Here is a 59414-nt window from a genome sequence, read left to right on the forward strand (position 1 = left end):
TTTAAAACTGCATGTCAAGCTTTTATTGGGGGGGGGGGGGGGTAAGGGGGAGGGAGAGAGAGGGTGGAGGGAAAGAGAAAAACTCTAAGGAAAAAGAAATTGAAAAGACTGATGATGGCATGACCAAACCCTTTCCAAACCACCCTGGCAGTCTCCCACATTTCATGTACTGAGTACAAATCTTTCCCTGTTAGAGTGTGAAACACTCAGGGAAAACACTGTTGGCTTTGTAGGCGTTACACTTTCAGTTTTGGAATCCTGCTGAGTGCAGTTTACATAAAGAGAGGGAGAAGGAGATGTTGGCTGCGTCTTTGCTCCTCAAAGAACAAATCCCAGTGTGGCTAATCTAATTCAGTCTTGCAACATAAAGCAGAGTTTATTGGTCCAAATTATCCAGCTGGACAGGCATTAGACTGACCCAGCTCTTCAGCTGGTAATAAACCAGCATAGCTCCATTAACTTCAGCCACTGGGACAGATCCTTTGCTGGTGTAAATCAGTATAGCTTGCACTAACCTCCATGGAGCTGTGATGGTTTACTCTAGCTGAGGAACTGGCCCTCTAGAGAGCATGGTTCGTCAAGGACCAGAAGATGAAGGGCTAACTCTGTTCTCAGTGATGCAGGTGTAAATCTGAAGTCACCTCATGGATTTCAGGATAGTCACTTTGGATTTTCACCAGTGAGACTGACATCGGAACCTGGTTCCAAGTCATTATTCAGACAAAGTTCTTCCAATGGGTGTTTTGCCCAAATAAACGCAGAGTAGAACAAGCATTTGAGTTTTGGCTCTAGAGTTGAAAGGAGACTGGAAAGTGGGAGTAAAAGGAGGGGGAAAACACTGGGTCATGCTGGAGATGTTTCCATTTGTCTCCAAAGGTGAAAGGCAACCTGTTTAGGGAATTGGGAATCTTTGGACTCTGTCTTGGAAGTGAGATCACCCAGCAGTCCTTGAGATGAAGGGATTTAGACCTCCATGTATCAGTTTGAACTAGACCAAAGCCGGTGTCTTGGATTCATCACTTCAGAACATCCATTTTTATCATTTCAGTCCATCTGTAGCCATCATGGTCAACAAGCCAGTGGAGATGCTCCAGTTACACACCTGCATAACAAAAAGCAGGCTCGGGCCTGGAGTAAAGACTTTTCAGGAACTGGGCCTTGATCAGTTATACTTCCCAGTGTCTACCAGGCCAGTCTAGGTCTCCACCAGGGACAAAAGGCTTGAATACCACCTGCAGATGCAGTCACCCCATCTCAAAAAAGAGATATTGGAATTGGGAAAGGTTCAGAAATGGGCAACAAAAATGATTAGGGGTATGGAACAGCTTCCCTATGAGGAAAGATTAGTAAGATTGTGACTTTTCAGATTGGAAAAGAGACAAGTAAGGGGCGTGTGATAGAAGTCTACAAAATCATGATGGGTGTGAGAACGTAAATAAGGACATGTTATTTACTCCTTCTCTTAACACAAGAGCTAGGAATCACCAAATGAAATTAATATGCAGCAGGTTTAAGCCAAACAATTGGAAATATTTCTTCACACACAGCACAATCAACCTGTGGAACTCTTTGCCAGAGGATATTGTGAAGGCCAAGACTATAACAGGGTTCAAAAAAGAACTAGATAAATTCATAGAGGATAGGTTCATCCATGGCTATTAACCTGGACGGGCAAGGATGATGTCCTTAGCCTCTGTTTGCCAGAAGTTGGGAATGGGTGACAGAAGATGGATCACTTGCTGATTACCTGTTCTGTTCATTCCCTCTGGGGCACCTGGCTGTCTGAAGACAGGATACTTGGCTAAATGGACCTTTGGTCTGACCCAGTATGGCCATTCTTATGACAGAGTCCCAGGGGCAAGAAGCTCTGATGTATAGAACGTGGAAATTTTACTTTGAGTGGATTCGTTTGCCTCGCCTCCTTGAGGAAGTTAAGAGAGCGAGTGTATAATATGTGTGTGTGTGTGTGTGTGTGTGTGTGTGTGTGTGTGTGTGTGTGTGTGTGCGCGCGCACATATGATTATAGTATATTTGGGTATAGTTGTAATATACATGGGGCAGGCATGATTATAATGCACAAGTGTTTGTTATAAGATAGGAGTGTGTTTGTTTTGCATGTGCATGTGATTAATCTAGCTCTGATATAACACTTTTCATCCATAGAGCTCAAAGTGCTTTACAGAGGAGGTCAGTATATTTATCCCCATTTTACATATGGGGAAACTGAGGCACAAGGAGAGGAAGTGATTTGCCCAAGGTCACCCAGCAGGCCAGTGACAGAACTTGGAATAGACATATCTCCTAAGTCCCAGTCCAGTGCTGAGTCCACTGCATCCATCTGATTATAAAATAGGTGTGTGCACACGTGATTACAGTATACATGTGTGTTTATGTGCATGCACATAGCTATCATATGTGTGTGGGTAACTGTGAGATAATATATTATAATCATACACACAAATTCATGTGTGTGTGCCTAGCTATAGTATACATGGATGTTTGTCTGAAATTATAAGGGGTATGTTTGTGCTTTCTTTCTGAGCCCTGAAAATGTGATAATTACATACTTGTCAGCCTTGTTAAACAACAAATCTGGACTCAGCTTTCTGGAACCAATGGATTTCCTGCTGAAATCAGCTCAAGGGGCTCCTTCTTCTAGTCACAATGTGATGTGACATGTTATTACAAACAGTCACTGAGAAAAATCTCCCTGGGTGTATTAATAGCGTTCTTTTACTGCCCTCAACACGTGTTCCTGGAGGAGATCTTGTTTCAGGGAAAGGCTAAGCCTGTGCAGAGAAACAGCAGACCGAGATCGCCTCCAATCGTTGTTGGGGCTTGTAACACAATGTTTCCATGTGGAAGAGGTTCTAAAAGCAACATAGATGCTAATAGAACTACATTGATTTATACCAGCTGAAGGTCTGGCCCAAAATGTCTCTAACTCTTCATCCAAAGCTTATTTCAAATAGAGGAAACATATGTATATTTGCAGGCTAGACTGTAGGCAGCTTTTCTATTATCTCTGAGTTTTTATTTTGTGGTACCTAAATGTACTCATGTGGGACACAAAAAGATCCCATAATTAGAAAGACTCAGTCTATTTAGTCTGGACAGAAGGACAAGTCAGAGGTCTATAAAATAACCATTGCTACAGAGAAAACTAAGCCTTTGACCATAAAACTTGACCCAGGAGGACAGGAATGTGCTTTCTGAGATGAAAAGGCAATAGACTTGAAAGAGATTTTTAAAAATACCTTTTAAAACAATCTATAGAGAATTGACCTCTGGAACTCACTGCTGCAGGATATTAGTAGAAAACATATGTAGAAGGGAAGACTCACCACTTCAGCACCCCCTTGCATCTGGGTGTGGCCTGGCAATTCTTTCCTCTAGTGCCCCCGGCCATCAGTCGCTCTGGTCCGGTAATTGTTAGACTCTCCTTATGAATGAGCTGTCCTTCTAGATCACATTTAGTTTTCCCCACACACACACACGCACTCTTTTGGAGTAAAAAAAGAGCCCAATAACCTAAACTCCAATAAACATAGCTCTTCACCCCTACCAGGCTTACTGACCTGCAGACCCTCCGCCCCTTCTGGGGCTCTTCAGGGCTGTCCTCCGGCTCTGGTACAGAGTGCCACTTCTCAGGGCTATCTCCCAGGAGGCCCAGCTCCAGACTTAATGGTCCTTTTACCCCTGGTGCCAGGTTGTTTCCATGCGGCTGTTTCTAGTGGCCATAAGGGGAATCTAGGCCTTCACTCTCCTCTAGGCTCCAAGCCAGGGACCCTCTGGAAGGCAGCTAAGTTCTGCTCCCTCCAACTCCTCACTGCTTCCCTGGACTCCTTCCTTCAGGCCCTTTCCTCCCTAGGCTTATTGCACTTCTGCCTCCCTCTAGGCCTTTCCTCCACTCCCTAGCAACCAGAGCAGGACTGCAGAGTGATTGCCTTCATTCCCTGCAGCCTCCTTCTCTGCTCCTACTTCAGCTGAGCCTGGGCCACTCTCCAGGTGCCTTAAGTGAGCTCTCAAGCTCCAGTTAACCCTTTCAGTGCCTGAGTGGGATACATCCCTCATTGTGCATATAATAATACATAAAAGCAACAATGATTACAAAATGATGGGTCCTTCCTCGCATAGCGCTTTCATCTTGGCAGCTCAAGTTGCTTGATGAAACAGGTTCAAGAAGTGGCAAGTGATGTGCCCAAGGTCACATACCAGGAAGAGCACTGTTGTCTCCTGACATCTGCCTCCCCTCTCAGGCAGGCAAATCATTTGATAAGATTCCAGAAAATGGTTTAAATATTTATGGGCTAGATCCTGAAGCATGCGGTATGGCAGCCCCTGTCATTTTACCCTAGCTTGATACCATTCATCTTCCTGCACAGGCTAGATACTCAGCTTGATTTCAACGGAGCCCTGCTGATCTGCAGCAGCTGAGAATTTGGCCCCTTCTGTGAAGAAGCAGCCTGGATACACTGATAAGAGCTATCAATCCTCATCACTTCTGGGTATAAACGATCTTTAACTGGGACACCCCTATGAGAAACGCCACTGCACACAATGGTACAGAACTACACAATTGGATACACTATGGGATGGAGTCTTACGCCATATTTTGACCATCTGATGTAAGCCTAGGTCAGCAGCAGGATATAGGCCTAAGCAAACCATCGTGTCTGTTACAATGTGGCTCTCCCTCTAGACATATCACAAATTGGACATATTGTCCATTCTCCTGAATGGTTCTCTGGACGCCCCACAACTTCTGATGCCATTTGTCCCTCATTCTGCACCCCAGATCCAGAGCTTCCCCCGGAGATACCTAGGGTGCCCAGAGGACCTCACTGAGGCAAAGGAAGAGAAGATATATAAAATGCAGAAGGGAAACCTTCCCTCTTCTCGCTGCTTCATGTCCCCCCACCCCATCCTTCCCATTCTGAGCAGGAGCAGAAGCAAGACCTAAGTCAAAGAGCTGGCCAAATACACCTCTTTGTTAGCCCTTTCCAGGCCAACTGAGATGCCTTCCCATCTGGAGAGGAGACTGAGTCAAAATCTTGGATCCAAACACCTCTTAACTTGGAGGATGTTTGGCTTCCACTCTGGAGCTGGTGCTGATTCCAGATCCAAACTTTGCAGCAACTCCCTTCTCCTATAGAAGACTGAAGCTTTGAATCCAAATGCGCCGGACCTTGAGGAGACATTCATGCTTAGATCTGTACCCAGACTTTAACGTTACAGTCGGGGCCAATGGTTGGGTTGGCCAGTGTCATAAACAGATAGCTAAGGGTTAATGTCTCTTCCACCTGAAGCACCTGACCAGAGGACCAATCAGGAAACCGGATTTTTTCAACTCTGGGTGGAGGGAGTTTGTGTCTGAGTCTTTTGTCTGTCTTCCTGCTTTCTCTGAGCTTTGGAGAAGTAGTTTCTACTTTCTAGTCTTCTGTTTCTAAGTGTAAGGACAAAGAGATCAGATAGTAAGTTCTATGGTTTCTTTTCTTTGGTATTTGCATGAATATAAGTGCTGGAGTGCTTTAATTTGTATTCTTTTTGAATAAGGCTGTTTATTCAATATTCTTTTAAGCAATTGACCCTGTGTTGTATCATCTTAATACAGAGAGAACATTTGTATGTATTTTTCTTTCTTTTTATATAAAGCTTTCTTTTAAGACCTGTTGAAGTTTTTCTTTACTTCAGGGAAATTGAGTCTGTACTCACCAGGGAATTGGTGGGAGGAAGAAATCAAAGGGCGATCTGTGTGTTGGATTGCTAGCCTGATTTTGCATTCCCTCTGGGGGAATAGGAAAGTACTTTTTGTTTCCAGGATTGGGAACAGAGAGGGGGAGTCTCTCTGTGTAGTTTCACAGAGCTTGTGTCTGTGTATCTCTCCAGGAGCACCTGGAGGGGGGAAGGGAAAAAGGATTATTTCCCTTTGTTGTGAGACTCAAGGGATTTGGGTCTTGGGGTCCCCAGGGAAGGTTTTTCAGAGGGACCAGAGTGCCCCAAAACACTCTAATTTTTTGGGTGGTGGCAGCAGGTACCAGGTCCAAGCTGGTAACTAAGCTTGGAGGTTTTCATGCTAACCCCCATATTTTGGACACTAAGGTCCAAATCTGGGACTAAGGTTATGATATGAGTGGCAGCTGGTGGGATATAGACAGAATCCAGAAGCCAGTAGGAATATTATATTTTTCTTTTCTCTGCTAAGGGCTTTTTAGCAGAGAGAAACAGTTGGTTTTAAAAGGGAACCAGAGAGAATTTTTTTTTCTGCTCTCTCTGGCAGTTTGTGGCTTGCATGTTAAGCAAGAAGCCATTACCAGACTGTTAAGGGTCTTTTGTCATGCAATAGCCCTCCCATTAGGAGGCAAGTCCAGCACTATATGCATGCAAATAAAGCGGTTTTTCAGGTTTACTTAACATTGAAGATTAGCTAAAGGCACTGTTGCTAGGCAGACTTCAGGAGGCAACAGAGCCTGCAGTGCAGAAGATAAACACCGGAGGGCACCCCAACACAAGAAAACAGGAACCATGACTTCTAAGGCAAAAATTGAGGCCGAAGAGCAATTCAGAGAAGCTGAACACAGGTGACAACTGGAAATAAAACAAAAAGAGATGGAGATGAAAGAAAGAGAAGAACAGATCAAAGAGGCAGCCTTCCAAAGAGAACAGGCAGCCCAAGAGGCAGCACACAAAAGAAAACTAGAAGAAGAAGAGGTGGCCTACCGAAGGAAACAAGCAGAAGAAGAGGCGGCCCACCGCCGAGACATGGAAAAACACCAAAAAGAAATGGAAAAACACCAAAAAGAAATGGAAAAAACAACAAAAAGAGAATGAAGAGAAGGAAAAACAGAGAAAACATGAACTGGAGTTGGCCAAAGCTGGGCTGCATGTGCCAGCCAACCCTAACAACCCGGCGCCAATTATTGCTCCACAGCACAGGAAATTTCCCACCTACAAGGCAGGTGATGACACCGAGGCCTTCTTGGAAAATTTTGAAAGAGCCTGTCTTGGGTACAGCATTCCCGAAGACCAGTACATGGTAGAATTGAGGTCACAGCTCAGTGGACCTTTAGCAGAGGTGGCAGCTGAAATGCCTAAGCAGCAAATGAATGACTATAAACTTTTTCAAACCAAGGCCAGATACAGGATGGGGATAACCCCAGATCATGCCCGTCGGCGCTTCAGAACCCAAAAGTGGAAACCAGAGGTGTCATTTCCCAAACACGCCTACTACATTGCAAAAAACTATGAGGCCTGGATAACAGGAAACAACATTCAAACCTTGGAAGAACTGCGCCTCCTCATACAAATGGAGCAGTTCTTGGATGGTGTTCCTGAAGACATCACACGGTACATACAAGATGGAAATCCCAAAGATATCGCTGAGGCGGGGGAGATTGGAGCCAAATGGATGGAACTGGCAGAAAGCAAGAAAGCTACTGTCAAGGGGAACGATTACCCCAGGGGGCACACAGACCATAAACCCTACAACCAAGGACAGCCAAAGACCCCACATACCACCCAAGTAAAGCCACAGACACCCTACCCTTCCACCTCACCAGTCTCCAGTAACTCACCTCGGCCCAGTGACCCATCAGATGGAAGATGCTTTAAGTGTAATGAACTGGGACATATCAAGGCCAACTGTCCCAAGAACACCATGCGAGTGCAATTCATTACACCACCATCACACCAAAGATCCCCAGGCCCGGATGCCTCTCAAATACCCTTGGAGCGAAGGGAAAATTTGAGAGTGGGCGGAAAGAAGGTTACTGCGTGGAGAGACACGGGGGCACAAGTGTCAGCTATCCACCAATCCTTCGTTGACCCCAAATTCATCAACCCAAAGGCCAAAGTTACAATTTACCCCTTCATGTCACAAGCTGTAGACTTGCCTACAGCTCAACTGCCTGTCCAGTACAAAGGCTGGTCAGGAATGTGGACTTTTGCAGTCTATGACAATTATCCTATCCCCATGCTACTGGGGGAAGACTTGGCCAACCAGGTGAGGCGGGCCAAGAGAGTGGGAATGGTTACACGTAGCCAAACCAGGCAAGCTTCCAGACCCATTCCTGTTCCTGAACCGTCCACAGAGGCCCCGTCTGTGTTACCAGAGACCCAGACAGAGGTAGTGGACCCGGATTCCATGCCTACCACTGAAACAGCCACAGCATCTCCAGTCCCAGGCCCGGAACTGGAACAGCAACCAGCACCAGCAAGTGCAACCACATCCTCAAACTCAACGCCAGAGGGCGCCAGCGAGCCACAACTGGCAGAAGCAACAGACAGCCATACCCAAAAGGCTCAGCCAGAGCCTGAAATACCCTCAGGTGCACCAGCGGAGAGCAGTTCACCAGCAATGGAAACAACCCCATCACCTACATCGCTTCCAGAGGGACCAAGCCCAAGTCCACAGTCTGAGGAAGAACTGGTGACCCCAGCCTCAAGGGAACAGTTCCAGGCTGAGCAGGAAGTGGATGACAGCCTTCAGAAAGCTTGGGCGGCGGCACGGAGCACCCCACCGCCTCTCAGCTCTTCTAATCGATCCCGGTTTGTTATAGACCAAGGACTTTTATACAAGGAAATTCTTTCTGGTGGACACCGGGAAGAATGGCAGCCGCAAAAAACAGTTGGTGGTTCCAACTAAGTACCGGGGAAGCTCTTAAGCTTAGCCCATGATCATCCCAGTGGCCATGCTGGGGTGAACAGAACCAAGGACCGGTTGGGGAAGTCCTTCCACTGGGAGGGGATGGGCAAGGACGTTGCCAAGTATGTCCGGTCTTGTGAGGTATGCCAAAGAGTGGGAAAGCCTCAAGACCAGGTCAAGGCCCCTCTCCAGACACTCCCCATAATTGAGGTCCCATTTCAGCGAGTAGCTGTGGATATTCTGGGCCCTTTCCCAAAAAAGACGCCCAGAGGAAAGCAGTACGTACTGACTTTAGTGGACTTTGCTACCCGATGGCCAGAAGCAGTAGCTCTAGGAAACACCAGGGCTAACACTGTGTGCCTGGCCCTAACAGACATCTTTGCCAGGGTAGGTTGGCCCTCTGACATCCTTACAGATTCAGGGTCTAATTTCCTGGCAGGGACCATGGAAAAACTGTGGGAAACTCATGGGGTGAATCACTTGGTTGCCACCCCGTACCACCATCAAACCAATGGCCTGGTGGAAAGGTTCAATGGAACTTTGGGGGCCATGATACGAAAATTCATCAACGAATTCTCCAATAATTGGGACCTAGTGTTGCAGCAGTTGCTGTTTGCCTACAGGGCTGTGCCACATCCCAGTTTAGGGTTTTCACCATTTGAACTTGTGTATGGTCACGAGGTTAAGGGGCCATTACAGTTGGTGAAGCAGCAATGGGAGGGGTTTACGCCTTCTCCAGGAACTAACATTCTGGACTTTGTAAGCAACCTACAAAGCACCCTCCGACACTCTTTAGCCCTTGCTAGAGAGAACCTAAAGGATGCTCAAGAAGAGCAAAAGGCCTGGTATGACAGACATGCCAGAGAACGTTCCTTCAAGGTAGGAGACCAGGTTATGGTCTTGAAGGCGCAACAGGCCCATAAGATGGAAGCATCATGGGAAGGGCCCTTCACGGTCCAAGAGCGCCTGGGAGCTGTAAACTACCTCATAGCATTTCCCAATTCCTCACTAAAGCCTAAGGTGTACCATGTTAATTCTCTCAAGCCTTTCTATTCCAGAGACTTACAGGTTTGTCAGTTTACAGTCCAGGGAGAGGATGCTGAGTGGCCTGACGGTGTCTACTACGACGGGAAAAAAGACGGTGGCGTGGAAGAGGTGAACCTCTCAACCACCCTGGAACATCTGCAGCGGCAACAAATCAAGGAGCTGTGCACTAGCTTCGCCCCATTGTTCTCAGCCACCCCAGGACGGACTGAACGGGCATACCACTCCATTGATACAGGTAATGCTCACCCAATCAGAACCCCACCCTACCGAGTGTCTCCTCATGCCCAATCTGCTATAGAACGGGAGATCCAGAACATGCTACAGATGGGTATAATCCGCCCATCTACCAGTGCATGGGCATCTCAGTGGTTCTGGTACCCAAACCAGATGGGGAAATACGCTTTTGCGTGGACTACCGTAAGCTAAATGCTGTAACTCGTCCGGACAACTATCCAATGCCACGTACCGATGAGCTATTGGAGAAGTTGGGACGTGCCCAGTTCATCTCTACAATAGACTTAACCAAGGGTACTGGCAAGTACCGCTAGAGGAACCTGCCAAGGAGAGGTCAGCATTCGTCACCCATGCGGGGGTGTATGAATTCAATGTCCTTCCTTTCGGCCTTCGAAATGCACCCGCCACCTTCCAGAGGCTGGTAGATGGTCTACTAGCTGGACTGGGAGAATTTGCAGTTGCCTACCTCGATGATGTGGCCATTTTTTCAGACTCCTGGCCCGAACACCTACTACACCTGGAAAAGGTCTTTGAGCGCATCAGGCAGGCAGGACTAACTGTTAAGGCCAAAAGTGTCAAATAGGCCAAAACAGAGTGACTTACCTGGGGCACCAGGTGGGTCGAGGAACCATAAACCCCCTACAGGCCAAGGTGGATGCTATCCAAAAGTGGCCTGTCCCACGGTCCAAGAAGCAGGTCCAATCCTTCTTAGGCTTGGCCGGATACTACAGGCGATTTGTACCACACTACAGCCAAATCACTGCCCCACTGACCGACCTGACCAAAAAGACCCAGCCAAATGCAGTTAAGTGGACTGATGAGTGTCAAAAGGCCTTTACCCAACTTAAGGCAACGCTCATGTCTGACCCTGTGCTCAGGGCCCCGGATTTTGACAAGCCATTCCTAGTAACCACAGATGCATCTGAGCGTGGTATAGGAGCAGTGCTCATGCAGGAAGCAACAGATCACAACTTCCATCCTGTCGTGTTTCTCAGCAAGAAACTGTCTGAGAGGGAAAGTCACTGGTCAGTCAGTGAAAAGGAATGCTATGCCATTGTGTACGCCCTGGAAAAGCTACGCCCATATGTTTGGGGACGGCGGTTCCAACTACAAACTGACCATGCTGCACTAAAGTGGCTTCATACTGCCAAGGGGAACAACAAGAAACTTCTTCGTTGGAGTTTAGCTCTCCAAGATTTTGATTTTGAAATTCAACACATCACAGGAGCTTCTAATACAGTTGCTGATGCACTCTCCCGTGAGAGTTTCCCAGAATTCAGTAGTTAAAAAGTGTTCTTAAAATGTAGAAGTCTGTTAGTTATATACTTAGTAGTATATGTAAAGGTGCCTGTGTTGTAGCAATCTGTTTATTTTAAAATTCTAGAAGGAAATCGCCGCCAGTGAGCTTCCCCACTGTCTGCAATTTGGGGGGCGTGTCATAAACAGATAGCTAAGGGTTAATGTCTCTTCCACCTGAAGCACCTGACCAGAGGACCAATCAGGAAACCGGATTTTTTCAACTCTGGGTGGAGGGAGTTTGTGTCTGAGTCTTTTGTCTGTCTTCCTGCTTTCTCTGAGCTTTGGAGAAGTAGTTTCTACTTTCTAGTCTTCTGTTTCTAAGTGTAAGGACAAAGAGATCAGATAGTAAGTTCTATGGTTTCTTTTCTTTGGTATTTGCATGAATATAAGTGCTGGAGTGCTTTAATTTGTATTCTTTTTGAATAAGGCTGTTTATTCAATATTCTTTTAAGCAATTGACCCTGTGTTGTATCATCTTAATACAGAGAGAACATTTGTATGTATTTTTCTTTCTTTTTATATAAAGCTTTCTTTAAGACCTGTTGAAGTTTTTCTTACTTCAGGGAAATTGAGTCTGTACTCACCAGGGAATTGGTGGGAGGAAGAAATCAAAGGGCGATCTGTGTGTTGGATTGCTAGCCTGATTTTGCATTCCCTCTGGGGGAATAGGAAAGTACTTTTTGTTTCCAGGATTGGGAACAGAGAGGGGGAGTCTCTCTGTGTAGTTTCACAGAGCTTGTGTCTGTGTATCTCTCCAGGAGCACCTGGAGGGGGGAAGGGAAAAAGGATTATTTCCCTTTGTTGTGAGACTCAAGGGATTTGGGTCTTGGGGTCCCCAGGGAAGGTTTTTCAGAGGGACCAGAGTGCCCCAAAACACTCTAATTTTTTGGGTGGTGGCAGCAGGTACCAGGTCCAAGCTGGTAACTAAGCTTGGAGGTTTTCATGCTAACCCCCATATTTTGGACGCTAAGGTCCAAATCTGGGACTAAGGTTATGATAGCCAGAACATTCAGTGGTGCTCACTGCTCCCATTGAAATCAGTGAGAGTTTTACCAAGGCCGTCAATAGGAACAGGGTCAGGCCAGGGCTTTTGGAAATTCCCTTCTCTCTTCATAGGGGTCAAACCAAAAACCTGGATCCCAACAGCCCTGAACTTAAGGATCATTGGGATCTGGAGCTGAATTATGCAGCTCAGGCCTCTTTCTGTTCCCATCACAGCACAGCTCACCCTGAGCCTGTGCTCTGATGCAATCATAGTTCATAGAGAATTGGGATTTGAGCTGATTCAAGGACAGCGCAAAAAGCTGGAGGAATTAAATTAGGACTCTCTCCTCCCCGCCTGGACTTTAAAATTAATGTGGCAAAACCACTTCAGACAAACCAGTCTGGCTCCAGGTTTCCCAGCAGAGAAAACAAACACACTAAGCATCAGGGAAACGCTGCAGCTTTGTTCTCAGTGGGCTCTGAAGGAACTGTGATTTCATTTGGGGTTTGAGATAGTACAGTGAAATTGACAGTGGCTTGAGAAAAGACTCATCTGCTGGATGTTATTCCCTGGACCTGCTGTGAACTGCACGGGTCTTTCCGGCTGCCCTCCAGGAGTGACTAACACTGAACACATTACAGGAAGGAGCAAGGGAAAGCGAGAAGGGCAGAAAAAAAGAGAATGAATCCCGTTCATGGAGTGAATTCCTTTGTGTATAGAATCAGGCTGACCTTCCAGTGCTGCACCCAGCTCTGCTAAATCAATGGGAATTTTGCCAGTAGGGTGATCACCAAGCCCTTCTTTGAAGATGTATTGAAATGCATCAAAACTGATCTTAAGTATCATTTTAAACATTTGGTTGAAGCTCATGATGATTGCACAGTATACTTGAGAGCAGTGGATATGTCAACTTCAGTGAAAAATACATGCTCCGCTAAGGGAATGGTGTTTCCCTAAAATGTCCCAGAAAAAAAAAAAGCATCGTCCCTTATGTTTCATGTGGTTTTCCCTTATTTCCATCCAGCAAAGCTGGCCACCCTATTTGCCACGGAACACAGGACTTGCCAGACTGGATCATACCAAGGATTTCATCTAGTCTCCAGCGTTGGCCATTGGTAGCTGCTTCAGAGGAAGGTGCAGGAAACCTGGCAGGAGGCACTGATGGCATAACCTTTCCCAAGGGAAGAATCCTTCCTGACAGCAGTTAGCTAGAGGCTGGTTCACACCCTGAAGCAGGAGGGTTTATAGCCCTACCCAACCTCTTGGTCACTTTTTAAAAATCTTTGCTCTTCTCACTCAGTGTATCAAGGTCCACTCACCACTCAGAACCCTTTCGTGGCCAGGCACAGCATCAGCTCTCTTGTGGGGCTCAGCACCCCTGTTGACAGTCACTCTGGTTCTGGAGGTGGTTTCTCTGCCCGTAACTCATCCAGTGACTCAGTCCGCCAGCCAAGTCGTTGTCTTTAGTCCACTTTTTCCTGGGTCACTGTCGTCCAAACAACAAGTCTCCAAAATGCCTTTAACACAAAACAAACCCTTCTGCCTTCAGTCAGTCCTTGGGTCAGCCTGACCCCCCCTTGCTGGGCTTGACAACTGTTGCTGCCCCTTCCTTGGGGCCGGTGGGGGAATCCAGTCCAGCTCCATACTCTGGGTTCTGGCCCATGATTTCATGCTGCACACCTAAGTCAGCTCTTTTACATGTATTGCAGTTTTTGCTGGGCCACTTCCTAACCTCACCTCTGGGTCTCCCAGTCTCTTCCCTGTTTGAGCAGGTTCCTACCCAGGCCTCCCTGCCTGGAGAGCGGTCCTCACTCCCTCTGCTTGGCCAGGCTCCACCTGCAGCTGAGCTCAAAGGGCTTTACAAACATTCATTTATTTAACCCCCCCAGCACACCCATGAGACGGATAAAGTATCATTCTCCCTGCTAAACAAATTGTCCAAGGCCAGTGAGAGAGAGCAGGACAAGAACCCAGGAGTCCTGGTTCCCAGCCTCAGCTCAGTCTTCCAGACCATGGCAGCTCTGGCACACACCAGAACAAACACACATATGGCAAAATTAAAATGGAAAACAAAACCTCTTCAGTCCTACCCAGAAAGATACCAAAACTGTGCTCTATGCAGTGTTGCTGTAGCCATGTTGGTCCCAGGATATTAGAGAAATAAGGTGGGTGAGGTCATATCTTTTATTGGACCAGCTTCCTGACCTCTCCCATCTGTCTCTCTAAAAATGTGCTCTGATTTATAGGAGAGAGAATGCCAGAGCCTCCAGTCCTTAAAGAAAGCACCTCACCAACCCTCCTCCTTTGCCATCCCTCCTTACGTAGACACACACACACACACACACACAATATTCTGCTGTAATCCTGGACAGTCTCAATCCAATCCCTCTGATCACAGTTTTCTGTGAGGAACATATAGATGCAAAAGGCACTTTCATATGTAGATTGTTAATAAAGAGCTTTAAATACTAGCAGTAAACCCTTTGAAGCATTCATTCAAACCAATAAGGCTAGATAGGAGTTATACTAGGTTTAATAATACGTAATGATTTGTTGCCAGGAGCCTTCCTATTTAGCAATGAGTTATAACACAGGACAGGAGGTGGGGGAAATCTCTGAAACTACAGCTGTTGTGAAGGAATCCAGCTTGGAAAGTGAAGTGGGTAATAATGCATTAAATAGAAAAAATATTTGGAGAGTTAAATATATGTCAAGTAAAAAATAAATATAAAACTCTTTCTTCCAGCAGCTATATTTTACTGGAAGATTAGATAGATAGATAGATACTATTTAAAGCCTTTCAGGAAAGTATCTCTAGATCTAATACCTCACACGCAAAGCTCATGCACTCTATCTATTTCTCACTGATGCTCCTTGACACAGGCCCCAATTCAGCAAAGCGCTAAAGCACACCCTGGACTTGATTCACATGCTGAAGTGCTTTGCTGAGGCTGAGTTTTAACTCTCCAAACCTCTTACAGAAGGTCCCGCAGACCCTTTACTCACCGGGTCCACTCACCTGAGTGAAAATGACCCACTTGTGTGAGGCTTGCAGGCTCAGACCCTAATTCTGCCTCTACTTATGGCAGCGGGCTTCAATAAGGTTGCCTGGGATCTAAGTGCGAGTGTGTTACCACCGTTGTACTCCAGCTATTCTTTATTTACTTCTTCTGCTTTAGGCCATAGCTACACTACAGAGCCTATGTTGTATACTCACACTGGCCTAGCCCCTAGCACCACCTCCCAACCACTACCTCTGCCACTTACCTTGCTTTCTCACTCCCTGACCCACACATAGCTAAGCCAGTCTGTTTAAAATGTAAACCAGGCCATGTTTCACTACATCCTTCAGCTATTTGTGTTTACAGAGCTGTAACTACCCTGTTAACCCTGTAATGCCTATGAAGCTATAAATAGACATTCTATTCTCTGGTCCATGAGGAACCTGGATTCCAACCCCTGCCTGTCTAGCCCACCTGTTCTCAGCTCCCTGCTAAGGGCCCAGCCCAGCCCCTGGTACCAGCATAGGGCCTGAGCCAAAGTCCTATTGAAGTCAGTGGCATGCTTTTCCATTGACTTCAATGGGCTAAAGGCACAGACACATGGCCAGCAGAGCACATATCCTTCCCTCCAGGTATAATTAACACAAGACTTTTTGCCGCAGTTGAGTCAGGCAAATACTTCCCTTCCCGTCTCACAGAGTGTGTAAGGAGCTGCATTCCTCCCTTCCCCCCACCTGCTTCTTTCACGTTGGTGTCAGCGCTTTGATTTGTGTTATTCCCCAAGACTAGTGAGCAATGTGCAAGAGCATCCTGCACCCCCCAGACACCTGAAGCTTATCGTCTTGCCACCATTACTTATTCTTGCTCACCCTTTCTCCCAACAGGCATTTGAATGCCCGCTTGGACTGGAAGCTACCTGATGTTTATAAAATGGGGGAAGAAAACAGCAGTGTGGGGTGTTGTTTCTTGTTGAACTGCTTTTGATGATCATTTTTTCCTCTCTTTTTTTCTTTCTTGATATTCTTTGAGGGGGGGATTTGGAGAACTTTGGAAGAAGAAGAAATGTATTGTATTGCAATAGCTGCTCCTGGGAGCCAGTCAATGGATCTGTCGCGCTCGGCTCTGTACATATAACAAAGTGTTTGTTTTGTTGGTTGGTTGTCTCTCCATTTGGGTTTTTTTTTCTTTATTTGGTTTGATTTTCGTGTCTGGGAGTTTGGATTGGGAGAATATTTTTGTTTTGTTGGCACGATTTGTATTTGTTTCCTTGGGAAGTTCTATGTTTCTTTTTATATTATGAATTAGTATTATTATTTCTGGCTGATTGGTTAGTCGGGGGATGTTTGGCTGGGGTTTGTTTTGGTGAGCTTTTGTTGGTTGGTTTTATGTTCATATCAAGGCAGGTTTTTTAACTTTTAAGCCCTGAAATTTTAGGGGGCGAGTCTCTCTTACTTTCAGGGATTCACTTTCCAAACTGTATCTTGTTCGGAATCAAACAGGAGACGGACGGTTAGGGTTGCAGTGGAAACTGAAAACCAGACACTTAACCTTGAACTCAGCCTTCCCCAGCCCAGCGGAGCCTGTCCCAGGAAGACCGTGACCCCGTAAGGGAAGCAGGCTACCAACATACCGAATACGGCAAAGCCAGCCAGGCCGGCGATTGCTGCTTGCGGAGCGCACCGAATGGGCAGTGCTGGCCAGGCAGAGGCCCTGGCTAAAACAGATCGCCCTTGGCAAAGAAGAAATGAGCCTAGGGGAGGATTAACCCGACTTCTCATCTGCCCCGCGAATGTGTGGGCCGAGCACAGGCGCCGGGGGAAATTCGGGCTCCCTGGGAGCCCATGGCAGTGACTGACACAGGGCCAAGAGTTCGCCCGCAGTCTGAAGAGGGCAGAGGAGGGAGCCGCCCTCAAGACAAGGAGCAGCGTGTCCCTGATGGAGTTTAAAGGAAGCATTTGTCCTCTTCTGGGGTCCGTCTTCCCCGCCCCCCAGTGTCTCCCAGCCGGTCCCCATTCTGCAAGCCCTGGTGTCTGTTTCAGGGCGCTCTCCGGCTGTGTCTCGTGCGAGGGCCGGTGCGGCAGTCGGGGAATAGGAGCGGGTGATTTACCTGTGTCCGCGTCCCTCCTAGATCGTGTCAATTGCATTACACAAGGCGGCAGTTTCTGTCTCTCCAAGTTGAGGAAGGAGCTTCGCAGTTGGGCCCCTCTGAAATAAAGTTCCACAAACCACTGGGTTGTTTTGCTGTTTTTCCCTCTTGAAAAAAGTACTAATTCTTCAAACGATATTGTCTCATTGGGACCGCAATCCTCTCTGTACCTGCCGCATACAATGTGGAATAATGCAAGCGCTTCCCATAGGCATCTGCTTCATAAACTGTGTGAGAGAGACACTATACCAGAGCACCCCCATCTAGCTTGTGTGTGCCATATGCACGTGAGCTAGTCGGTTACAATATCTACTATGTAGATTAGCTAAACCAGAAGGCTAATTACGTGCAAGTGATCTGAAAGAAAATTGTTCTGGTTGACTCAAGGACAAGGGGAGATGTGGGGAAGAAAAGCCAAAAATCTCATCTCCGAGATCCAGTGGAGCGGGGCCAATGAGACAAGCAGCGTAATCGGAGCAAAAGCTGGTTCGGTTATTGGCGTTTGTTAATTAAACAAACAAAAAAATGATCTTGGAATTAAAACACCAGCCGCTGACACAAGCCCAGAGAAAGCCATAACGGGATCCTCAACCCAGCTCTTCCAGCCAAATCCAGCAGATCCCTTTGAAAGGGGGAGCTGCTGGGAGGTCTGGGTGCTTTCCTGTGCTGGGATGAAGGTTTAAACAAAGACAGACCTGGCGTGGGTGACTGGGACGCACATTTCCAGCCAGTCCCAGGAAACCTAAGGGAAAGCGGTGGAGCACTGGGTTCCCACACGTGCGGGCTGTAATAAGGACCATCGGGCTGTATAGGGAAGGCAGGACAGGCCCAGGGGGAGTCCTGGTCTCTCTATATTAGCCCAAGGGGCTGGGCTGAGATTAGAGGGTTAATAAACTTGATGGGAGACACACGTGACTGGATCCCTAGTGGTTTAGTCAGGCTGAGCTGGGTTTTCCGGGCGGGGGGGGTGTTGCGATCCCTCCCCACTCTGAGCTCAAAATCAGCGCCGCGGCTGAGTCCCCGCAGCCCCGTTATCTGCCAGCCATGGAGGCGCAGGGCTGCCTCTCCTTCTGCCCGACCGCACCCCCGCCACCTCCCGCAGGCAAAGCCCCCCCAGCTCCAGGCCTGCAGCGGCGCATCTTCCAGGGTAACCAGAAGCTACCGACCCTCCCTCATCATCATCCGCTTCCCTCGCAGCAGCAGCGGCTCAGCCCCAGGCCGGGCCGCTACCCAGACACTTACCCTCCAGCCCAGGAGAAAGCGGCCCACAAATACCTGGAGTCCCCCAGCCCGGGCCACCACGCGCTGTCTGTCAACGGGAAGGCTTTCTACCAGGCTGTGGCAGAAGGTAAAGGGGGGTCTGGGCCCTGCACTGGCCTCCCGGGGGCCTGAACAGCCAGGGGTGGGCACGAACGGGCCGTGCTGGGAGCTAAGGTGGCCTTGCGCACAGGCACCGAGGGCCAGGGCTGGGGCAGCAGGACGCGGCGAGAGGGGGACTGTATGACCTGAACCAATCCCCCTGAACAGTGCTCCAGGGCCACTCCTGGGCTGGGAAAGCCTTTTATTGAACGCGTGGCCGTCTGTTTCTCAGCTCTCCCCTTCCGTCCTGGGATAGCGCTTCCCTTCTCTCTCTCTCTTTCCTTCTTGTATGGCTATTTCTTTCCTTCTATCTTGTCTCTCTTTCCTGAGCTGTTTCTTCCTCTCGTTTCTCTTTCTTGTACGTCTGTCTCGTTCTTTCTTGTATGTGTTTATTTCTTATAGCTATCTCCTTGTCTTTCCTGTCCTCCGTTCGTTCTCTTTCTTTCTTGTCTCTCTCTTCTCCCTTCCTTGTATGTTTCTTTCTTTCGTTCTTTATTTCTTTCTTGTGCGCCTCTTTTTTTTTTCTTTCCTTGTATGTTCCTTTCTTTCATCTCTCTCTCTCTTTCTCTCATACTTCTTTCTTTCTCTTCGCGTTTTCCCTCGGAGCCAAGTGATTGTATTTCAGACACTATACAAATGTTCTACGCTTTTCTCTCATTGCTTTCTAGAGCAATAAGCAGCTCATATGAACATGTGCAATCTGCCCCCCGCCCCATTGTAGAACTGTCCCGTTTTCTCCTCATTTCATTCGGTTAAAGGGTCGATGCTGCATCCCCAGGCAAATCTCCCGTTGAAGCCAACTCTGAGTCAGCGCTGCCAGGTCGGGGTTTCAAAGGGATCTCCTAACAAGTTGCAAATTTGCACCGCTAGCTTGAAAGGGGATGGGGGAATGCGTGACAGAAGAACAGAGGATGTATTTGAAGTTAAAATTGAAAAATAAACTTTGTTAGTTCGCAGAAATTCCCCCTAATACTCCCAGGAGAGCTATGTTCTCCGCCGATTCTCCTTAGCATCGCAAGCACCAAATTTTATAATCCTCAGAGGATCAGACTTCCTCAATTTTTTAAGAAATACTTTTTCGAAAAAGCATTGCAAAGAAAGATATTTTACATATTATTTCTGGATCATTCTTCTTTCTTTTGTCTCTTTCTATTTGGCTTCTATACAGTCCAGGCGTTTATTCTGTGATCAGCTAGCTGGGAAATCGAAGGAACCGAAGCAAAAGTATTTTTTCTCCATATTGTGCGGACTTCAATCGTTTCTTTCTCATTTCTTTATTTGTGTGTTTTAAAATTCACTTTTTAAAATGTCTAAACTATTTTTAAAAGCCCTTCCTGACATGCTGGAAAAGTTCTTTCCTTCATCTTTATATTTAATTCTAGTTATCTATCCCTCAATGGTGATTTTCTTTCCTTTTCATCTATCGAGCTAAATGTTTACATATTTGTTGGATTTTAAAAATAATCGGTCATAGACACAAAAGTTTCCCCTCCGCCCCCAATGTGCTGCAATATTAAATTTGGCAAAAGGTATATTGGGAAACAAAGGAAAACAGAGACATGTCTTTTGGTGACTGAATGTTGCCTATGATTTAACAAGGCGAAATAAGCTAGATCAATATATCGAGAGGTCAGTTTTCGTTTATGGACCCAGGGCAGCAGCCAGGTTAGCCTAAATTCTTTACTATTCCACTGTTAAGCATCACCATGATCAAAATGGTGCTTAACAGTAGATGTGTGAACATACTGGGGTTTATTATCATCATGATAATCACCTGTGATTTGCAAAGCTGCATAAACCATGCAGCCAAATATTATCGAAATTCGGTAGGGATTGCGCTCCTACCAGCCGCCCGCGCGCAAAGACTTACGCACGTGCTTAATTTTACACGCAACGGGTGAAATCCTGATCCCAGTGAAATCAACCGAGAGTTTTGCCATTGACTTCAGCGAGGGCAGAATCTCTCCATTATAGGACAGCCCCGGCCCCCGCGTAAATCAGTCACAAAGTTCCCATTGACTTCAGCGGCGCAGGGTCAGATTTGGCGAATCGCTCCGTTGAAGTCAATGAAACAGTGGGCAAAGCGAGTAGGTGTTCGGACTTCTTGGAGAATCCGGCCGTGTTGGCGCGGGCTTTACCCGGAGAAATAAGAAAGGAATATTGTACATCTATAGACGTACAGTGCCTGTAATTTCTACTGAAAACTGTTGGAAAGAACTGGATGGCGATTGCTGGTCCTTTGATCCCGTGTAATAAACCCCTTGTATCTTCCTCGCTCAGCCAAGCAAACTGTTATTGAAGGTTATGGGAATAAGGAGCTTTATGGGTCAAATCCGGGCTCCCCTGGAGTCAATGGGATTTTTACCATCGACTTCGATGCAGTCAGGATTTCACCGCAGTCTGTGTGAACCCGGGCACTGCTTTCTTTTTTTTAGCGCAATGATTTTCTCCACCAGCAAAGAGGGCCGTTCCAGGAGCTGAGCAGGGCAAAAGGAGACGGGGGGAAATCAGTGCAGAAAATAAAGAATGGGGAAAGCTGAGGCTGGGGGCGGGGTGGGTTGTAAAAGTTTGTAAAAGTTCCGCGCTTCTTGGCAATCGGACGAAGCTTTCGAGAGAAGAGAAGCTACTTTCCCGTCCTGCCAATTCGTCGCTCGCGTCTGTGGCCTTGTCTTTTCCTCGGATAATAGGCATTTGGGGCGCCATTAAAAATCCCCCTCTTTATACGCTCAGTTTACTGCCCAAGAGGATTCGGGCAGAGAGGGGTTAAAACACGGAAGGCGACTAAACGGCGTTCTAATGCTTTGAAAATCTGCAAAGCCCCTTCGGATCCTTTGGCCTGAAAACCATTCTGGACATTAATGCCTGGTGATCTATAGCGTTAGATAATGAGGAATCCAAGCCTACCAGCGTGCAAGCCAAAACACACCGCGGGGGGATAATCATCTAATCTACAATAGGATTGTTTTTATCCTATTATTATTTACTAATACCTTGCTCTTAAAAATAACCAGACTTGAAACTGATAAAACACGAACACGCTATATATGAAGGATAATACTCTATGGACATTAATGCTACCAGTGCAACCTAATAAAGGGCAAATAACAGATAATATAACGATTCCTACCAACACAACTTTGAGGATGCTTTTGACAGTAGGAAAATAAGAACAGAATAAATAACAAACAATATATTACACTGCTAAAAATAATTATCCAGTATAATAATAATCAAATGCTAATTAATTATAACAATGACTATTGCACTGATGTTAAAATAATCGAATAACAAAACATCATCAATGAGTTTCAGCCATAACAATACAGTTATTGTTATTCTATCACTCAATTATCACCTTTAAATAACTTCTGGACTTCACTGTCACTTATTAATTACTGTTGTGCTTAAAAAGTGGCTGTGAGTTCCAACGGTTAATGATCAGTTATTGTTATTATTAAAGTGGCTGTGAGTTCCAACGGTTAATGATCAGTTATTGTTATTATTAAAGTGGCTGTGAGTTCCTAGGGTTAGCTCGCGGTGAAAATGCAGCGTAATGAAATCAAATCATACTTCTACATCTTACCGAAAGGACTGCCCTGGGATTGGGTCAGGTGTGTCACTGTTGTTGGATTCCCACACGTCTACCCAGCCTGCCCTACCTGCAATTCTTACAGCCCCCCGTAAATCCTTTCCCTTCAGATGAGTTTTAAACCCTGTTTCCCATCCCCGCGGCCCAGTCATAGATCCTGGTCCCGCTGCTGAAATCAAAGGAAGAAAACGGGGCATTTGTTGAATCTTTCATTAAAACTCATTTATCAGGCCCGAGGCGGAAGAGCAGGAGCCGCTCCCAGCCTCCCCAGAGTCTGCAAAACACACAGCAGCTCGGGCTTATTGTCCCCACGCTGATCCGCAAAGCTGGGGAGAATAGCCCCGTTCCTTGGGCCAGAGAAGCAAGTATTTCATTCTGCGTTTTCTCCTTGCTTTGTGTGCTCACCTAGGGCTATAAACTTCCCAAATCAACACTTTCTCCTAGCGTAGAACGAGTTACTTGCTGCAGGATCTAGCATCTGTGCGTCTAAATGACATCCACGCAAATTAGAGACCATTCGAATCCCATTTGGAAGAGCAGTGCCAATATTTTGGTTATAAGCCTTCCTGTTTCTGCGGCTCCGCTATTTAGAAACGATTTTTCAGCGGCTGAATTAATTTCAAACCTCTATGTACGTCTATATATTATGTATTTCCGTGTAGGAATGTCTGTCCATATTTATATCACATCTACACATACAATTCTGTAAAGCCTCAATCTCTCTCGGTCTAAAGCCAACCAAATATATGTAAAGGGATAAATAATCCTTCAGCTGAAAATAATTTATGGCTCATGCAAAGTCAGAAATTTCGCTGTATTATAGGTAGAGGTTAGTTCGTGTTTATGGAGTCAAAATGCTGTCATTGCTCCGGCTGAATTTTATTTGGATTTGATCTTTTATTGTGTGCACACACTTGCACTTATCTACACATATGTACACGTAGCGATCCATCTCAAATGATACGATAGATTAGGTAGCTATTAGTGCTGGTCAAAAATGCTGATTTTTTTTCCCACCAAAAAATGATCAAACAAAACGAGACATTTTAATTTCATTTGATCATTTGGGGGGATTTTTCTTGTTTTTGATAAAGCAAAAACTGGTGGGGATAGTAATTTGAAAACAAAAGTTTCGGTTTTGGGTTTCTCATGGGGAGGGAGCCCAAGCAGATTTCTTTTAACCCAAACTAACATTTCCCATGATCATTTTAGTTTCAGTTAAAAAAATCAATTTTCAGGGGGGAAAATGGTTCAGTGAAAATATTTCCAGCCGCTGATTTATAGACAGGGGCACTTCTCTGCGAAAGGCAGCTCTCCGTCTGTGTGTTTCACATTGATCCCAAGCGCACACTAAATCTGTTTCATTTTACTGTCATTTCCCCCTTCTCTTTCATCGGACTCACTTAACATCCTGACACTTACCTCCTAAATTAGCCTAGGTGAGGATTACTAAAAACTCATCCCTGAAATGAAAGGCCCCCGTGCTTCTCTAAGCACAACATAAATTCTGAGGGGCAGGGGAGAATCTTTCTGCGAGTCTCCAATGGACTGTCTTGAAACATTTAGTTCTTAAAGGCAAATGTGTGGCAATCCCCAGCCCTTGATTTCCTTCCCTGCGAGACAGGGTCAGCTGTAGGAAACTATTCTACGTGGCCCTTCATGTCTGCGCCCTTTGAATCTAGCCCTCCTGATAAAAAACACAGTTTGAGCTTAATTAGAAGCAGTTGGAATAGATGGACTCCTGTAGACTCGCAGGCAGCGGGCTGTGTAAACAACTCTGCCCCTGAGAAAGGGGAAACAGGTACCACAAAGGGGGGTGGGCGGGAGAGAAAAGTTCCGGATGGAAGAAAAATGGCAGCCCCCTCCCCGCTGTCAGGAGACAACTATAGTCAGAGCTTTACCTCGCGGTCGCAGCGCTGAGCCCCCAAATCATGTTCTCAGCTCCCCCTTTAAAACGGGGGAAGTTTCTGGTAGAGGCGAATCTTCTGCCCAGGCTCGCTGGGGTTCGCCTCTGAGGAGGGGTCGGGGGGGGGCAGAAACGGGCCCTCCAGTGAGGAGGGACAAGCGAGCGATTTAAAGGAGGGAGATTGAGAAAGTTTGAGAGTCTCCTCCTTTCTTCTCTCCTCTTCGTCCCCAGAGCTGATCTCTCTCACGCGTGGTGGCTTCCTTGCTTGTCTTTTTGGTACAAAAGCAAGTCGGGGAATTACAGCTGTCCCTGGGATTTAGCAAGGACAGACGCAAAGCTCCAGGGCCCATAAGAGTCCTGGGCAGAAATCATTCAGCCCCTGATGACTTTTCTGCTCCGTTTATTTCCCCAGCGACCCATGAGACTGGGTGGGATGTACAACAACAAAAACACCTCTCTGATTTTTGCTTTGGCCAAGGAAGGAATTCAGTAGTCATGAGAAATTGACTAGGTGAAACTGACAAGCTTTGATGCCTGGTTAGTCCACAGGCTGGACGTGGGCAGGTCAAGGTCTCTTATGCGCCCAGATACCGCGGTGATGGCTGCCTATACAGGGCCGTATCACACTTCCCTTGCAGCTGATCACATTTCTCCCCCGCCCCCCATCACGGCGGAAGAGTTTCTTTCTTGCCCCATCCCTTGAATAATGGTCTCCGAGTTTTTCCACTTTAACCCAAGAATTGTGCAGTTGTTCCCCAGCGGCTAACGCTGCCAGTTTCACAGCCTGTCTGTCTTTTCCGGGTCAGGTCTTTTCTCATCGAACACGCACAGAGAAATCTCTAGCACGATCTAGCCACTTCTGTCATCTGTGATTTTTTTTATTACCCTTCCTCCTTCTTTCTGTCGATTGATTGATTGATTGATTGATTTAGGGTGTGTTGCTGTGTATAAACCCGCAGATCCCATGACGATGGGATGCGTGTTAAATAGAAGCAGCTGAAGAAAAACGGCAGGATCGTTTTGTTGATCAGATTTTGTGGGAGAAGGCATCACCGCATGAACCTAATTTTTGGGATCAGTTCAGCCCAAACATCTTTCCCTGCCCAACAGAACAATCTCCCATCTCTTTACATAACAGTTGGGGGTCATCCTCTCGTTCTGAATTTAAAAATAGAATCTCAGCTAAGGGCATTTCTAAATTTTGTCTCCTGAATGTTTGCCTCTGATGCTACCTTGGGAAATGAAATGGAGAAAAGCCGTTACCTGTATTTTTAGCCATCCCAGGTATCTAATTTCATTGCTATATCTGTAGCTATTTATTTGAAATAGCTAGGTAAACATAGCTGTGGAGAAAGGAGAGAAAGATCTCTAAAGTGTCTTGTTGTCTACCTCCAGAGAAAATATTTCCCGTGGTGGGAATTAATCAAAACAAACTGACTTAGATTCGGCTGTTGGGATAAACCCCAAATTGGTTTCATTAAGGGGAAAAAATCCCTAAATAAACCCCCTTCCTAGTCCGGGGAGAGAAGGAGCCGCTTCGAATTAGAAACCGTTGAAGAGGAAGGAGAAAAAGGGAAGGCGCTGGGTTCCTATCTACGTGCAAGAATTCCGATCGATTGAGTTTTGTAAATTAATTCAAGACATCGAGTTAAAAGAAAGAGTCGACCTTCCCTTTTCAGGTTTAGGTGCAAGATCCCGACTCTAGATCCGGTGTAAATTCGGACCTTGGAAGGCCATTCTAGTTCTCCAGAAACTCTCGGGTGTCCTTGATTTGTTAAATTAGGTAGAGGAAAGAAATGGGAATTTGGGTAGGGTGCTGAGAACGGAACGAACAAACCAACCGGTTGACAAGCCAGGAAAGGAAGAGAGAAACGATAGGAGAGGAAAAGAAGAGAAGGGGAACGGAGCAAGAAAAGACAGAAAGAGGCTACAATGGGTCAGTTAAATGAATCTCGTGCAGTATTTCAAGGTAAACTTTCTGATTAGGTGGTTCTGAGCGGGCTGGGTCAATCACTTTCCAGCAGATATTTGAAAGGAACTTTCTCTCCAGCCCCTTCGCTCCCAGCTGCTCAGCCAGACCGTTCTGCCTCTAACCCTAGCGCCAGCGGCCACCCTGCAGCACCCCCGTCCCCTTGGCTGAGTCCTGTGTGAGCCCAGCTAAAAAACAAACCACTGGGACTGAATAGGGATAGTCCGCAAGGAAGGAACCAGGCACCAGACCAGACTCTTGTACAGGATCCGTCCCACACAGTCTATACAGGATCCAGGGACCCTCCCATTCAATCCATACAGGTTACCAGGTTGTCCCACACAATCGATACAGGCTCAAGCAGGGTCGGCTTTAGGAAGTGCGGGGCCCAATTCGAACATTTTTTGCAGGGCCCTGGCAGGGATGACTAAAAAAGAAACCATGTAAAAAAAAGCCTTTCATTTCTTAGCAGCCGGTTCCTTGTAAAAAGTTCTGATTTAAGGGATGTGCCACAGTATGTTTTTTTTGTACCAATAGGGTTACCATACATCCGTATTTTTAAAAATTCCTCCCAGATGGCGATTTAAGAACCAAAAAGCTGGACATGTCCAGGAAAATACGGATGTATGTTAACCCTACCTAAAGTTCTTTTTAAAAAGATGGGCCTGAACTAGAAAAGAGCTCCGTTTCACATGTATGGATCCCCACCACTCCCTGGGGGTGTGCTAGGGTGACCAGATGTCCCGATTTTATAGGGACAGTCCTGATTTGGGGGTCTTTTTCTTATATAGGATCCTACTACTCCCCACCCTATTCCAATTTTTCACACTTGCTGTCTGGTCACCCTAGGGTGTGCACATGTGTGGGTCACAGCTGCTCACTGCCCCTCTCATTGCAGCAGGTGTGCAGGGTTACTGCCCTGGGAACTGCAGGGCACTAGTGAACATGGGGCTGACTGGAGGTAGCATCTGGCTGCAAGCAGGGAAAGACCTGCGTGGCTGGCTGCTGACAGGGCAGGGGGTGCAGGACTGGCTGCAGATGGGCTGGCTGCAGGCAGGGCAGGGGGTGTGGGATTGGCTGCTGACAGGGGCTGGCTGCAGGCAGGGGGATGTGGGTGGGCTGGTTGGCTTCAGGCAGGGCCTCAGGGGTGTGAGGCAGGGGCTGGTAGGCCTGGAGACAGAGGAGTGTGGGACTGACTAGCTTCAGGCAAGGGGGTGCGGCAGGGGGTGGCTGGAGACAAGGCAGGGGGTGCTGGGCTGGTGCGGGCAGGGCAGAGGCTGCGGGGCTGGTGCAGGCAGGGCAGGGGGTTCAGCAGGGGCTGGCTGCGGGCAGGGGTGTGGGTACAGGGGGTACAGCCTACCCTGTACGGTAAGTGACCCCTCGTCCTCCTCCACCAAGGTAGCAGCAGCAGCCCAGGGCTCGGGGGCTATTTAAAGGGCCTGTGGCTCCCTTGCTTCCACCGCCCCAGCCCTTTGAATAGCCGCGGGAGCCCTGAGGAAGCGGCAGGGCTCCAGGGGCTATTCAAAGGACCGGGGCAGCAGAGGCAGCTGGAGCCCCCCGCTACCCCAAGGCTCTGGGGGTTATTTAAAGGGCCTGGGGCTCCCCTGCTTCTACCACTTCAGCCCTTTAAATAGCTGTGGGAGCCCTGGGGAAGTGGTGGGGCTCTGGGGGCTATTTAAAGGGCCAGGGCAGTAGAAGCAAAGGGAGCCCCAGACTTTTTAAATAGCCCCCAAGGCTCCAGCAGTGGGGCTCTGGTGGCAATTTAAAGGGCCTGAGGCTCCAGACCCTGCTGGGAGCCCCAGGCCCTTTAAATTGCCCCCTGGGGAAGCTGGGCCACCCTGGTACAGTGCACCGGCAGGGCTTGGGTGTGGGGCCCTCTTAGGCGCGGGGCCCGATTCGGGGGAATTGGTTGAATTGGCCTAAAGCCGGCCCTGGGCTCAAGGGTGTGTCGCATTCAGTCTACACGGGATCCATCCCATACAGTCTATACAGGATACCGGGTCATCCCACACAATCTATACAGGGTTAAGGTTCTGTTCCATTCAATCTATCCCATACAGCCTATACACGATCAACGGTCTGTCCCCTTCAGTCTGTACAGGATGCATCTCATATAGTTTATACAGGAGCCAGGGTTCATCCCATTCAACCTATACGAGATACAGATAAGCAAAGAATATTGGGCCCGATCCTGACATCACTGAAGCCCACGACCCAAATCCTCATTTGCCCCCAGTGGTGCAGGATCAGGCCCAATATCAAGAAAGCAAGCACGGGTCAGTTAAAACTCTATGCCCTAGTGCCCCGTCTGCTGGAGAAAGAGACCATGATGTGGAGAGGAAACCCCAGAAGGTTGGATCCCACTAGGAAGGGAAAACATTCTCTAGAATGAAACCAGGACAGGAACTTCAGCCCCAGGGCTTCCTCTGTGTTTCCCCAGCCCCAACGTTCCACATCTGCTGAGACCAGGTCCTCTTCCTCCCCTGGGCCCCTTTACCCCATTTTCACCCGCTGAGAGTCATAGCCTGCAGGTGAGTTGAACCAGGTGTGAGGAAAGCAGTTTCCTAGCAACTCCTTTCCCCTGAGGTACAGATGGGGTAAAATGTCTTGGGCCCTGCAGAGCTTGATGAAATGGCACCGAGTAGGTTAAATGGGCTGGCATTGCAGCTTCAGGGTAGGCCCCACCGAGAACCCTGGATAACCAGGGAAAGCTTTGCCTGCCCACACTGGTAACAGTGCAGGGATTGAGGAGTCGTCGAGATTCAGCACCCAGAATATTCCAGGCCTGACTCTTCAACACACGAGCCTTTCCCTGGAATGGGCAGGCCTTGTTGCTGTCCCCTTTGCAGCCTCCCTTATGCTGGTATTTTAGATTTTTGTTTCTGACCAAGAGCCAGGTCCTCGGCTGGCGAAAATCAACAACATTCCACTGATGGCTACGAAGCCAATTTCCACTAGCTGAGGAGCTGGTCTCAGAAGACCTTCCCCACTGGTGCAGTTCCCTCTTGTGTTCTGCTTGTCACTGTCGGCAGCCAAATCCGTGTGAAAGAGAACACTCCTGGCTTGCGGCTGGAAAAGGCAGCCCGAGTTCCTCTTTCAGTATGTGGCTCTGATTTATTCCCTCCAACATATTTCAGTACAAATTCCAGACATGGGGTGGGGAGAAAAAATGCAACACAAACATATTGCCCTAGATCCCCCAAGGGCTGTTTTCTATAAGGCAATTCCTCAAACGATGCAGGCTGGGAAATGGACGCCCCGGGCGGTGCCGTTCAAAGGCGCTGGGATGGCTTTCATGGGGGAGTTCTTTCCAAATATTTTCTGGAGAAAGATTTAGATCTTTGGGGAGCCCCTGGCCTCCAGCACATTTTCAACGGCAGTAGTTCAGGGGCTGCAAACCCAGGGCATGCAAGAACAGAGTCATTTCCATGAGCCAGGGTTGAGCAGCGTGTCTGTTTGCCGCCACACCAGCCAAGATTCTGCTCCATCGGTGGCAAGACAGATATTGTGTCCAGCTGGCCTGGAGATGGAGAAAGGGTTGGGGGAAGCTCAGTAGGCATGCTGGGACAATCTCATCTTGCTAGTGCTTCGGGACAGATCCTCAGTGGGTGTAAATAAGTGCAGATCCATTGAAACCATTGCTGATTTACACCCACTGAGGATCTGGCCCTGCAGGTGCACTCTGCCTAATTCATCCTGCTCCCTAGCCTACATTCATCTCACCTACCCCCCTCACTCTTCATTTCACACCCCTGGCCTCCTACTTCAGTATCCCTCACCCATCCCACTGCTAAAGACTCAGAGACCCCTGCAGCAGCACACAGCTGGGCAAGCCCTGGAATGAATAGTTCTCTGTGCCCTCAATTCCTGTTGGAGGCAAGGGGATCATAAATAATTGTCCTATATTCATAAGAACAGCCATACTGGGTCAGACCTATGGTCCATCTAGCCCAGTATCGTGTCTTCTGACTGTGGCCATCACCAGGTGCTTCAGAGGGAATGAACAGACAGGGCAATTATAGTGATCCATCCCCTGTGGTCCAGTCCCAGCTTCTGGCAAACAAGAGGCTAGGGACATTCAGAACATGGCGTTGCATCTCTGCCCATCCTGGCTAATAGCCATTGATGGACCGATCCTCCATGAACTGATCTAATTCTTTTTTTAACCCAGTTATACTTTTGGCCTTTACAGCATCCCCCAGCAACAACTTTCACAGACTGATTGTGCGTTGCGTGAAGATTTGCACTTTCTTTTAAACCTGCAGCCTATTAATTTCATTGGGTGACCCCTGGTTCATGTATTATATGACAGGATAAATAACACTTTCCCATTCACTCTCTCCACACCATTCCTGATTTTATAGACCTCTCTCATATCCTCCCCTGAGTCGTTTCTCTTCTAAGCTGAACAGCCCCAGTCTTTTTAATGTCTCCTCATGTGGAAGCTTTTTCCATCCCCTGATCATTCCTGTTGCCCTTCTCTGTACGTTTTCCAATTCTAATCCCATCTGTTAAATTGACAGGAGATGCACATGTACCGTGCTCTAGGCCAATGCAGGTAACAGACTCTCTCTCTGTTTTAGGTACATACGTGGCTCCCATCACTTTAGTACTCAAGTGCCTCACGCTCTTTAAGGGCTATTATCTCTATTTGACAGAAGGGGAACTGAGACCCAGGGCTGATTGACTTGCCCAAGGTCACACATAGAGGTCAGTGGCAGAGCAGAGAACTGAGCTCTGGTCTCCTGAGTCCCTGGGTACTAACCTAAAAGGAGTGTAAAACCTAGCCCTTCATTGGCTCCTCCCGGGAGAAAACCCAGGCCCCACTCGCTGGCTCTGAGCTTTCATCTATTCCCCAGCAGAGGAGTAGTCTTTCCCCTCTGGGTATGCTGCAATCGTTGGCAAGATGGATTTGGACCCACTATTTGTCCTTGTGTGTCTTCCCCCTTTTAGTGATTTCATCCACAAATCCCACCAGCCCTGCCTTCCCGCCCCAAGGCTGAACCATTCAATTGCCAGGAGTGCTTAATTCTTGCCTGATGGGGCACAGAGGAGATTTTCCCCCAGAGATACAGGCCCTAATCTCTCTGCACTCACCCCAGACCTGCGGTGCTGTTTCAGTATTTAATGAGGAACTTGGAAAAACGTGGGCTGCATTAATCTATTCAGAGCCACTAGCCAAACTCCTGGGTCCGAAATAGTTTAGCACATCCATAGAGAACAATGCTTGAGGAGTGGGGACAGTGGGCAACAGCATGGCTCTGTGATTCTTTAACCTACTGCTCTGTGTGTTCCCACTGCAGCCAGAGAGAAAAGTGCCAAAGGGCAAGGGTACCACCCCGTGCCCACAGACTGCAGAGCCCTGCTGGAAGAAGCCCCTGATCTCAGCTGCTCCCCGGCTGCGTCTCTGGGCAGCTTGAGGGAGCACATCTCCCCTGAGCTCAACGACACTATGGAGCTAGCCAAGAACAAGAACAAGAAGAGGAGGAACAGGACGACCTTCAGCACCTTCCAACTGGAAGAGCTGGAGAAAGTCTTCCAGAAAACCCATTACCCCGATGTGTATGCCAGGGAGCAGCTGGCACTAAGGACTGACCTAACAGAAGCCAGGGTTCAGGTAAGGGAATGAGAGGTGGGCAGGGTCATTTCTGCAAGGTCCTTTCCACAAAACACAGTGACATTTGCCTCCCTCCTAATAGTTTCACCTGGGATTGTACAAGCCGAGCAGGGGCAGGTCAGCTTGGTACTTGGATTGGAAGATTGCCAAGAGATGCTTACATATTGTCCCTGCTTCTTCTTCTATCTCTGCAACGAACCCAGCCTGGTGCTATAGGGCACTGGACTGCCAGCTTTGGAAAACTGAGGGGCACAGCCATTTGGGCTCATTAAATATCCCATTGTGGTATTTTGGCCGAGAGGAGGGTGGTTAATCCCAGCAGCCAGGGCAAATTCCAGTCTGGATAGTTACATTCTAACTGATCTTTCTCGAGCAATCATCTCATTTTCTGAAATGGTTGGCGTTGTGCAGGATCTAGGTACAAGTCTGTCTCCCTGAAGTCCTCCTGTATTTTCAGATGGCTCTGAAAGTCATCTTTACTTCTTCTCCAAGAAGGTCAAGAAGCATTGCTGTAGTGTCTGCTGTTAAACATCTGCCACATTCCATTCCTATAATATCTTCTTCTCGACCAATTTCTGGAGCCCATTACAAGGTATCGTCAAATTACAACCCCATAATCGATGGGGACCACATCCTGAAAGAAATCTTCTCTAAACCCGCTCCTCTGGCTTCAAAACCCGCAGACTCACCAAGCTCACTATCAGAAGCAAGCTTCCCACAGACCAAGACGCACCAAGTCAAGGCAGCACTAGACCCTGTCATAACAGATGCAAAACCTGCAGACATATCTCTGCTGCTGCAATGATAAATCCCCCCTCTCCCTCAACACACCTTTCAAGATCTCTGGGTCCTTCATATGCCTATCACAACATGGAGCGTACCTTAGTTGCATCAAATGCCTCAACAACTATGTGGATGAAACTAGACAACCACTATGCTCTCAAATGAACTCACACAGAAAAATCATAAGAGACAAACCCACCCTGTCACTTATGGGTGAATACTTTTCACAAAACAACCACTCTATAGGTGACCTCTCAGTCCTTGTCCTCAAACCTGCACACCATCCAAAGACAAGCCTGTGAGCTTACATTTATCACTTTGGAAAACGCTAAAAGTCACGGACACGGGATTTAGGTCTCATTACAAAAATCTGTAACTCACTAACCTTCCTTTTGTTCTCTGATTGTAGAGGTGTTAATTGCCCACTTCATCTTGAATAGTCTCTTGCAACATGTGTTAAATGCTTATGCTTACCGAGCTGTTCCATCTTGTATTTAGCTGTGAAACTTAAATTTCCCAGACCTGAGGAAGAACTTCTTGTGGCTCAAAAGCTTGTCGCTTTCAACAACAAAAGTTCGTCCAATAAAGGATACTACACCTCATCCACTTTGTCTCTCTCATATCCTGGGACCAAGATGGCTACAGCAACTCTGCAAACAAAGTTTAAGTCTTGGTCTTCTTGTTCAAGGTCTTTCTTTTAATAACAGCACCGTCTTGCACTTTTTTAGCACCACTCTAGCTTTTTTGCCGCCCCAAGCATGGCAGTCAGGCTGCCTTTGGCAGCTTGCCTGCAGGATGTCCCCGGTCCCGCAGATTCAGGGCCGGCTTTAGGCTGATTCCCTCGATTCCCCCAAATCGGGCCTTGAGCCTAAGAGGGCCCCATGCTCACACCAAAGAGGGCCCCGCACCCTGAAGAAGAGAGCCTAACTTTTTAATTTTTACTCACCTGGCAGCGGTCCGGGTCTTTGGTGGCACTTTGGCGGTGGGTCCTTCACTCGCTCTGGGTCATTGGCGGCATTTTGGTGGCGGGTCCTTCAGTGCCACAGAAGACCAGGAGCGAGTGAAGAACACACTGACAAAGTGCCACTGAAGACCCGGACTGCCGCCGGGTATTTGAATCAGGCCCCACACTTCCTAAAGCTGGCCCTGGCGTATGGGATGTCCCCGGTCCCGCGGCTTTGGTGTACCCACTGCCGAATTGCCGCTGAATCTGCAGGACCGGCGAACCTCCTGTAGGCAAGCTGCCGAAGGCTGCCTGACTGCCGCCCTCACAGGGACTGGCAGGGTGCCCCCCAGGGCTTGCCACCCCAGGCATGTGCTTGGAGTGCTGGTGCCTGGAGATGCCGTTGTATAGCACCTTTCAACCCATCTAAAGAGTTTCTACCACTGGCATCCCCAGGACGTTCATAGGGACCAAACTGGAGTGGATAACTTATCCCGTCACCGAATGGAAGGAGACCTGGGCAAGCAGCCTGGAACAGCCCAGTCTTTCCCCTGGCACCCCCTTTACATCAGCAGGGTTAACGCTCCCCAGAGGTGCTCGCCTGTGGTTTCAGTCTCACGTTGGAAAGCCAGAAAAGTTGGCTTGCAAGAATGTCCACAGGAATGTGCAAAATGAAGTGAGTGCAAGTGATGATCGAAAGCAACAGGAGAAACTGGCGCTCAGAGCTACAAACACATCTGGACAGGAATCCACACAGCCTTGCTGCTCTGGCTATTAAATATCACTGCAGAGGACGAACCAGTCTGCAAATGTAATGCTGGGTGAGGAAGAATGTCCTGTCAGGGGAGAGATGCAGACAGGGAATTGAAATATTCCACTGTGCCTGAGCCAGGGACTCCACCAGGATGTACTTTGTCACCCAGCCTGTCACAGCTACAGGGTTTGCTGGAAAGCACATTCTGAGGCAGGATGGGTTCTGGGGAGAAGCTAGTGGTGTCCCCTGGTGGCAGCCTTCGTAGGAGACTAAGGAAAGAGTTGAAGCAAGCACTGGAGACAGTATTACTCATCTGTGTGATGGAAAGGAGCCTGAGGTTGTTTGGTTTGGGGACAGAATAATAATAATTCCTAGCTTTTATAAAGCATTTTTCATCTAGAGACCTCAAAGCACTTTACAGAGGACAGTATCATTAATCTCATTTTACAGGTGGGGAAATTGAGGCACAGGGAGGTGAAGTGACTTGCCAGCTCAGGGCAGAAAAGGATGTAGACTTTAAAGGAATGGGACGTTGTTAGATGGGCATGGGGGACCAGATCTGAAAGGGCCCAGAAATTGGTCCCAGGGTCTTGATTTTGCCTATTACACAGTTAGGAGCTGGTCAGAAAGTTCTAATCTGGATCTGAGTGGTTCAGGGACACCTGGATCCCAAACTAGGGCTTGGGTCCATCTCTAACACCCAGTGCTGCAGCTAGCGATATAAGTGAAGAGTCAGAAAGAGGTCAGCCAAGGAGCAGCCCTCCTAAATACAGACTCAGATGTTAAGCCCAGCAAAGTCCGTTATGACCATCTAGTCTGATCTTCTGCATAGCCAAGGGCAGAGATTGATTCCCTGCATCAAGCCCCTGTGAAGATAACTGCAACACTATCTTGGGAAATTTCCCTTAATGCAGTTATTTGAGGTGGTAACTAAAGTGCTAGCAACCTCAGAGAGGCACCTCCTGAGACAGCCCCCTGAAACCTTAGCATCTCTAGAGCCCATCAGAGACATGCTGCCAGCCTCTTGCTAGATATCACCAAACTGCAGTCATCTTCTGAGGCTAGCTCCGTCACCGCATCCCAAGACAGTGATGCCTGGACCATCAGATGGAGAACCGGCAGGTGGTTCCTCCGGGCAGAGGTTTGACCCCTGTGAATATACTCATTGTTAATGTACTGGAGTGCATCAGAATAGAAGCAGCTTGGGGAAATCTGAGACCCAGGAATGCATGAATGGAGGCTGTGTGTGTGGTAACCGCTTGTAGGCTGCAGCTATTCGTATGAAGCATCTGACTACTTCCAGAGGGTGTGTCCATACAACAGTCGCACAGCTACAGCATTGTGGATGCTTCCTACGGAAGAGTTTTCCCACCACTGTAAATAATTCACATCTCTGCAAGGGAGTAGCTAGGTGGACAGAAGAATTCTTCCATCAACCTCATTGCATCTACAGTGAGGGTCAGATCAAGCTAACTATGTCACGACAGAGGTGAAATTTTTTCACAGCCCTGAGTGATGGAGCTAGGTCAACTTAATTTGTAGGCATAGACAAGGCCGTAATGAGGATATAAAAATAAGTAGTCACCCCAGCAACCTGTGCTCTGTGTGTTATGGGAGAGAAAGGAGATCTTTCCCCTTTCTGCTGTTGTTTCTTAAGGTGAATTCAGTGCCAGTTAAAAGGCAGACAGCCCTGGAGACTGAAGTCCTTTTGTTATCCAGAGAGTAGGTACATCAAGCATAAGCTTGCTCCAAAGTCCATCTGACAGATGAGCCTCAGTGATGAACTGGAGGGACCAACCTCTGAGACTGCCAACAAGGGAGCGAGACAGCAACAGTAGTGGGGGCTATTTGTGTGCTATAGACACCTGTCAGCTAGGAACCGAACCGACAGCCACCAGACACATGGTGGTAAAGGCTTTCAGACACTGCCAACCTGCACAGCATTGGATCTGCTGGCCACAAATGGAAGGGCTCCATGCCTCAGTAGCAACTTGCTGCTCACAGTGCACACTCTTAAAGGAACAGTTTGACAAAGTGACTCACCAGCCAATGCGTTGCCTTGTGGCTGGGTCTCATGTTGGTGGTTTTTCCCACTCTGTAGCCTCACTGACCAGCCATTCAGGTCTGACAGTGGCAGGGGCGGCACTAGGCATTTTGCCGCCCCAAGCACGGCAGGCAGGCTGCCTTCGGTGGCATGCCTGGGGAGGGTCTGCTGGTCTTGTGGCTTCGGCGGACCTCCCGCTGGCGTGCCTGTGGAAGGTCTGCCAAAACCGCGGGACCAGCAGACCCTCCGCAGGCATGCCGCCAAAGGCAGCCTGCCTGCCATCCTTGTGGCGCCGGCAGAGCACCCCCCGCGGCTTGCCACCCCAAGCATGTGCTTGGCATGCTGGGGCCTGGAGCTGCCCCTCGACAGTGGCCTTTGGTCCCGTGACTCAGCCCTCCAGCCAGGTCAATTTCTAGTTGCACCCCTTCTGAGTTAAGGGGGAGACCTATCCAATACAGTCCAGTAGCTTTGTGCCAGGGCTCCAGCCTGACTCTAGGCCCACTATGACCCTTGCCCAGGCCTTTCCGTGGTGACCTATAGAGACTGGATTCCCCTACCTCTAGCCTGGGTTCCAGCCCAGGCCTCTGTAGCAGATGACTACGATCTGCTTCTTCTGACCTATTCCTTCTTCCTCAGGCTTCTTCCTACTGTGGCCTGTGTCTAGGCCTTTCCCCCCAGCCCTTGGAGGAATGGTAATACAGAGACAATGCAATAATAGCCCAAACATCTCTGGTCTCCTTCCTCTGGGGGGATACTGGATGAGCCATAGCCCTGCTCAGAATCCTCCAGGCAGTGTTTGCAGTAACCTTCTGCTAGCTTTGGCTCGACGGTGCTTCTTGCAGGGAGCTAGTGGGGAGAGATCCATCCTCATCTCTGGGCCTTCTCAACTGAGCTTTTCCCTTTTAAGGCTCCTCTCCTCCACGGTTGGCATGGCTGAGCCCAAAGCTGCTCCTTCAACCCCTTCTTGCCTGGTGTGGGGCTTGTACTCCCCATCACCAACACCACAATGGAAGGTAACTTTCTGGGACTAGCTGGTTTCATCTGGGCTAAGATAAGACTTGGGCTTAATCCTTTTGTCAGGTCACGGGTGGAAATGTGTTTGGTGGTCTTGTACCAACACCGAGTGGGACCAGAAATGAACCCAGGAGACCACCACGGAATCTAGAGCTCTGAATGGTCTCCATAAATGAAAACAATAGGGATGGGGCAGTTGCAGTGCCAGGCAAGGATCAAGGTGCACTGGCAGATGGAAGCTTGCCCAGTGCTCACCCTGCCAGGGCCTTTATCCCCTTGCTAAAAATCACATGTACCATATGGACCCATTTATAACTCAGATAGGAACCAATGCATGTGAGTACCCCATATTCCACTGCAGGGTCCCCTAAACCCACTTACCAGCCAAAGTAAACTTTGTGCTAATAAAGTGGCAGAGTCTGCTACACCATACCCCATATGCCAGTGGAACCCCCGGACGCTGCAGTGCCCTGTAAGGCCCAGCCACATGTCAACATAAGCCCCATATTCCTTGGATGTCTCCAATCTCCTGCCCCCTGTAAGGTCTTGGTAGGTCTAAACTTGATCACTTTCAGTTGGGTCCCTTGGCTGTTTCAGCATCTCTGTGTTGATTGACAGTCTCAGGTCACCTGGGATTTGCACTGTTCCCCCAGGTTTGGTTCCAGAACCGGAGAGCAAAGTGGCGGAAACGGGAACGTTATGGGAAAATCCAGGAGTCCAGAAATCCCTTTGCAACCACCTACGACATCTCTGTCCTGCCCAGAGCTGAAAACTACCCTCAGGTATTGAGACAGAATCAGGAACATTGGCCAGACCTCACCCCCATCAGAACATGTTGGGCCAAATTAGGATTTCACATCCATGGGCGTAAATCTAGATTAGCTCTACTTAAGTCAATGCAGTTACTTCAGATTGGTACCATGTAAATGAGAAGACAAGAGAGAATAATGCAGCAGATCAGAGCTACAGCATATTGCACCCCATTTCCAAGCCTTTTGCATCACTTCACTGGGGAATCTCACACTGCCCCAATAACCCTCTACGCACCTGGCTCCACAGACCAGAGATAAACACAATAGAATACCTGATTTGGTGCTGCTTTCACATTCACCCTTCATATTTCTAAGACAGCTGGGAGAAATTTTTCCAGACTAAACATTTTTTTGCTGAAAAATGCAGATTCGGGTGGGCAAAATCATTTTATATTGAATTCACCAAATTGTTTCAGTCGGAAAAAACAAATGCTTCTGAAAAAGTCAAAACGTTTCATTTCAACATTTTTTAAATGAAATTTTTTTGATGCAAAATGACTTTTTCTTTCGAATTTTACTTGTATTCATTATTTTAAAAGGTTAAAAAAACAAACAAACCAACCTCAAAATGAAACAAAATGTTTCATTTGACCCCAAACGATTTTTCAGGTTTGTTTTTCAGTTCAACCAACTAACCAGGAACAACAACAACAACAAAATCAGTTATTGGCATAGTTCTATTTTCTAAAGTCCTAGGGACACTTCCCTTGTCCCCTAGTGCTCCTGGCCAGAGTCAGCTAAAGAGAAGTCTGGCCCCTCTCAGAAATTCCATCCCAGATTTTACACTAACCCCTGTGCACGCTGGAGCAGGACTTTGGGAGTGTGGTGATTTCTCTCTGGAACCCCAGACAGCGTGGGCATGATCAATTTCACGAGTGACCCCCTAGCTTTCTAGTGCCAAATGCATGTATCCAAACACACCGGAACTCTGGGGCATTGGAAAGACAGTGCTGACATTGAATTTCACTCAGTAATTAGTGGATCCTCTCAGATTTCTGCTCTCTGCCCTCTCAGTAGGTGCCTGATCACACAAAATTGGTGGGAGTTAAGGGCACTCACAGGTTCGGGTCTTACATCCCAGGGCAGAAGAATGTGCAGCTCTGGCATTGGGAGTTATGTAGCAAGGAGCCCACCGCTCCTCACAGCTGTTATCCCTGAGGCTCCCCTATGCCCTGGGAACACCAAACATCAACTGCGTCCATAATTTACGTAACACCTTTTTTGGTGATTTTCAAGCCCCACCCAGCCCTTGTAACATTTTGCAAAACTGAAACAAATGAGGAAAATTAAGGACCCATCCACCCCTTACTGTGTGATGTAATTTATGGACAGCTCCTTTTCCCTCCGAACAATTTATTGATGGAAAATGCCGTTTCCACAACATTGACATTTTCCACAGGGAAATTTTGTTTTTTGCTGAATTTTTTGGATTTTTTGGTTAAGAAAAATGGAGACAAATTATTTGGGGTCAATTCAACATGAAACAGTATTTCCCTATTGTGGGGTATTGCCTCCTGGGAATTGTAGTTAGAAGGCCTGACTCCCCCATGCTTTCCTATGGGCCAGGATTCCTGGACAGATGACATCTCTGTAGAAGGGTCAACTCACCGCTGGAGTGCCCCCTTGTGGCTGAGCATGGTGTAGCCATGCTTTCCCTCTAGTGCCTCTGCTGAGAGTCGCTTCTGTCCTGCAGGGTCTGTCTTCTTGCAGCTTTGCCCTCCAGCCAGGTCATGTTTTAATTCCACCCTTTCCAGGGGAACAGAAAGTTCAACACAGGACAGTCCAATGTCCTTACAAAAGGCCTTTGCCCCCCTAACTCTGGGCCACGTGGTGTATACACCCTTTTCTCAGGGCTTCCAGGAATCTATATCCCCTTCTCAGGGGCTTCCCACCTTCCTCAGTGACTAGTGTGGGGAGCCCAGGCCCACTTTCTATGCTGGGTTCCAGTCCAGGGACCCTATCCCATCAGCCAAGGTCTGCTCCTTCAGATTCCTTGCTACTGCCTTCTGGAGTTTGTCCTACTGTAGTCTCTCAGCTGGCCTCTCCCACAGCCTCTCTAAAGTCACCCTTCATTCAGGGCAGGCTTCTCCTCAGGAATCCCTCAATAAATCCCAAACTTAAACCAAATTCTGCCCTCCTCGGGCTTGACCTTCCATCCTCCTAAGTTTCCCTTGCTCAGTTCCTCAGCGGAATGCCTCCCTGGGCTTGACCCTGGAAGTCCAGATCTCCTGCTTCTTTATCAGGGTTCATCACCAGAGCCTGCTACACCCCTGTGCCTGCTCTCAGCCTCCTAGCAGGAGGGGATTCTAGGGCCAACTCTTCCCCTCTGGGCTTCCTTCTTGACTCTCCAGTCTCTCCCCACTCGAATCCCAGGGAGTGGCCGCACAGTTATTCCCTCTCACCTTGCTGCCCCTTCTGATCTGGGCTTCCTCTCTTTAGTTACCACCCAGCTCCATCCCTAGCTGGGCTTCATCTTAAATAAGGCCCAGTCCACCCTGCAGGTGCAGCCAGATGGGTTAATTGGCCTCTGAGGCCCACATTGACCCTTTTAAAGCCAGGAGAGGGTATACACCCCTGCACAATCTCCCATGATACCACACTGTCTCCCCACTGGTGGAGTGGTGTCATGTGAAATGTAGTCCATCCAGGAGAGACTGGGATCATCCTCAGACCCAAATGGCAAAGCCCAAGAGGCAAATCACCCCACATAGGAATACAGTTTAATGTTGAATGGACTCATTTTGACACTTCTGACTCGAAATGTAAATGGTCATAAGGGAAATAGAACATTTTGGTTGAGGTCAGTTCAAGATTAAACTGGGATGTTGAAACAGCGAAATTCTCCTGCCCCGGGATGGAAATTCTGATTTGCACTCAGCTGCATGCCACTCCCTGCAGCAGGAATGCAGGAGGGACAGCGCAGCCTCCTGACCAGTAGCTGCTAACCAAGCCTCATCTGTCTGTTTTCCCTTGTTTCAGCTGCAGAATAACCTGTGGCCAAGTGCAGGATCAGGGAGCCCTGCAGGCCCCTGCCTCATGCCCCCCGAGAGCATCCCTTCCCCCTGTGTGTCTCCATACCCGCATTCCCATGGGAACATTGCCAGATTCATGGGCATCTCTGGTTCTCCCAACCACCACCCCGGGATCAACAACCTGTATTCCATCCACGGCTTCCCCCCTTCCCTCAGCAGCCACGGCTTTGAGCCCCCACCGGACAATGACTACAAGTCCCCGGGCGTGGTCACGCTGAGAATGAAATCCAAAGAGCCAGCCAGCCTGCTTAACTGGACCACGTGATCACGCTGGAAGGAGCTGGGCTGAGGACACAACCCACCCAGCAAGTGGTAGGCAGCTCCTTGAAGCCAACTTTCCACAAGGGGTAGAGAGAGATCCCAGCCTGTGCTTTTCCTTTCCCTTCAGCCTCCCTGCACTCCACACCCAGCAGCTGGCACCTCAGACAGGATCCCAGGGCTGATGAGAATGGAGGAGCACAGCGGCCGTCTTCCTCCTTGTCTTGGTGCTGAGATGTTGGAGCCAACGCCCAAGAGATTTCTGCGGAGGCTGGAAATCTCTTATTCCAACTCTGATTCTCTCCTTCCAGAATCCCTGAGGCTTGCTCTGCAATGGGATTTTTTTTGCCTCATGCTTCGCACCCAGGCTGCCTCCAGGGGGAGCCAAAAGCAGTGATAGCAACTGCAGGAGCCCTAGTGTAGACAAGACCTTATCACGGTGTTGCGTTGACCTTCTCTGTTAGGGTAAAATGCTGGTGGGCCAGAAAGCCCTACCTGCGCTGTGGCCACCATTGGTGGAGCTGAGACACTGGCAGCAATAGTGAGACATTGTAGGGGGTGGAAACATCCAGTGCAGACCCACACACCCATCCGCAGGGAAAAGGGACCAGGAATGGCACAGTCAGCTGCCCCTTTAGCTCCCACCCAACCCCATCTCCCCTTCTTCTGCCAGAGCCTGGGTGGGAGAAGCCACTTTAGATTTTCCTCCCATAATCCACTGCACTGTGGCACTTCTGCAGAGCCATGACTCCCCTCCTGCAAGTGCTTCTGTGAGCAGAGACAGGGTGGGGGTGGGGAAGGAGAAGGCAAAAGCTGACAGGGGGGTGATGATCCCACATATACCATGGAACTGTGGAGTCCACTGCTATTCACATTTACTGAGCTGTGCTCTGCTACCTGTGCCTGGTCTTAGCAGGAGGGGAAGGGGCTCCCAAGTATAACCTCACCAAAGGCCCCCACAAAAATATATCCAGCCCAGGAAGGAGAGGAGGAAAGCAGAGCCTCATCATGTGTGCAGGGGCTGGATGGGGGATTTGCTCCCAAACTGCAGCTGCTAGATGGAGATTAGACATCATCTTCCTTATTATACTGGTTTCCCTTTGGTCTGAGGCCTTGCTGGGTAAGGGTTGTTTCCAATAGGATGAAAAACTGATGCTATGAGTCAGATATATTCTTTGATGCAATCCTGTTTGCTTACTAAGAATGCACAAAGCCCTGTTGTCCTGAACACTGCAGGAACAAACAGCAGCGGGCAATGTTTCTTGCTCAGAATTTCCACACCTGCCCCTCCACCCAAAAGCTGTCCTCTCTCTCGGCTTTCTCCAAGGGCCACACTCCTATTGTGCCGCTCGCTGTCTGCTCACCTTCTCCCTGCTTTCTCATTCCTTTCACACACACGCAGCTGTAACCAACATCAATGTCCCAGCCCCTGTGCTTGCCATCAGTCGTCAGGGAAACCCTCCAGCTGTGTAGCTTAGCTCAGGCCTTGCCATGCTGGTCAGTGCCTTAAACAGTGGCTTCTATTGCTTCAGCTATCACTAATCAAAGGGTATTTAATTGCTCCCTCTGTTAGCCTGAACAGAAGGTAGCTACATGCCCATTGGCTTCAAGGAGGTCCGTGATTGCCCGTGGATCAAAGACATGCTTCCTGGCAGCCACCAACACAACAATAATAAAAATGCAGTGGGAAAGTGAAGGGTGTGCCTACACTACAGCCGCTTCAATAGCAGAGCTACAGTGCTCCAGCTGTGCACCTGTAGCATCGTAACATAGACACTTCCTACATCGGTGTTGATGTAGTTAATCTACCTCCCTGCGAGGAAGTAGCTAGGTTGACAGCAGAATCCTTCCATCGACCTAGTTGTGTCTACACTAGGGGTTAGGTGAACTTAGCTGATTGAGTTGGTGTTGGTTCTCCTTTGAGCAGGGGTTGGACTAGATGACCTCCTGAGGCCCCTTCCAACCCTAATCTTCTATGATTCTATGAATTACATCAAGGCATGAACTATTTCACTGCCCTGAGAGACACAGCTAGGTCGACCTAAGTTTTATGTGTAGACAAGGCCTAAAACAACCCACTGGGAGGGGAAATGCGAACATGGCGCATTGGTAAAGGCACATGCATTCCAGGCGGTTCCTGGAGTAAGATTCCAGTAAGATTCACCCCACTGGGGACACTTCACTGTATTATCAGAACAGGAGCCCTTTTCATGTCTGGAGCAGTTTGCCACCACAGCCCTCGGAAGGGACTCCCCAGAAACCATCCCCGACTAATCATCCATTCCCAGGGGAGCCAGCAGCTTCGGAGTAAGCACAGTGGAAGAACTGTGGAGACAGCCTACCAAACCACAGACCCTTACTACAGAAGTTCACAAAAGTCTGGTTACTTTACAGAGAGAAGAACTGGGTTAGAGGTTCTAGCACAGCAATGGGGCACAGGGCACAGTTTACTTCTAGATTACAAGCCCAGAAGGGCACATTATCTATTCTAGATTATTTCATCTGACCTCCTGAATAATGCTGTCACCAACTCCTGGCATGGCCAGTGACTCACTATGTGGTCTTAGATAAGTCACTGAAAGGTAACCTTCAAAAAGGAAAAATGAGTTTCAGCCTTTTGTTTTTTGTGAGGGGTTTTGATCTAACAGTGGGTTTTAAAAATTATTTCCCCCCAATTTCTACTTTCTTTTGTTTTATTAGAACTCATCAACAAATTTTAGTTTACAAAGATTGTTTCACAGAAAAATGGCTTTTTGATTGAAACTGAACAAATTTCAGAAAAAAAGATGTGACAACAAATGGTTTAGTCAACAAAATTTCACAGCACAAAAATTCATTTCCAACCCAATTCTTTACATGAGAAGTATCAGAAATGCTAAGTTTTGCTGGGAGATTCCTTGGAGTACTCAGAGATTAGACTTGAACCTCTCTCAGCCCTTAATTCTGAACCTTTCACAAGAGTTTTCTCCCAGCTGTTTCTTAGGTGTTTAAGGTAAACATGTATCACTAAAAGCACAATGTTAAGCAGTCTGAATAAAATCACTCCTCTCATTTGTAAGTCATAGATTCCAAGGACAGATTGGCCACTGTATTAATCTAGTCTGACCTCCTATATAACTAGAGGCTAGAGAATTTCCTCAAAATAATTCCTAGAGCAGATCTTCTAGGAAAATATCCAATCTTTATTTAAAAATTGTCTGATGAAGAATCGACCATGGCCCTTGGTAAGTTATTCCAATGATACATTTTTAATACTGAGAGAAAGTACTGCCTTATCTCCAGCCTGAATTTGTCTACCTTCAATTTCCAGCCATCGGATCATGTTAGACCTTTCTCCGCTGGATTGAAGAGCCCATTATTAAATACTTTCCCCCCCATGTAGGTGCTTATAAACTGTCATCAAGTCAGCCCATAATCTTCTCTTTATTAAGCTAAATAGATTGAGCTCTTTGAGTCTATCACTGTTAGGTAAGTTTTCTAATCCTTTAATGATTCCCATGGCTCTTCTCTGAACTGTTTGCAATTTATCAACATCCTTCTTGAATTGTGGGCACCAGCCCTGGACACAGGATCCCAGCAGCACCATTTACAGAGGTGAAATAACCTCTCTGATCCTACTTGAGATTCCCCTGTTTATGCATCCCAGGATGGCATTAGCCCTTTCGGCCACAGCATCACACGGGCGCTCTGTTCACCAGAAACCCCAAATCTTTTTCAGTCACTGCTTCCCAGGGTAGAGCCCCCCCATCCTGTATCTATGGCCCACATTCTTTGTTCCTAGATGGATACATTTACATTTAGCCAGATTAAAACTCATATTGTTTGCTTGTTTGTTCCCAGCTTACCAAACGATCCAGGTTGCTCTGTATCAGTGACCTGTCCACTTCCTCTCCCAATTTTCATGTCATCTGCAAACATGAGCAGTGATGATTTTATATTTTCTTCAAGGTCATTGATAAAAAAGTGTTAAACGGCATAGAGAAAAGAACCGATCCCTGCAGGACCGGCTTTAGGAAGTGCAGGGCCCAATTTGAACAGTTTGGACGGGGCCCCCGCAGGGATTACTTAAAAAAAAAAAAAAGTAAAAAAACGCATGGGGCTTGTACTCACTGGGCGTTGCTCCGAGCACTTCGGCAGTGGGTCCTTCACTTGCTCCAGGTCTTCAGCAGCACTGAAGGACCTGCCGCCGAAGTGCCACCGAAGACCCAGAGCAAGCGAAGGACCCGCCACCAAAGGGCCACCGAAAACCCGGAGCGCCTCCAGGTGAGTAAAAATTAAAAAGTCGCCTCTAGCCAGGAAAGGGATTCTCACTGGGCATGGGGCCCTCTTTGGTGCAGGGCCTGATTCGGGGGAATTGGTGGAATAGGCCTAAAGCTGGCCCTGGATCCCTGAGGGGCCACACTAGAATCACATCTGTTCAACGATCTTTCACCGTTGCAGTTACATTTTGAGACCTATCAGTTAACCAGTTTTTAACCAATTCAACGTGTGCCATGTTAATTTTATATATGCAGTGTTGCTGTAGTCATGTCAGCAGGGCCGCCTTTAGGGCGATTCAGCCGATTCCCCAGAATTGGCCCCCGCACCCCTAAGAGGGCCCCGCAACATCCCAAAGGAGCTGCTGCCGAAGTCCCGCCACTGTCTTCGGCAGCAGCTCAATCGCTGCTGCAGAGGAAGGTCCCTCTGCCGAAATGCCGCCGAAGGCACTGGCAGCCAATTGAGCTGCTACTGATGTCCCGGCACTGTCGGTGACGGCAGCTCAATCATTGCCTCTGTCTTCAGCAGCATTTCGGCGGAGGGACCTTCCTCCGAGGCAGCGATTGAGCTGCCGCCAATGACAGCGGCGGGACTTCGGTGGCAGCTCCTTCGAATCGGGCCCCGCAGTGCCTAAAGCCAGCCCTGCATGTCAGTCCCAGGATATTAGAGCGACAAGATGGATGAAATAATATCTTTTACTGATGAGACCAACTGAAGTTGGTCCAATAAGAAATTCCCTCACCCACCTTGTCTCATATAAATTTTATATCTTTTTAGTTGTTGTGTGGTACCACATCAAATGCCTTACAGAACTCTCATATATGAGATCAACCCAACTTGTAATCTCATCCAAAGGAGATATTTGCATTAATATATTGCCCTCCTTTCATTTTTTATTAATCGAGTCTCATATCAGCGACTTCCTTAGCTTGCCCAGAATCTACGTCATGCTGATATGCCTATAATTACCCAGGTCATCCCGTTCACCCTTTTTAAAAATTGGCACAACGTTAAGGCTTTCTTCTCATCTTCTGGAAGTTCCCCAAAACTTAATGTTGATTTTCAATAACAGTCCTGCAAGCTCCTCAGCCAGCTCTTTTAAAATTCTTGGATGCAAGTTAGCCGGGCCTGCTGATTTAAAAATATCTAATTTTAATAGTTGTTGTTTAGCATTCTTATGAGATACCAGTGGAATGGAAAGAGTGTTATCGTGTGATACAGCTACACCATCTCTTTCTCTTCCCAAATACAGAACAGAAATATTTATTGGACACTTCTGTCTTTTCTGATCAGATCTCTCTCCCTTGTTACCCGTGATAACATGTCACCACCAGTTCTCTAGTCATCCATGGAGACTTCCGGGAAAAACAGGGAAATGTAAAAAACAAAGCAACCACTCTCCCCTCTTTAGGGAGCATTCCAGGCTTCTTTATAAAGAAGCAAAAAATCACAAAAAAGCAAAAAGCAGGCACAAACCTAACGTATTTTTCCTTTAACCTCACCCATGCCTCTGTTTTCCCCATTGTATAGATTGAGGAACTAAGCTGCCACAAGGTTAATAAATATTTGTAAAGTTATTAATAATAATGGTTTATATTACCATAGCTCAGGATAAGATCAAGGCCCAGTTGTGCTAGGCACTGTACATAGTGAGAGACAGCACTTTGCCCCCTAAGAGAAGAAGTATTATTGTTGCCATGTTGTGGTACCAAGACCTTATGGTTGGAATTTTCAGTGGGACCTAAGGGAGTTAGGCACTTAAACACCATTGATTTTCAGTGGGGCTTCTTTTTTCTTTAAATCCCTTTGAAAAGCCCATCCTCAGTGACTTACCCAAGGCCACTTAGGGAGTCTGGGATGTAAACCCAGACCTCTTGGGTACAAACTCCGAGCACTCTCCACAAGCCCAAGCTTCCTTGCCAAAAAGTGCTTTGAGATCCTCAGATGGAAAGGGCTGGTGCAAGTCACACTATTATCTTGTTGTGGGTTTTGTAATTGTTGGTGCCTGAGTGTTACAGGATTAAAATATCCCCTGGGAAGCCGTTCTCGTGGCACTTCCAGCCCACCTCAAACCAGAGAGCATTAAACAACTCGTGAGAACGTCCAATCCGGCGCTTATAGATTCTGAGCACAGAGAGGTCTGGAGAGGTGAGGAACTGGGAGGAACTGCTGAAATCTCAGAGGCTTCTTACCCGTGCTGCAAAATTCAGAGCTGGCTCAGGCCTTCTTCATGGATGTGGGAGCGTGGGCTGGTGAGCAGCAGAAGACGAAGAAATGCATCTCAACCTGTTCTGTCTCCTCCAAACCCTTGAGGTGGCAGAAGGAGGCACAGACGCTGTATGGAAATGCACGCAGGCAGACCCTGCATAGGTGCAAGGACCTGCTGCCTGGGAGCATCTCGTTGCAAGACTGGAGTCTCGATCTGGAAATCTCACCTTAGGAGGCTTCCTTACCCGATTTTTAGTGCTTCCTCTGCTTCCGGTCAGGTCAGAAATGCCAGCACAAACAGTCTTTGCGACCACAGTCCAGCCCCGCTCCTCCAGGCAGCATGAAAATGACAAAAAGCAGTGGAGGAGATAGTTAGTCAAACTCTTTGGAACTTCTGGAGAGGTTTGGTTTGGATTTGGGGCAAAGGCTCTGGCAGATCTTCGGCAGGAAAGCGCAGACCAGTGTTCAGAAATGGGAATAGGGACTCCTGGGTTCTGGCACTGTCTTGTTGTCTGGCCTTGTCACTGCTCTGTGCCTCATTTTCCCCATTTGGGCCAGGGGGATCGTGACACTGTCCTACCTCCACTGGGGGGCTGGGAGGGTTATTTTGCCAGTAAGTGACTAATATTATCATCGCATCCAAAGTAGTTTGCCAGCCCCTCTGTCCCTCAGTGTAACCTGAATGATGCCGAGCTCGGGAACCTTCTGAGCCCATTCTTGCTTTGAAAACAAACTCTTGGTCTTTTGGATTTATTGATTTATTGATTTCCCTAGTTCTCAGATCCAGAAATTGAGACACATCCAGGCCATGACACATGACCCTGGATTTCAGCTCCCGATTTCCAACCCCAGAAGTTTGGGAGTGCTCAGCCCCAGATGTTTGGTTGGAGCTCACCTCTACCTGGGAGTACCAGGGTACTGACCAAAGAGAGACCCTTCCAACTAGACAGAGTGGTCTCTGTGAGATTATCTCATATATGGACGTGCCACACTGGAAGTACATCTGCACTAGAAATGCTACAGCAGCGCTGCTGGAGTGTAGACACTCCAGGAATTGCAGAGGGCTCCTGCCGCTGTAGTAAACCCATCTCTCTGAGAGGCAGGCGCTGAATTCTTCCATTCACCTAGCATTGTCTGAGCTGGGGTTTACTTTAGATTGGCTTAACTGCATCTCTCGGGATGGCTGTAAATTTTTCACACCCCTGCGCGATGTAGTTAGGTCAACTTAAGTTTTAGGTGTAGACCAGGCCTCAGAGCAATCTCAGGACACAAGCCAGAAGGAGCGCTCCCAATGACACTGTGGGTCATCCTATATTCTGGCCTAGAGAAGGCCGCTTACCAAAGACAGCAACGTTCTCTAAACAGGAGACCTCTTATAGGAGAAGTAAAGTCTCTATATGGGAGACAGTTCTAGTTTCTATAGGGGAGACCCATATAGGAGACCCCCTACTATGGATAGGCACACTGTTTATGTTGGACATCCATATAGGAAAGCCCGTATAGTAAGCACTATGCTGGAGATTGTCATATTCTGCATAGAAAATGACCAAAACTCTCAATGTTGGAGATTCAAGTCTGTAGCTGCAACAGATCCCATAAAGGAGACCTCAGATGGGAGCTGCTGATTTTACTGTCTATACAGGTCTGTGTCTTTTACTTTTCAGACAACAGACATAATACGAGGACAGAGCATAAGCTCAGCTGGGTCCCAAACAACCATGTTTACTAATTATACACACATAGGCAAGGCCTGGCTCCAGACACACCACTGCTCTGGCTGGCTTCTGCAGGCTTCTCAACACAGAACATGGTGAGCGCCACTTACAGCAGGAGCATTAAAACACTGTGGTAACCTCAAGGCTGATGCATCCTAGCACCCACCATCTATTGTCTAAAACTTTGAGTAGCAACCCCATCGCCACAGAGGTGGGGCCTGGAATCCAAATCCCCCCTGGCCCGGGCTCGCTCGCTGCACACCCATTTTGTACTGATACATCTGCAAAGATTTTGCGATTCATTTATAAACAATAAAGCACATTTTCAATGAGTTCTTTATGGCTCCCACAGCGCTATAAAGGCAGGAGCCGCCGTGCTCGATTGCCCCACAGCTGGGGAATGTTTCTGAGCGAGCCGGAGATCAGGGTGCAGGGTTTCCATGGCGTGATTAAGTGCTCGGCTCTCCTGACACCTCATCTAGAGGAGGCCTCTGCGTTCACACTCAGCCTCTCCCGGCGCCCGGCTCCCTTTGCAGGCGCACATTCAGTCAGGCCAGCCTTGTTGTCTCCGGTGAAAAACAGGCCCTGTGAGTCTCCAGCCGCGCAGCTTCACAGCCAGCGGCGGTGTCGTCGCTGGGGCAGGCGTTTGTAGAGGACATGGGGGTTCTGCCACAGCCCTGTCTGCACTGGTCTGCGCTGCTGGAACTGCTCCAGAGGTTTGAGAAAAAAGAAGCCAGCGTAGACTTAGCCTGAGAGTGTCTACCCCAGCCCTTCGCATATCACCCTGTCATAGCGTTTACAGCCAGAGGGCCTACCAAACCACCTAGTCTGATCGCCTGTAAATCACAGGCTGCCACCACCGCCCAGTGCACACACACTAAACCCAACAACTGAAACTAGACCAAAGTGTCACAGAGATTAACCTGTTCCATGGCGCAGGCAGAGCATAGGAGAAGCACCAGTGCCCGTGGCCCCCCGCAATGGCAGGGAATTGATTAAGTGAGAGATACCCAAACAATCCTGGTGTGTGACCTGCCCCCACAAGCTGCAGAGGAAGGCGAAACCCCCCCTCCCCAACCCAAGGTCACTGCCAATCTAAAAATTCCTTCCCTACCCTGCACACGGCTCCAATTTATGTCGCCCACCCCGCAGCGTCTCCTGGGTCCACCCTGCACTCTGAGAACAATGAGGAACAGGCACGGCCTGGCTTTGCTTGGGGCAGGGTCACACTGCAGAGGGATGGCGCCAGGGCTTCATACCACAGGAGCATGTTACCCACACAGCATGATGGTGGAGAGGAAAACACATAGCCTCAGAGGGGGTGTCCCCACTAGAGTGGGATGAACCTCCTCATCTGAGCCCCATTTGGGGCTGGTGAATTGCTTGCCTGCTGATGCTGATCTTTGCAGCGTGTTTGTTCCCTCAATCAGGCAACTATCACACCTCCTGCCGCAGGGCTTTGGAAGCCGTGCTGTGTAGCGGGACACCCGCATTCCCTGCTGGCGCGTCTATGCCCTGATTGCACGGCTCCCAAAGAGCTGTCAAGCTGCCCTGGCAAATACTCCTGCAGGTACATCCCTTGTCAATCCTGGTGCCAGCGATTCCTTTGTGGAAACCGGCCTGCTCTCACAAGGGCATTCTCTTGCCATGCACCTTCTTGGGGGGCCAGGGGCAGTCATCTGTGGGCACACACACAGAAAGGAAAGCAAAGGAGCTGACATAAACGAGCCTGTTTTATCTGAGGGAATGTTCCTGAGGGCTGCTCTGCGCCACTCACACGTCTCTGAGCCTGGCTGAGGACCAGCAAACTTGTTTCATGGCATTGTGTGTTCCACACAAATGCTGGATCTGCTTTGGATATAGAGGAGACTGTGGAGCAGAGATGGGGAGAGGGCCACCGATTCCCACCAGCTGAGGGTCTGGCCTTCAGTTCCTTTCCCTGCTTTAGGATCCCCATCTATGGCAGCTCAGCTTGTCAGGGTTCCTCTGTCCCTAACCCACAGCTCAGCCTGACCCTTAGCTAGAGAGAGGAGTGCAGGTTGTGTTACATGAAGTCACCACGCAAAGCACCAGGGGATCAGTTACAGAGGAGAGGAACTGGTGAACTCTGATCTAGCTCTCGGAATATTATTTGGAAGACGGATAACACCTCATGCTGCACCAGGCTCCCCCATCACTCTGCCCCTCAGGAGAAGGTGGTAGCCTTCACCTTCCCTAGAGTGTCCCTGTTCCCATCCATCGCCTCCTCGCAGAACCAAATCCCACTGTAAAACAGCTTTGCCCCCTCCCTGTCAAGTGGGGCACAACCAACCCTTTCAATCCATGGCAATCCCAATAAAACACAGCTCCCTCCTCTGCTGCTTTCCCCCCGCACATTACCTATATTACAGTAGCACCTAGAGTACTCGGCTGCAATTGGCTCCATTGCGCTAGGCGCTGTACATACATATGCTCTCATAGCTCTCACACAGTGACGGTCCCTGCCCCACGGAGTTTACATTCTAAACAGACAAAGGCACTGCTGTTATCCGCATTGTACAGATGAGGACTTGAGGCTCTCAGAGCACTTAGCAAACATTAATTAATGACTCACAGCCCCCTAGGCGGTACGCCAATATCATTGTCCCCATTTTATTGGCAGGAAAACTGATGAACAGAGAGGGGGACATGACTCGCTCAGCATCACACAGCAAAGTCTGCACCCACCTTAGGAATAGACCCCAGGAGTCCTGACTGTGGTCTAGGGGTCAGCATTGGGTTCAGGACCGCTGGCTTTTGTGGAGCCCAGGAATCGGAGCTCCCAGCCCACTGCTCTAACACTAGGCTTCCTGGGAGCTATTTCAGGACCTGGAAAGCAGTGGTCAGAACAGAGGCCTGGGAGCCAGGCCAGCATTCCATTTCCTACGTAACCCCACTGGGCAGGGGCAGGGAGGTGAGATGCATACAGGCATTGCTTCCATTTTGCTCTTCTTTTCACAGGACCTCGGGGCCCAGAGTCAGCAGATCCAGGCCAGTAGTTCGACCAGAGCCAGACAGGAAAGGAGAGGAGACAGGGAAGGACCCTGGCCCACTGACTAACATGCTGCAAGGAAGTGCAGTGGGCCTGGGCTGGAGTTGTCGTTTGCAGCTGCAATTCCCAAGGACAGAGCCCCCCTGACGGATCTGTGTGTCAGAAATGCTCCCGGTAGCCTGTCTACTTCGCCTTGCCGTTACCTAAGCCTCTGGGCTGAGATGAAAGCCAGAGCTCTTTCTTGTGGTTTCTGCAGCATTAACTACTCAATCCTACCTTATCTTGCCAGGACCCCGGCAGACTTTACAAGGGGAATAAATTCAAGCTGCACAGGGCTCCATTTCCCAATAAACACAACCATATTTCTCCAAGATCAGCAGCCCCCTGACCCTCCTCCCCCCACCCCCAGCAATCTCTCCCTTTTGGGGGAAATACAAGGTCACTCGAGGAACTGAATCTCTTCTGGCACCACTAGCCAAGGCCTGGCCAATCACTCTGTGCGGCAAGGAGAAACATGAGCAGTAAATACTAAACCTCTGCCCATCTGTAGCACTGAGATGGGGAAACTGAGGCACAAACAGGGGGGCAACACACCCAAAGAGTAGGCAGTAAGCCAGTGCCAGGAACAGACCCCAGAAGTCCTGATGCCCCCTCACTCCCAAATTATTCCTTCTATTGAAAATAAATCACTACAGTCCCACCTACCAGTGATCAGGGCCTCCTTGTGCCAGGCATGGCATATGCACATAGTAAGAGATGGTCTCTGAAGAGATTGCTGCACTCTAAATTCAGTGGGAGGAAGGAAATTTCCATCACTTAGATTGTCAGCTGCTCTATGGTCAGAGACCATCACTCTGTTCAGAGCTTGTACAGCACCTAGCGTAACAGGATCCTGGTCCATGACTGGGGTAATACAAACAACACCAACTTTATCAGTGGGGACTGAGGTCCAGAGCAGGGCCCTTGGCTGGATTAAGAGAGATTACAAGAGCTGAAGATAAATTCAGAAAGAAAAATGACACCCAGAGACAGAAGCACCCACTTGTGGGGAACTCCAGTCCTGTGGAGCCCAGAGTACCATGAAGTCAAGTGAAAGTCTTGCAGTTCAGTGGGACTATCACTCCACTTCTGCACTGTTTTTCTGAGACCACTGCCACCATGCACAGAACAAGGATTAAACTGGGACCTTTTAAGAAACTAAGGACCAGAGTCTCTCCAGCTGGAAGTAAAGGACCAGATGCTGTTGATGGCAGCAGTAAACGACTCACTTCCTTTTTGGATCAGGTAATGCACACTATTATACATCTGCACTAGGGAAATTCAGATGCTTAATTCACTCCTGATGCATCTCCAGTGGTGGCAGCATAATCCACATCCACTCAGTGCAGCACTCTGTCCCCCCGTAGAGGTGGCCAGGGCCACACAGGTTATGTCTACACTACACATTAAGCCCAGACTCAGGTTTGAGCCCAAGCCCCCCAGTTCCATCCACACAGAAATCAGTCTGACTTGGGTCAGCCAGCATTCAAGACTAGGGTTTTAGGACCCTGCTAGTGGGATGGATCAGATCTCAAGTCCTGTTGTGCCTGAGGTCCAAGCCCTGTCATTTTGCAGGGTAGGCACAGGTCAAGCCATAGCCCCAAGTCAGATGGGCTGTGTAACACAGTATGGACGTGTTAGCATGGCTGTGAGATCTGGTGCAGCAACGCTACACCCAGGTTTACAATGCAGTGTGGATGCTCAAGGGCAGACTTGGAAACACCGAGCCCACAAGCGCAGGTCCCACGCATCCAGGTTTACAGTGCAGTGTGAACACGCCCATCTAGACCCCAGGAAGACGGCTGGGCAATATTTTTCAGCTAAAATGTTTTTCACCCCCAAAAAATCCAGATTGAGGTTGACCGAAACATTCCGTGAATTTGTGCTGTTTTCCTGGTTACACACACACTCTCTCTCTCTCTCGATTCAAAACGGCCCGTCATTTGAAATTTTCCTTCAGTTTTATTCTGTTATTTAAAAAGGCTTAAAATAACCACCAAATGCAACAAAACATTTTGCTCCTCCAAATATTGTCTGGACATTTTCAGTTCAGCTAGTGGAGAGAGACACCAGCTATTCTCCCGGCTTTGGCTGCTACAGCACTGCCTGAGGGAGGTGAATGTGTTAGTGAGGGCGGTAGGTGCTCGTAGCTTTTGACCCTGCACCCTCTGGATCGATCCCCTCTGCCAATGACTCAGCCAGCAGCCTGGCCTATTAGCAATGGGGCGAACGCTGGTGTCGAGGGGCCTTTTAACCACCAGGGACAGACAAGATGGTGGTAAAACCCCAGGCGACAATCTGTGAGAGGTCTTTGGATCAGGCCTTTGCTGCACATGGTGGTTACAGGTGGAGCACCTCCAGGGTGCTAACCCTGGCTCAGCACTGGCCCTTGGTGGCACATATGGGCACTGCAACCCCCTTCTGACAACAAAAATATCTACACAACCCCAGGAGGGGGGAATCAAAGCCTGAGCCTGCCCAAGCCCCACTGCCCCGGGCTGGGGGATGGGACCAGGGCCTCGGGCCAGGGGCCTGTAACCTGAGCTCTGTCGCCCAGGGCTGAAGCGGAAGCCAGAGCCCCGCTGCCCAGGGCTGACAGCCTCAGGCTTCAATTTCGGCCCCAGCAAACCCTTGTAACCCCATTAAAATATCATGACCCACTTTGGGGTCCCGACCCACAGTTTGAGAACCACTGGGTTAAATACTCCCTGGGATCCCACTTGCACATCCCAGGGCTCCGTATCCTGGCACATCCCATCAAAGATAAAGGGGCCCTCTCCTCCCCATTACCAGAGGCCCGGATGGATGAATGATCTGTACCAGATGGACAGCACCTAACCTTCCCTGACCAGCTCAGAGCTGGATAATTTGGAGAGTGGGGCTATATCATCTCAGCCATGCTAGGGAATTCAGCAGGGAGAAGCTGGCTGAGTGCCTTAGGCCCGATTCCAAGAATTAATAACCGGCTGAATCATCTCCAATCTCCCTAAAAGCCGTTTATGCATCCCAGCCTCCAACATACAAAAGCTCTGTCTGGAACACTGCAGAAACTCAAAGCAGCTGTGGAGGGGCGGCATCAGCAGCTTAGCTCCAACCAGGGGAGAGAGAGAAGCAGCAGCAGCTTCCAGCCCTCAGGGGGTGTCTCTAGTGGAGTTGGGTGACTCTCAATCCAAGAAGGAAATCTCCTTCTGCACTTCAGATTAACACATCTCATCACAAGCTCGTGGTCATAGATCAGACCCCGTTTGGAGCCATGCAAGTGTTGGCAGGCTCCTACCACTTTGGGCAGAGCTGCTTTTGAAGTTTCTCCTCCTGTTTCGGCAGAGCAGAGACCAGTGGGCCACTTCCTGTCGTTGTGGGGGGCCGGGTTCCTCACAAGCACTCCCCTCCTGACCCGGCCACATGCAGGAAGAAGAAGAGTGGCCCCCATGCGCAGGGCAATAGCAGAGAACCGGGTGAGCCCACCTATGTGCAAATTCTATCGGGCATGGTGGGAATTGCACGTGGCCGCCCAGTTGGGAAGGTGTGAACGGGACTGCAAATGTTCGTGAAAAGTCATCCGCCTCCTCCCCTCCCTCTCTCATCAAGCAGCTGGGTACCACCCGGGGCCCATTGATGAATGCAGCCTCGGTGCAGGGAATCGTCTGGGAGTCCCCGGAATGCAAGATCGTCATTGTGTTGTGTGAGCAGCAGAGATGAGCTCAGGACACGGATATAGGCGGAGAAGGAGGGTAGCCTCATGATTAAGGCAAGGGCTCAGGAAACCAGGATTCAGTTCCTGGCTCTCCCAGACTCCATCTGGGACCCCTGGCAACTCACTGAATCACTCTGTGCCTTGGTTTCCCCCTTTGGAAGAGGGGGATGACAATGCAATCTGCTCTATTTCAACTAAGCTCTTGGGAGCAGGGGTGCGCTCTTACTGCATGCATGGTAGCTGAGAAATGACTGCTGTTAACCTTGACCACCCCACCCGGGGATGGTGGTGTAAATCGAGTCCAGGCCCTGTCTCTAGTGAGCAGAGGTGACAAGCCAGCAAGGAGGAAATCAAGGCAGCTCGAGTGTTTCTGGCTAAGCAGAAACTCCCTGGCACCGGCTCCGTGCTAGAAGGGAGGAGAGGGGCCTTGCTCCTGGCCAAGCTCCAGCATGGCTCTGGAACAGCTCATATTTCTCTGTGCAGTGACAGCTAAATGAACAGAGCTAACTTTACAACTGCCCGGTTCACACTTAATGAATATTAATGGTAATCCCAGAACCTGCTTCTCAGCCTTATCTGAAACCTGACAGATTTCCCCCCCATCAGGGCATCCCCATCACTTCAAACTGTCCCCCATTAACCAGCCTAAGAGGGGCTGGCTGGCTGTATAGCCTCCACCTGCTTCCCATTAGCCTTCCTGCCAGTACGCCCCTGCAGAGCTCACCCCAAGACTCCAGCACTCCATCCAGACTGAGAGGAGATGGGCTGTGTACCCTGAAGCTCCCATCCCACACAAAGGGGACAGGCTGTGTATCCTTAAACTCCAAAGATCCCCCATCCCACATAAAGGGGTCAGGCTGTGTACCCCCAAACTCCAGAGACCCCCCCATCCCACACAAAGGGGACAGGCTGTATACACCCAAACTCCAGAGACCCCCCCATCCCACACAAAGGGGACAGACTGTGTACCCCCAAACTCCAGAGACCCTCATCCCACACAAAGGGGACAGGCTATGTACCCCCAAACTCCAGGGACGCCCCCATCCCACACAAAGGGAAGAGGCTGTGTACCCCCAAACTCCAGAGACCCCCATCCCACACAATGGAGACAGGCTATGTGTCTCCAACTCACAGCAATGTGCGTCCAGGAGGCTGACATCTCTCAGTACTTCACAGACTCCACTGGCTTTGATGGCACCCCTGGAAGCTGCAGGATACCCATGGAAGCAGCTGTGAGGCTGGAGATGGGGACGGAATTGGGCACACTTGCATTTCCCTCCAAGGCCCAGGGGAGGGGAAAGGAAGGGTGTGGGGTCTGTGGCTGGGGATGTTCATCTGTGCATACCCTTTAGGAGGCAGCTCAAAATCCTGCTCCCGGATCAGTTGCTGAACATGACCTGTCCCCAAACCTTCAGCTAGGCCATCCTACTGTCTGGTGGCTGGAAAGAGCTCCAGGAAGGGATTGCCCCAGGGGATTTGCCTGGAGCCAGGGAATCCAGCTGCTCAGGTTTCAAGAAACTAACAGATCTCGCCTGGCTTCCCTCAGCTCTGGTGGCTGGGAAACAGGAGTTGGCCCCAAACCCAGAATCATTCAACTGATCCCCAGAGCTTTGATATAACAAGACCTGGATCCAAAGCACTTCACAACCGCAGGCCAGCCTCTTTGGGACCCAAATACATTGGGAACCTGCTTCCAGCCCTATTCTGAGCATCTATGCCTGGTCCTAAGGTCCCCGGCCCAGCTGAGCTATGAGCATCCCTTGGGGAAAACAAAGCAGCCATGATCCCCCCCCCAGGAGCCTTCTGTGATTCCCTGGCCTAGCCCTGCTTAATGCTGAGTTCAGATGTTTCTTCCAGGCACTCTGGGCCCCAGTTCCCTCCAGCGCAGGGATAATTACCACCCCTCCCCATCCCCCCGCATCCCAGGAGCCTTGGTATGTTCTGGCCAGTTGCATTTGGCATCACCAGGCAGCCAACTGCTGCTTGTTAGAGAACTGGAGCCCTTGCTGAATTACTGCAGAGCAGCTTAGAGCCATTGCAACTCCTCGGCCTCCTCTGCAGCCTGCACTGGCGAATGCCCTGCTGACGGGCCAGTCACAAGGCTCTGTCATGGCAACTAACACACATAACCCGGGGCTGGGAGCAGCTCCAGCCGGGGCTCTGGGCTGGCACGGCCTGGGGCAGAACCCAACGAGAAGATCTTTCCTGTCTCAGCAGCTGAAGGAAGAAGAGCCAAGTCAGCAAGCAGGGCAGATAGAGGAAGGAAGTGGGGCCCGTGATGGCTACAGGGCTCCTTGCACCCACTGCCTTGGTCCCCTAGCTAGTCTCTTTGAGTGCACTCCTTGTGCTGGCACTTTTCCTGGGGTGGAATCCCAGATTCTCCCACTCTCAGCCTGGGCCACAGCACCCTGCTTCCCAGCAGGTCCAGCTGGAATAGACCCCTGATGGCATCTGTGGCCAGTGGTGAGCAGCATCCACGCCGCCAGCTTCTGAAAACAAATGTCTGGCCCATTTTATCACTAGAAACTGGACAGTCCACACACATCTGTCTTCCCCAAGGTGTAACCATCCCACAGTGGTGCCCTAGATAGGCTTGGCTTCTTCAGACCAGGGCCGGCTGCAGGCACCAGCTCAGGAAGCAGGTGCTTGGGGCGGCCAAGGGGAAGGGGCGGCACGTCGGGCTCTTTGGCAGCAATTCGGTGGTGGGTCCCTCCGTCCCTCTTGGAGGGAAGGACCTGCCGCTGAATTGCCACCCAAGAAGAAAGCAGCATGGTGGAGCAGGCGCTGATCACGGTTGTGGCTTCCCACCCCCCACCCCCCCCGCCGCTTGGGGCGGCAAAACCCTAGAGCTGCTTCAGACACTACTTCAGACACCCCTACAGGTACCTGTGGCACAGCCAGATTCCTCTTCCTCCAAGTCCTCAACAATCCTGCCCCACCACCCCCTCCTTTATACACTGCTAGCATCCTTTTGAGCTCTGGTTTCCAGGCCTCTCCTGCCCTGGTGTGGTCTCAGAAAAATTTGGTTGGGGGCAAAGCTATGTCAGCACATAG

The 59414-nt window shown here is 49.0% G+C and overlaps 1 protein-coding gene across 1 annotated transcript; it reads left to right on the forward strand.

The window, feature by feature from the left end:
- The first annotated feature begins 18401 nt into the window (after positions 1-18401).
- Positions 18402-52974, forward strand: ALX3 (ALX homeobox 3). Its single transcript, XM_050953792.1, has 5 exons — positions 18402-18705; positions 31484-31797; positions 37989-38117; positions 41127-41491; positions 52597-52974. The coding sequence occupies exons 1-4, from the start codon at positions 18402-18404 to the stop codon at positions 41442-41444; spliced, it is 1065 nt and encodes a 354-aa protein (XP_050809749.1). The 3' UTR covers positions 41445-41491; positions 52597-52974.
- The last annotated feature ends 6440 nt before the right edge of the window (positions 52975-59414 follow it).

The sequence above is a fragment of the Gopherus flavomarginatus genome, chromosome 5, assembly GCF_025201925.1.
Source record: "Gopherus flavomarginatus isolate rGopFla2 chromosome 5, rGopFla2.mat.asm, whole genome shotgun sequence".
In the NCBI taxonomy this organism is placed as follows: Eukaryota; Metazoa; Chordata; order Testudines; family Testudinidae; genus Gopherus; species Gopherus flavomarginatus.

Bases quoted from the DNA above. Each gene is read 5' to 3' on its own strand.
- ALX3 (XM_050953792.1), top strand. From the start codon at position 18,402: ATGGAGGCGCAGGGCTGCCTCTCCTTCTGCCCGACCGCACCCCCGCCA. The intron at 18,706-31,483 runs GTAAAGGGGGGT...TTCCCACTGCAG, and splicing joins CTACCAGGCTGTGGCAGAAG to CCAGAGAGAAAAGTGCCAAA. The intron at 38,118-41,126 runs GTATTGAGACAG...CCCTTGTTTCAG, and splicing joins GAGCTGAAAACTACCCTCAG to CTGCAGAATAACCTGTGGCC.